The sequence below is a fragment of the Aplidium turbinatum genome, chromosome 2, assembly GCF_918807975.1.
Source record: "Aplidium turbinatum chromosome 2, kaAplTurb1.1, whole genome shotgun sequence".
NCBI classification, from domain to species: Eukaryota; Metazoa; Chordata; class Ascidiacea; order Aplousobranchia; family Polyclinidae; genus Aplidium; species Aplidium turbinatum.
The window spans coordinates 46,604,790-46,665,737 of NC_137473.1; the positions used below are offsets into that span (position 1 = coordinate 46,604,790).

The window sequence follows — 60,948 nt, forward strand, 5'->3', positions numbered from 1 at the left end:
AACGCAAGATATAAGAGTTTTACAGATTTTCTAAAGGAAGAATCAAGACGCCACCATTGCGTAATTTTTCTCACTTTAGAATGAACATAGGACGAGGAAAGTTTTTCAAATGTTTACTGATGGAATTTGCCAAGTCGTCGTCGTCGTATCCAGGCTTACGAGTGGTGAGAGCCTTGAAACGGCAATCGTAAGGGCGCCGGTTCGACACCGCTCAAGAGCATGCGGCTGTGTCTTTGGCAGGACACTTAAAGATATGCCTGAAGGTGGACACGAAGATTGGCTTTCTTGCCTTCCCGTCCACTTAATTTAAATCTTTGCCAAGTCATAAGCTAATTTTGAAGGGGCAAGTTTTGATGTAGAAACGGAAGTTGTTTTAAAACGATTTATTAAGTCTTCGTTTTTCCTACAGAAAGCCAACAAAATTTTTTTTCGTTTGGAGGCAGCACTTTTTGCACGAAAACTAGAGAAAAGCAAAAAATCTACAAGGTTTGATTTGTTTTTCAAGGATGGTAAATTGTGTTTGGCTAAGTACATGCCTATTTCTTTTGCTGTTTTTAGCGTACCAAATAGTACTAAACTCAGCACATCAAAGACTATATGATTGTATTTATTTTTGCCTTACAAGTTATATTTATGGTAAGTTTAAACGGTTTTGCGACCCACTGTGGATGGTCTCGCGATCCAAGTTTGGGTCGCGACCCACTATTTGCGGATCCCTGCTCTAGACTACCCCTGCTCTAGACTAGAGTCCAGTGGTTCTCAACCGCCGGTCCGCGGACCGGCGTCGGTCCGTGTAATTATTTTGCCGGTCCGCAGAAGATCTTACTTTCTGCAGAGCTTATTTTAAGGTGAAGTCATTATTATATTGTAAAATTGTGATTGCACTGGGAAATATGCACAGCTGTAAAACTGACATATCTCCACGTAAAATTGTTTGATAATAAAGGTGAACGTTTTGATGATCTAATTCTGTGCCGTTGATAATGTTTTTGTGACAAGTTGCTCGTGGTTTTCAAAAAGTTTTGAAACACAGAAATACATAACCAAATGGGGAATTTTGTCCTTAATTTTGAAAATTTTTATAGTCGTTGGAGACGAAATTTTGGAATTAGATAAATTTGAAGTTCCAGGATAGTCAGGCCTACAATGGAAATTTACCAAAACCGGAGTTTGAGAAAGCAAAGATCTTGTTTTTCAAAGACGATGCGGAAAATTGCGCTTCGGAATAGAATGAAGACAAGACGATTTGCTATGGAAAATTCTGGTAAAATGGAGTGGTGGAAAAAGTAAAAAGAGGTGCTGAGCATTGTGAGTCAACACTTGAAAGAGTTGGCTAACAATTTTGACGATCATTTAGCGTACCATGAAGATCCTCGACATGGAAACTTTTGGATAAACAATCCATGCATCGATGAATGATGTCAACACATGCGACCTTAATCTTCATGAAAAAGAAAGTCTGATTGAATTACAATATGTTGTGCTTCTACTTTGCAGTCAAGATTTGAAAAACATCATTGTAACACTTTTGGATATCTCTTGCAAACGAATTCGTGCCATCGAATTGATGGTAGGCCTAATTGTTTCAACTACGACAATTCTTTTTCATCTCTAGCTTTAATAACAAAGCAAAGAAATCGCCTGGATGCCGAAACAGAGCTATACGTGTTTTAGAAACTTCTTTGATATCTCGTCTTCCTCACATAGGCTACTGGCCGCGTAACAGTAGGAAATTTTCCACTGACATTGATTTTGTATGCAAATGAATTGACATTTTTCTGTTTGAGTTGATTTGATTGCCGTTTTATTCCAATTTTTGTCCTGAATACGAATCATATGCTAAAACCTTGCATTATGGTGCGCAACGACAACTTTGAATAACTCAACGTTACAAATATTCATTCTATTTACTACGATCTTTGGTTGCCGGTCCGCGAACATTTTTTTTTAAATTTTGCCGGTCCCCCACTGTTAAAAGGTTGAGAACCACTGGACTTGACTACCGGTCCTCGCTTCAATACGCCTGCAATGTGCAAGCTCACGTCAGTGGTGTGATGGCGGACTGGTAAACATGTTAGATTGGCACGCTTGAAATTCTTGCTTCGAATCTTCTCCAACGCGATTGTAGGTTTAGCGTTCTAATTACATTTTGTTCGCTTTATTATGGGGTTGGGATGTGAGGATTAAGGATTAGAGGTAGGGGAATAGGACTATAAGAGTGCTAGGACGGGAGCTGAACTGGGAGCCGGGACAGTTTTGTCAACGCACTGCCTTCAATCAAATGGTATAGCTCAGGGTTACTCAACTAATTAACCTTAACAAAGGTCCAGTTTGACAAGTCGACAATTTTTAGAGGTCCGATGAATAAGTTATTTCACAAGCAACTACTAAAGTTAAACTATCTGTACCAAGCCACTTTTTAGGTAAAATGTAACTCGAAAAGACGTATTATTTTCTTAAATAGGGAAAGGGAAAGGAATTTGATACACTTTTAACATTTTTGCCTGTTAACTGAAAATTACTTGACACAAACTATTGATTTTAAGCTGAAATGAAAGTCTGATCCCTTACACACTTTTTAAAAACATTTTCACTTTTGTATTTGTGTTACTTTTCTTTTTTAATTGAAATTTTAAAAACATCACTCAAATGTATCAATTTACCTTCCACGGAAGGTAAATTGATGCACCCGGAAGGTAATTTGATACAGTAAAACTAACACAGAAATCTCCCTTGACAGCAAAGATTTAAATGAAAATTTAATATGTGGTTGACGTAATTGTGCGCAAGGATGACTGTTGAGACCCATGTGTGCGGCGAAGCTTCTGCAGCGGGATGGACATGGGAAGAATGATTGGCTGGAGTTCTTATTTAAGAGGGGTTCTTTGAGCTGTTCTCATTTTTTAACAGTAGATAGCGTGTAGACCTACGAAAGCCTATATAATAGTTGTTTTCCAAAGTAGCAGGTCTAGTTAATAAAGAACAACTTATTTAAATCAACTAGATCCATGACAACATTTATTACAGTCACAAAAAAGAATTTAATATACAGTACTGTATAAATTTACCTTCTCCACATGTATCAGTTTACTTTTTTCAAAAAAAGTGATAAAATTCTGATTTTTGTATGCTTGGATGCACATTGCACACTGACACTGTGACATTGCAGAAAAAACGTGACATGCCCTTAAAGCCTTATCCATAAACCATCAAAATAATGAATTGGGTTTCATCTTTCAGGAAGTTTTGTTTAATTTTCCAGACGAAAATAATCATGAGTTAAAAATTGTACCAAAATACTCAAAAAAAAAAAACACTTTCACAATTTTATGCCACAAAAGCACGAGTTAGCTGCATGGTGCAATTTTTGCAGGCATTATTTTCACAGATCTTCCACCTAATGACAATATTTTTGACTAACATTTTTTGTACATATCTGTAGGGAGGGTGTATAAATTACCTTCCGTATCAACTTACCTTCCCTTTCCCAATCGTAAAAATATTCTCCATCTTTGAACCGTTCTGCTGGACGTTCCTCCCAAATGCCCACCTATTGATGCACATCCCTGGAAAGGTAATTTAATACTAAATCCGATGCATGCAAAATTTAAGTGGCATATGTTGCGGAATATAGTTTTATTCGAAGATGTTTGGAGAGGTGTTTTTTATGCAAAAAGTCGTATTATTTTCTTGAATATTGTAAAAATATCCTCCATCTTTGAACCGTTCTGCTGGACGTTCCTCCCAAATGCCCACCTATTGATGCACATCCCTGGAAAGGTAATTTAATACTAAATCCGATGCATGCAAAATTTAAGTGGCATATGTTGCGGAATATAGTTTCATTTGAAGATGTTTGGAGAGGTGTTTTTTATGCAAAAAGTCGTATTATTTTCTTGAATATTGTAAAAATATCCTCCATCTTTGAACCGTTCTGCTGGACGTTCCTCCTAAATGCCCACCTATTGATGCACATCCCTGGAAAGGTAATTTAATACTGAATCCGATGCATGCAAAATTTAAGTGGCATATGTTGCGGAATATAGTTTTATTTGAAGATGTTTGGAAAGGTGTTTTTTATGCAAAAAGTCGTATTATTTTCTAGAATATTGTAAAAACATCCCCCATCTTTGAACCGTTCTGCTGGACGTTCCTCCCAAATGCCCACCTATTGATGCACATCTCTGGAAAGGTAATTTAATACTAGATCCGATGCATGCAAATTTTGAGTGGCATATGTTGCGGAATATAGTTTTATTCGAAGATGTTCGGAGTGGTATTTTTTATGCAAAAAGTCGTATTATTTTCTTGAATATCGTGAAAATATCCTCCATCTCTGAACCGTTCTGCTGGACGTTCCTCCCAAATGCCCACCTATTGATGCACATCCCTGGAAAGGTAATTTAATACTAAATCCGATGCATGCAAAATTTAAGTGGCATATGTTGCGAAATATAGTTTTATTCGAAGATGTTTGGAGAGGTGTTTTTTATGCAAAAAGTCGTATTATTTTCTTGAATATTGTAAAAATATCTTCCATCTATGAACCGTTCTGCTGAGCGTTCCTCCCAAATGCCCACCTATTGATGCACATCCCTGGAAAGGTAATTTAATACTGAATCCGATGCATCCAAAATTTAAGTGGCATATGTTGCGGAATATAGTTTTATTTGAAGATGTTTGGAGAGGTGTTTTTTATGCAAAAAGACGTATTATTTTCTTGAATATCTTAAAAATGTCTTCCATCCTTGAACCGTTCTGCTGGACGTTCCTCCCAAATGCCCACCTATTGATGCACATCCTTGGAAAGGTAATTTAATACTAAATCCGATGCATGCAAAATTTAAGTGGCATATGTTGCGGAATATAGTTTTATTTGAAGATGTTTGGAGTGGTATTTTTTATGCAAAAATCGTATTATTTTCTTGAATATTGTAAAATTATCCTCCATCTTTGAACCGTTCTGCTGGACGTTTCTCCCAAATGCCCACCTATTGATGCACATCCCTGGAAAGGTAATTTAATACTAAATCCGATGCATGCAAAATTTAAGTGGCATATGTTGCGGAATATAGTTTCATTCGAAGATGTTTGGAGTGGTATTTTTTATGCAAAAAGTCGTATTATTTTCTTGAATATCGTGAAAATATCCTCCATCTTTGAACCGTTCTGCTGGACGTTCCTCCCAAATGCCCACCTATTGATGCACATCCCTGGAAAGGTAATTTAATACTAGATCCGATGCATGCAAAATTTAAGTGGCATATGTTGCGGAATATAGTTTTATTTGAAGATGTTTGGAGAGGTAATTTTTATGCAAAAAGTCGTATTATTTTCTTGAATCTCGTAAAAATATCCTCCATCTTTGAACCGTTCTGCTGGACGTTCCTCCCAAATGCCCACCTATTGATGCACATCCCTGGAAAGGTAATTAAATACTAAATCCGATGCATGTAAAATTTAAGTGGCATATGTTGCGGAATATAGTTTCATTTGAAGATGTTTGGAGAGGTATTTTTTATGCAAAAAGTCGTATTATTTTCTTGAATATTGTAAAAATATCCTCCATCTTTGAACCGTTCTGCTGGACGTTCCTCCCAAATGCCCACCTATTGATGCACATCCCTGGAAAGGTAATTTAATACTGAATCCGATGCATGCAAAATTTAAGTGGCATATGTTGCGGAATATAGTTTTATTTGAAGATGTTTGGAAAGGTGTTTTTTATGCAAAAAGTCGTATTATCTTCTAGAATATTGTAAAAACATCCTCCATCTTTGAACCGTTCTGCTGGACGTTCCTCCCAAATGCCCACCTATTGATGCACATCTCTGGAAAAGCAATTTAATACTGAATCCGATGCATGCAAATTTTGAGTGGCATATGTTGCGGAATATAGTTTTATTCGAAGATGTTTGGAGTGGTATTTTTTATGCAAAAAGTCGTATTATTTTCTTGAATATCTTGAAAATATCTTCCATCTTTGAACCGTTCTGCTGGACGTTCCTCCCAAATGCCCACCTATTGATGCACATCCCTGGAAAGGTAATTTAATACTAAATCCGATGCATGCAAAATTTAAGTGGCATATGTTGCGAAATATAGTTTTATTTGAAGATGTTTGGAGAGGTGTTTTTTATGCAAAAAGTCGTATTATTTTCTTGAATATTGTAAAAATATCCTCCATCTTTGAACCGTTCTGCTGAGCGTTCCTCCCAAATGCCCACCTATTGATGCACATCCCTGGAAAGGTAATTTAATACTGAATCCGATGCATGCAAAATTTAAGTGGCATATGTTGCGGAATATAGTTTTATTCGAAGATGTTTGGAGAGGTATTTTTTTATGTAAAATCGTATTATTTTATTAAATATCTTAAAAATATCTTCCATCTTTGAACCGTTCTGCTGGACGTTCCTCCCAAATGCCCACCTATTGATGCACATCCTTGGAAAGGTAATTTAATACTAAATCCGATGCATGCAAAATTTAAGTGGCATATGTTGCGGAATATAGTTTTATTTGAAGATGTTTGGAGAGGTATTTTTTATGCAAAAATCGTATTATTTTCTTGAATATTGTAAAATTATCCTCCATCTTTGAACCGTTCTGCTGGACGTTCCTCCCAAATGCCCACCTATTGATGCACATCCCTGGAAAGGTAATTTAATACTAAATCCGATGCATGCAAAATTTAAGTGGCATATGTTGCGGAATATAGTTTCATTCGAAGATGTTTGGAGTGGTATTTTTTATGCAAAAAGTCGTATTATTTTCTTGAATATCGTGAAAATATCCTCCATCTTTGAACCGTTCTGCTGGACGTTCCTCCCAAATGCCCACCTATTGATGCACATCCCTGGAAAGGTAATTTAATACTAGATCCGATGCATGCAAAATTTAAGTGGCATATGTTGCGGAATATAGTTTTATTTGAAGATGTTTGGAGAGGTAATTTTTATGCAAAAAGTCGTATTATTTTCTTGAATCTCGTAAAAATATCCTCCATCTTTGAACCGTTCTGCTGGACGTTCCTCCCAAATGCCCACCTATTGATGCACATCCCTGGAAAGGTAATTAAATACTAAATCCGATGCATGTAAAATTTAAGTGGCATATGTTGCGGAATATAGTTTCATTTGAAGATGTTTGGAGAGGTATTTTTTATGCAAAAAGTCGTATTATTTTCTTGAATATTGTAAAAATATCCTCCATCTTTGAACCGTTCTGCTGGACGTTCCTCCCAAATGCCCACCTATTGATGCACATCCCTGGAAAGGTAATTTAATACTGAATCCGATGCATGCAAAATTTAAGTGGCATATGTTGCGGAATATAGTTTTATTTGAAGATGTTTGGAAAGGTGTTTTTTATGCAAAAAGTCGTATTATCTTCTAGAATATTGTAAAAACATCCTCCATCTTTGAACCGTTCTGCTGGACGTTCCTCCCAAATGCCCACCTATTGATGCACATCTCTGGAAAAGCAATTTAATACTGAATCCGATGCATGCAAATTTTGAGTGGCATATGTTGCGGAATATAGTTTTATTCGAAGATGTTTGGAGTGGTATTTTTTATGCAAAAAGTCGTATTATTTTCTTGAATATCTTGAAAATATCTTCCATCTTTGAACCGTTCTGCTGGACGTTCCTCCCAAATGCCCACCTATTGATGCACATCCCTGGAAAGGTAATTTAATACTAAATCCGATACATGCAAAATTTAAGTGGCATATGTTGCGAAATATAGTTTTATTTGAAGATGTTTGGAGAGGTGTTTTTTATGCAAAAAGTCGTATTATTTTCTTGAATATTGTAAAAATATCCTCCATCTTTGAACCGTTCTGCTGAGCGTTCCTCCCAAATGCCCACCTATTGATGCACATCCCTGGAAAGGTAATTTAATACTGAATCCGATGCATGCAAAATTTAAGTGGCATATGTTGCGGAATATAGTTTTATTCGAAGATGTTTGGAGAGGTATTTTTTTATGTAAAATCGTATTATTTTATTAAATATCTTAAAAATATCTTCCATCTTTGAACCGTTCTGCTGGACGTTCCTCCCAAATGCCCACCTATTGATGCACATCCTTGGAAAGGTAATTTAATACTAAATCCGATGCATGCAAAATTTAAGTGGCATATGTTGCGGAATATAATTTTATTTGAAGATGTTTGGAGTGGTATTTTTTATGCAAAAATCGTATTATTTTCTTGAATATTGTAAAATTATCCTCCATCTTTGAACCGTTCTGCTGGACGTTCCTCCCAAATGCCCACCTATTGATGCACATCCCTGGAAAGGTAATTTAATACTAAATCCGATGCATGCAAAATTTAAGTGGCATATGTTGCGGAATATAGTTTCATTCGAAGATGTTTGGAGTGGTATTTTTTATGCAAAAAGTCGTATTATTTTCTTGAATATCGTGAAAATATCCTCCATCTTTGAACCGTTCTGCTGGACGTTCCTCCCAAATGCCCACCTATTGATGCACATCCCTGGAAAGGTAATTTAATACTAGATCCGATGCATGCAAAATTTAAGTGGCATATGTTGCGGAATATAGTTTTATTCGAAGATGTTTGGAGAGGTATTTTTATGCAAAAAGTCGTATTATTTTCTTGAATCTCGTAAAAATATCCTCCATCTTTGAACCGTTCTGCTGGACGTTCCTCCTAAATGCCCACCTATTGATGCACATCCCTGGAAAGGTAATTTAATACTGAATCCGATGCATGCAAAATTTAAGTGGCATATGTTGCGGAATATAGTTTTATTTGAAGATGTTTGGAAAGGTGTTTTTTATGCAAAAAGTCGTATTATTTTCTTGAATATTGTAAAAATATTTTCCATCTTTGAACCGTTCTGCTGGACGTTCCTCCCAAATGCCCACCTATTGATGCACATCTCTGGAAAGGTAATTTAATACTAAATCCGATACATGCAAAATTTAAGTGGCATATGTTGCGGAATATAGTTTTATTTGAAGATGTTTGGAGAGGTATTTTTTATGCAAAAAGTCGTATTATTTTCTTGAATATCTTAAAAATATCCTCCATCTTTGAACCGTTCTGCTGGACGTTCCTCCTAAATGCCCACCTATTGATGCACATCCCTGGAAAGGTAATTTAATACTGAATCCGATGCATGCAAAATTTAAGTGGCATATGTTGCGGAATATAGTTTTATTTGAAGATGTTTGGAGAGGTATTTTTTATGCAAAAATCTTATTATTTTCTTGAATATTGTAAAAATATCCTCCATCTTTGAACCGTTCTGCTGGACGTTCCTCCCAAATGCCCACCTATTGATGCACATCTCTGGAAAGGTAATTTAATACTGAATCCGATGCATGCAAATTTTAAGTGGCATATGTTGCGGAATATAGTTTTATTTGAAGATGTTTGGAGAGGTATTTTTTATGCAAAAATCGTATTATTTTCATGAATATTGTAAAATTATCCTCCATCTTTGAACCGTTCTGCTGGACGTTCCTCCCAAATGCCCACCTATTGATGCACATCCCTGGAAAGGTAATTTAATACTAAATCCGATGCATGCAAAATTTAAGTGGCATATGTTGCGGAATATAGTTTTATTCGAAGATGTTTGGAGTGGTATTTTTTATGCAAAAAGTCGTATTATTTTCTTGAATATCGTGAAAATATCCTCCATCTTTGAACCGTTCTGCTGGACGTTCCTCCCAAATGCCCACCTATTGATGCACATCCCTGGAAAGGTAATTTAATACTAAATCCGATGCATGCAAAATTTAAGTGGCATATGTTGCGGAATCTAGTTTTATTTGAAGATGTTTGGAGAGGTGTTTTTTATGCAAAAAGTCGTATTATTTTCTTGAATATTGTAAAAATATCTTCCATCTTTGAACCGTTCTGCTGAGCGTTCCTCCCAAATGCCCACCTATTGATGCACATCCCTGGAAAGGTAATTTAATACTGAATCCGATGCATCCAAAATTTAAGTGGCATATGTTGCGGAATATAGTTTTATTTAAGATTTTTCGAAGGTATGTCATGTCGCACTTTATGCCTCGCACTTATTCACGGATATCTTTTTTAGGTGGAAAGCGGAAAAATTATTCTGCCAGAATGACGGTGGTCTCTTTTAGCCTAATGCTGTGGTAACAGCGTGTTTCACAAATTTTCAGAACACAGTTCCCTGGCCGTGTGTAATGATGAGTAAAGCAAGAAAGTAAAAAGTGAAACAATACAAAATATTAATTTACTTTCTTCTCATATCCAGTGCAAATTGTACGCTACGGTAACTAGTACCGTATTAAAAAATAAATAATTTTGATGAATATCTAAATTTTTTAGTATTTAACAAAACCCATTATGCATCTTACAACCAAAAGCAGTTATGGTAGGTTAAGAATAAGATTAACAAAAATGTTTGAAAAGATAGGCTACAGTAGGCTACATGTGAGATCATGTTTAGAACAAGTAAAATATAGCCTACGTATTATATAAGCCTACTGTACCACAAGAAGTCCATGACCTACTGATAAGTTTGTAATCCTATAATTCAATTCAAAATAATTAATCCTATTATTAAAACTAAACATTTTGCTAGGCTACAATTGAATTCAAAACTCAACACTTTTTAAGACAACAGTTTTCAGAGCTGGTATACAAGTCCCCCCCCCCCCCCCTTGGAAAATCATGACAAAGACAGGAATCGACCAAACATATAGGGTGAAACTACTTTACCTTTGCTTTACTGTTCACACACTTCAATCCACATGTTTTGGTCAATTCCTATTGTCATGATATATCAGGGGGGGGGGGGGGGGGGGGACTTGTATACCAGCTCCCAGATTTCTATCAACCTTTCTGATATGCTAATCTGCCTCATAGGGCTACCAAATAACAAACATAAAAACAAAACCAATTATCTGTAGACATTGAATGTAATGAGCATCATGCAAATAAGCTTTATATCTATTTTCAACCAAAGCAACACTTGATAGAGTGCATGGTGAGACCATACCAGTAGCCTCCTTTGAATCAAAAGCAGTAGTGGAGGTACAAATATATGCTCTATAACGTATTTTGAAACAACATTAATACATGATAAAGTCAATGAGTATTCTATTGATCACTAAACAAGTTAAATGCATTGACACATGAAAAATTGGGCAGGCCTAAGACTTTTATTTCTGAACAATGCTGCCACAGCTTACTTTGCAAAAATAACTAGAATCACCAAAATATATCACTAGATTGGAAAGAAAATCACTAGATTTAAAATGGTTGCGACAAAGTAACGGTCTTGCTTAAAATCGTTTGAGAATGAAGGAAAATAAGGTTACAGCAATACACAGCAAATTTTTTGTGGGTAGGCCTACGACAGAAAATGATAAATATCATACATGAACGAAAAAAAAAATTAGATACAAAATGCAGAGACCAAGGATGGGAAGCTGCAGGCAGGTGGCATAATTGATCTCCAATAGCTCAATTGGTTAGTCCGTCCGCCCAATAGCTCAATTGGTTAGCGCTTCACTTCTGGAACAAAGAAGCTTCAAGATCAAGCCGCGCTGGTTTGACTCTAGGGGTGTGCGCTTGAGCAACACATTCTAAGGACTGCTCTCCATTCAGCGGCATCTAATGGATGGAATAATTCCCCGGCAACAACACTTCAACAATCAGAAACTTTATTCTGTCGATCTCGATGATCGGGCCTGCGTCAGTGATTCAAAGCCTCTACAAGTATGCGAAATTGCCAGGATTAAGCTCTACAAGAAGCTTTCCCAGTCCGAGGATAAAGATTCAATCTCACACCTCCTGTGGCTGATGTAGCAACTTTTGGATCCAACGCTTTTAGCTTTGCTAACAAAATCTGACAAATCAAATCTTTGTTTAATTTGCTTACACAGATCCACCAAATATAAAAGAATGTCTAAACGAAATTGCTCTTCATTGTTTTTGAGAGGTTCTTGTAATAGCAAAGCTTCACAGCTCCCACCAACAACAATTATCTTCTTTAGCTTTGTGATGGTTAGGGTGGCTTTTGTAATGGTCTTCATGTAAGTTGTAACGAAATATCGTTCTCAGACTCAATGTCCCTTTCCATCAGACTGCTCCACTTACGGTACCACCCGTCTACTATTATAGCAGTATTTTTAATTCTATTATTAAAATATAAAAAAATGACCTGTTCACCTTAACTTGACTAAAAATCACTAGATTGCACCGAAAACAGAAAAAGTAACTATGTCACTAGGTCAGTCTTGAAATCACTAGATCTAGTGAAAAATCACTAGCTATGGCACCACTGTTTCTGAAGGTTTGCTTGTATTTTATGGTTCAGTAATAATGAGTTGCAGACAGTCAAACTCAAGGTAAGACATCGAACATGGTCATAGATTTAACAAAGAAAATCATAGGCTGTAAGGAAAAAAGAGTGTGATTTAAAAAAAAAACTAGAGAATAAAAACAGAGACTAACATTTAAGAAAGTGGTCCTTTTATTCTCTCGCTTTCATAAAACATACTATTTAGTTCCTTACCACCCATGCTTTTTATTGTTAAATCTATGACCATGTTCGATGTCTTACTTCAAGTCAACACATTACAACGTGTTTCCAACATAAAATATTATAATTTAAGAATATCAGCGGGCTGCAGGCTAACAATTTGGCCAAAGCTGCTCAAAGTGCTCATGTGCTACAGGAATTTTTTGTGGAAATTTGCAGAGTTAAAAAGTTTACTTCAATTAAATTCATTTTGTATTTAGCCTATTTATTTATTTGTATCAGCAAGGTTGTCCAATGTCTATATTAAAGCCAAAACACAAAAAGACAAGATGTAAGGAGTCACTTGGATGACATGTGCATTGTGCAACATGTCATTGTATATATCATATCATAACATGCATAGTCTAGCTATGCATAGTTAGATCTGCGTCAGTGATTCAAAGCCTCTGCAAGCAGTGGTGGAGTTCAACCGGCTCGCACCGGTTCGCACAAGCCACTGAAGTGATTTGGTACTTTTCAAGATATGCACCGAGTACCGGTACCTAAGTAATTTTGAAAGCAAATACTTATTAGGTAGGCTACCGGATTAATTTTAAAGTACAGATGTCTTTCTGCGGTTTTAGCCGAACACTGTGAAAGAAGTTTTATCATGTAAGCTGGTACCAGTAGCTTATAAGCACCGATATATGATCTTCTTCTTCAACAGATTGATCATATTTGATCAGCTGTGATCTCCCTTATAAACTGCCTCCATTTTGTTCTGTCTTTTGTTTTTATTAGTGCTTCCGGCATGCTTTTTATTCCTGTAATTTGCTTGATATTGTCAAAATATTTCATTTTTTGTCGTCCTTTTGTTCGTTTGCCTTGCACCATCCCAGTTAACATTGAATTTTCCAACGAGTTGCTTCTTGCAATGTATCCGAAATATCTCAATTTTCAAAGGTTATTGTTGTTTATCAGACTCCATTTATCGTTTATTTGTTGGGAAACAAATTCATTTGTTTTTCTTTCCATCCAGCTGATACGTAATAGCCTTCTGTGACACCACAATTCAAAACTTTTTAACTTTTTAATGTCACGTTTTTTGCATGTCCAAATTTCACATCCATATGTGGCAATTGGGAAAACGAGAGTTCGCAGCAATCTTAATTTGGTGTTTTTACCAATTGATCTCTGTTTCCACACCGTTGCAAGTGATGTCACAGCTGTTTTTGCCATAGCAATTCGCCTTCTAATTTCCGTGCTATCATCATAAGTGTCAGTTATGACACTGCCAAGATAGCAGAAATTACTTACACTTTCAACAACATTAGCTACCAGTACCACCAATGTATAAGCTTGGACAAATTTCATCTTTTTTACTTGTGGCCATCACTTTTGTTTTTGTGGGATGTAATTGCAAACCATATTCTTCACTTCTCGACTTGATCCTATTCAAAAGTTCTTGCAGTTCCCTAACACTTCCACCGACCAACACTATGTCGTCAGCACAGCATATCGAAAGTTGGTTACCACTTTTCCTCCAATTTTCACAGAGCCATCAAAATTCTCCAAAACTTTTCTCATTATGTGTTCAGTATAAAGATTGAAAAGATATGGTGACAATATGCATCCCTGTCTGACACCTTTTCCAATGGAAAACCACTTGGTGAGGCCACTTCCAGTTCTTACTGCTGCTTTTTGAGCAGTAGCCTATACAGGCTTCGGATTAAATTGATCAGATGTGTAGGAAAGCCATAACCTTTCAGAATTGTCCACAATTGTTGGTGCTTCACTGAATCAAAAGCCTTTGGATAGTCTAGAAAACATAAATAAGTTGAAAGGTTCCGTTCTCTTCGTTTCTCTATCAGCATTTTAAGATTGAATATTGCGTCTTTTGTTCCTTTGCGGGGTCTATAACCAGCCTGTTCAGGAGCTAATTCGTGTTCAATTTTGTTTTCTAGTCTTTTTTTAATTATTGTTAACATTACCTTGCTGGCATGACTAATTAAAACAAGTGTTCGGTTGTTGCTGCATTCCGTTATATCGCCTTTTTTTGGTAATGGGACAAATATTGACTTTACCCAATCATCTGGCCAAATGTTGGTTTCCCATATTCTGATACAAAGTTTATGAATTGTTCTCACTGCATTTTCTCCAATATATTTCAATAGTTCGATGGGTACTATATCATAAGATCCGGGACTTTTTTTGTTTTTAATAGTGTTTAAAGCATTTTCTACTTCACTCAGCAGTGGATGTGGCTCTGTATCATTTTCATCTTTGCATTGTGTAATTGGATTTGTTTGTACATTATCGATAGGATCTTTTTCTTTGTATAATTCTTTGCAATACTCTTTCCATCTCTTTTTTACCTCCTCTTTCTGCCACAAAACTTCACCATCTTTACTTTTCATGTTGTCTAGCTTTGGTTTGAACTTATTGGTTATGCTTTTTACCGCTTGGTATAAATCACGACATGAGTTATTTGATGCGTGTTTTTCGATTTTTCAGCATTGTTGTTCTATATTGTCTCGTTTGTCTTTTCTCATGGTCTTTTGTACCTCTCTATTGAGCTGAGCGTACTCTTGTCTGGCCTCTTCTGAATGGGAAATTTTTGCTTTCAATTTTTTTCCGTTGTTTTATTTTCATTAATGTCTCTTCTTTAATCTAGTTGTTTCGTTTCCTGTTTTTCATTGGTAATGTGCTCTTAGCTGATTTTAAAATTACTTCCTTTGTGTTATTCCAAAGCTCCTGAGGTAATGATTTTCCGTCTATACCTAATAACACCTCAAATTTGTTACTTGTTTCAATGGAATAATCTTCTGTCATATTGTCATAATCGAATTGAAGTGGGGGCAAAGAGTGTGTCATCTTTTGTAGCCGAAGCTTTAATGCTGCTTTTAGCAGTTGGTGGTCGGTACCACAGTCAGCTTCCGGATAAGTTTTTACTTTTTTAATGCTGTTTCTCCATTTTTGTGAGATCATGATATAATCAATTTGATTTCGTGTTTTTCCATCGGGTGATGTCCAGGTATACAGTTGACGAGGATGCTGTGCAAATGTTGTGTTTGTTACTACAAGCTTGTTGTTTTCACAAAACTCTATTAGTTGTTCTCCTTGTGCATTCTGTTGACCAAGTCCATGGATTCCATGTGTACTTGATGCACAATTAACTTTTCCTATTTTTGAATTTGTGTCTCCCATAACTACTAAAATATCTCTTTTTGGAATTTTGTCTATTGTATCTTGTAATGAATCATAAAATTCTTCGATAACAGAATTTTTTGCTGATGTAGTTGGTGCATATATTTGTAGCCTATAATTGTGATGTTGCAAGGCTTTGCTTTGATTCTTATCATTAAAAATCTGTCATTTACTGGGAGATATCCCATAAGACTGTTGGAAGTATTCCTTTCCAACAAAACACCAACACCATGGCAGTATCCATCTCCATCCTCCTTCCCTGAGTAAGCAAATTATTATCAGCTGTTCTGAAAGTACCTTTCCCTTTCAATCTTGTTTCACTGAGCCCAAGTATTTTTATTTTTTGTTGTTTCATTTCATCACTAACTACTTTTAATTTTCCAGGTTGTATTAAGCTTCTTACGTTCCATGTTCCAAACATAAAATCTTTTCTTAGTCTCACACGTTCATCAGTTACATTTTCCGTGACTAGACTTCCAGAAGGATTTAATCTAGCCACATCATAAATGGCATGCTTTGCATCACCATGTAAACCAATTTCACCTGTGTGGATCTCTTCCCCAGTCGCTTTTACAGAGCTGGCCGACAGCCTGGGGGGCCTACTATCTGACCAACTAAAGTTTTTTTTCTTATTTATTTTGTTCATAATAGGAGATAGTCTGGAGGTATGAAAAATTATTGGTAGAGCCTCCAAAGTTCTTTCCACCATCGCAGTATCTCGCTAACTGAGATTTTTGATCTTTGTCGTTGTCCACATGTAGGGATCTTCCGCCAAACATCTTATTCTGACCTCATCGTTGAACTCATCTTGGGGCACTTCGGGTGAGACAAGAAATCCGTCACCCTGCTGCCAGCAATTTCGACAATTTTTTCGAGTTGGCTTCTCTAGATCCGCCCAGATCAGCATAGCAGGCTCTCCTCGTGCAGGTTTTAGCTGGGACGGTCTTGCTACACAGACAGAGGCTGAAGTTCCATTCAACATGTCCTTTCACCTGGGTTGTGAGGACCAGTAACCGACGAGAGGCTGTGTATTGCGCATCAGTCAGTAAAAGGTTCTACCTCTCCATAGCCCTTGATATATGATCATGGAGACGGTTTATAGCAGAGGTTTTACTCTCACCACCGAAAGCGGTAAATTCAGAAGGTTAAGACGCCTTAAAAACGCATCCATCCGGGATCTGTCCTGGCTCTCATTCTGTTCAATAACCTATTTACACCCATGACCTATCAAACACGGTATCCACGAAGTGCGCCAATGCTGCTGACTTGGCTATTTTACATCCGTCAAAACCCGGGTTGAAACAAAGTTCCGATTCGAAACATTGGAAAACATGACGGAATTTATACCAGGACATGTTGACATATTTGGCAAAGCCTACTTTTAAAAATGGAGATTGAAGCTCAGCAAAACCGGAAAGCGAAACATGAGTTCAAGCTCAACAACGATTGAAAAACCCTATCATTTTGTCATGACCTCAAATACCGGAGCGTACTCCTGGACAGGCCGCTCACTTACCGTCAACATTGGAAATCACTACGCAAAAAGATCTCATTAAAGAGAGCTTTGTGGGGACTGGTTGACTCTTGCGCTGGGGTACCAGAGTTGACACTTTGCTCACAACCACTATTGCATCAGTCTACGCTCTAGCTCTAACTGAAAATTGTGCACCTGTCTGAAGTCACAATGCCCGCACTGCCATCAAATTGACTCCTTGCTCATTGTGACTGGTTACCTGCGACCTACACCTCCCTGTCCTAGCAGGCTTTGTAATCGACTGAGTGCGTTGCAAGGAGCCATCCTGTCTCTTTTTTGTCGCTCCATAAACTCTAAGCACTTCACTAACTCAAGGCTTTATGAGTCTGCAAGTGAGCGACTTTGGCAAGTGAAATCGAGACACCCATTTGCCCAGAGCGCACAACTGAGTATTCTGTACTTTGCGACCCATGGGCTACTTGATTTAGGGTAAGCCCAAGCCATAGCCATGGTTTGGCGTTTGCTGGATCGACAGCAATCTAGAATATAGGTGTGTTTTTGGCAACGCACTTAAACACATGCCTGAAGGTGGATGCGACAAAAAAGAAAACGTACGGTAACCGTTAGCCTATAGCCTATTTGACAAACGTGTTTTCATCAGTGGGTTGAAGGAGTAAGCTTCTAGGGCCTAGCCTTAGGCTATCTACCATTTTATATGTAGGCCTACTCCAGTAAGAAAGTATTGCAATAACCTATTATAAAGTAGCTTATACGCGTTGGTTATTGAACTAGTTAACAAGTATGTAGATTTTTACCTAATCTTAATGCCCCCAGTGTAGGGTTTTGGCTATCTGAAGTCTCCAATGTAGGTTTTGCTTATCTGATGCTGTCTTTTGTTATTATAAGTATAATTTAGGCTGTCTAGTCTAGGGGTATGATTACCTATTAAATTAAACAAACAAATTAAATTTGTTATAAATCAAAATTACAAGTTTGGGAAATTGAGAAATATGTCTAACCAATTTAGTTCATTGCGACGGGTGTCAGAATGTCAGATGAGCGACATTCTCCGTCGTGAATTTAACCTTCTCCTTTCACAGTCTGTTTCTAAGTGTTGTTCAGTCTGTTCTCTTTCTCTGAGTGTGTGCATTTTTCAATTCTCCGCTTATTTTATAATATAGGCTACCGGTAGCCTATAGTAGGCTACCTTTTTTTTTTATCAGTAATAGCCTATCGTGAGAGTTATGAAAGCAAAACCGGTTACATAGTTAGGTCGCTTTAGAAATACAGATGTGGTGAGCTAAATTCCGTGAGAGTGGCATTTGTTAAACAGGAGGCGTGACCTAAGTTCCGTGAGAACATAATTTAGGTTTTGAATTTGCAGCGTTGTAATGCACTTAGCAATTCAGATAAGTTTCGGTTAAATGTTAAAATATAAATTTGTTAGTTAAAAACATGGTACATGTTACAAGTAAACTATCGTAACCTATTTTAGTGTTGATGAAAGTGGGCTATCAGGGGCGTTGACAGGGGGGTCTAGGTGGTACTTTTGGACCCGGGCTCGAAATATTTAAGGGGTCCGGATGTAAAAAATTCCACGCGACTTCAAACATTATCAAGATCTTAATATATTCAGATCTAAAGGAATTGCCATCAGAGGTTAAAACAGCCATTTCAGCCGTCAGATGGTAAAGTACCGGCTCCCTTCAGCCTAAAACGCTGTTCAGATCGCAACTATCAGCAAATGTTTGACCGAGGCCCAAACACCTTTCCTAAATCAAATTGAAAACTTTCTGACTGTCTGCACTACCTTTGCTGTAAATTCTCTTCTGGTGAGTCTGGAATGACCATTGACCAGTGAAATATCAATGGTATCGGGAAGTAATGCTCTAGCGCCATGTGACAAATAAAAGTTCAAAAAAGCAACCGCTATAAGTAGAGATAGTAAGTTTTGCCGTTCAAGAAATTTTAAGATTGCGCAAGATTTGTTCAATGATCATGCTTAAACGACTTCAATAAAAGTTTGTACACAACCTTTATATTCATAACATTGTCGATGAAGGGAGCCCGAAAATAAATTGGTACCGGGCCAGAGAAATCCTGTCAACGGCCCTGTGGGCTATGGAATGAAAGGCTATAGGGAAAGATGATAAAACACAGTCTCTACAAAGTTTCGAAGTCTTAGTGAAAGATCATAGGCTATAGGCGTATAGCTCTATAAATAGGCTATAGCCTACAAAACTTCAACAAACAAGTTATTAAAATTCTTCTGTGATCGTAAAATAGATACTGTATTTTATACTTACTTTCAACTAAACCGAATTTTATAACTCTAAATTTTTCACACATTAACTTAAATTTAATCAAACCACTTCAAATTGGTAAAATTTGTCAAAAGTTTTGCAAGGACAAGCTCCCGCCAGATCTCTATATTGCATCATTTTACCTAAGTTTGTACTGGCATATCAAAACAGCCATCACATAATTTTATGTAGACACGTGTACAGTAGGCTATATTTTAACCGGCGCGTTGGGCCACTGTGCTGTGATCAGCAGAAACACTGCACTTGTTTGTGGGAATCTTTGTTCTTGGACCGAAAAATTTTTTTTAAGAGCTAAATCCTGACAGTAAGCTATATCCAGCCTACTGCATAGCCTACTTGTAAAAACTGGAAAACCAGGGCCGTAGCCAGACCGCAGAGCAAGGGGGGGCCAACTTTTTTTTTAGGGGGGCCGAAAAACTTTAAATGATTTTGGCATTTTAACCTCTTAAATACCGGTATTCACAAAAATTACAATATATCAGATTAATGTTAAGGCCAACACTGATCTCTTATTTTATCTGCTAGTTAAATCACGGCAACCATATTACAATGACCAACATAACACAGCAATTGTTGACTTGTCGTATAAATAGTGGTAGCCTGCTTGTTATGAGCAAAAAGTAACTGGCTCGAAGAAGCTAGTGCCGAGGATTTTGATATATATGATTACATTCCGCCTATACACCAGTGAGCTCAGTAGCGTAGCCAAGAATTTTGAAAGGTCTTTTTTTTTAACGGCCAGCGGGCGAAGCCTGACGTCGACACCCAGCGGCGGGGGGTCTGGGGGGCCTCCCCCAGAAAGTTTTGAAAAATTACTTTGAATTTGGTGCATTCTGAGTTCATTTTCAACAAAAATTTGGGTATGAATATTATTGTAAAATGGTGCTGTCCGGTGGCATCGCAAAAGGATAAGATCATGTTTTCTTGGGCATTTTTCGGTAATAAAGCTAAGTCTTTGTGTTTTCTTGTTGCTAACTCTTGGCTGAGATATTTGAATATTTGGTATTGGCAAAACTCGCTCTTTTAGTGCAGTTTCGTTTAAAATTAGGAAAATTTTGTTTTACAGACATAGAGACTGAAAGCATCATTTTCAATATCGTGACGTCACACTCGTGCCAAAGGGGGGCGTCGTAACCCCCAAAATCACCCCCCCTTTGGCTACGCCACTGCGTGAGCTAGTCTATTGCAATTGCAGTCGCGGATGTTTGGATGCAAACCGTCTCACAAACAAGTCTAAATCGATAGATTTCGATACAGAATGTTCAAAGGCCATAAGCACCAAGTTTGCCTGTCTTGGTTGTAACATGCTCCGTCTAGTGGGAGCGTCAACCCTTGTTAACACTGAGAATCCACACTCACAAACGGCAGTGCTAGATCCAAATGTAGCAATATCTGCTAATCATTATAATTTTAATTATAATAAGCATTAGAATTGTAGCTGTTGCTCGAGAATGTTGGAATTTTGCCAGGGCGGGCGAGGCCCCTTCTGGCCCCCGGCTGGCTACGGGCCTGTGGAAAACTGAGTAGGCTACTGCAGTTTAGCCACTGTTATATTGTTCACTTTGTTCGATTCACTATCCCTTCTACTTGGTTTCGAACGTTAGCGAGAGGATTAAATGAGATTAAGCTGCTTATAAAACAGAATCAGTTCTATCGCTTGCTTGAGACGATGGGACATGAGATCTGTATCTACTTCATGTTACTGTGGTGCGGCGGTGCAGACATCCAATACGTTTCGGATGACCCAGCAATTTCACTGCTAACGGAATAACTACTCGATCGACTTGATTAAACAAAAATGTAACCTCGGCTAGATTCATTCGGCAATCTTAGAATTAAGGGTGGTCTGGTTAGTCTAGCCTACGTTTTGTGCGATGACGTAGCGGATAAGGCGTTGGTTTTCCAATAATACAAATCTGTATGGCTCAACACCCAGCTTAAGCTGGTTGATAAAAACCACTCACCTCTACCCAGGGTGTATTTTTTTTTTGTAGGGGTGTAACAAATTAGGTGGGCATAGTTGCTGAAGGAAAGGCGGCTGGGAGAAATGAACTGACTACCCTATACTCTCATTAGTGTCGGAAGCTTAGTACAATGAGAACCTTATTTTCTCATCCCCGACACCTGGAATCAAGGGTAGGGCCACCTTTACCTTAATTTCGTGACCTATCACCTGCCTACTTTAATTTATGTTGTGGACTAAAAGTGGGTTGCAATGTTTAGCCTACATTGTTGCCTCTTGCGTTTTGTTTCAAAATCTCACTCAGGAAAACAACCTGGCTGACAATTACTTGTAGGAACTTTTGCATAGTACTAGTAGGACTATGATATGGCAGTTTAGAGTTATAGACACTTTTTTCTTGGTTTATTCACATCTCAAGTGCTCAAAGTAGCCTACTGCCACTTTGTGGAGTTTGTTCATAATGTTCATAACTTAAAGTGCCTTTGACAGGAAAATAAATTCGCTAAATTTACCTAAGATACCAAAAAGATGACACTAACAAACTTCCCTGACCAGCAAATCGTAAAAAATATCAACAGGCTACTAAGTTACACGCTTGCAAACTTTCGTTGACATCGGCGAATCTGGCACTCATTTAATTGCGAAAATAAAAGCGGCAACACCGCTGTGACGTCACAGTAAGCGGGAAGGATACATTCTTTCTCTGTGATGACTTGGTAAAGTATGGTACGGCTACTGCAAAACGTAAATGTGTGGGGCTCTGTTGGTCTAAAGCATGTGCAAATTAAGAATTACCGAAATGAAAAAGTGAACTTATTATTACTGTCAGGTTTCGATCAAATAGGTTGAGTTTACTTTTATCAAACAGCATCTCAATTCAATTGAAATTGCAGTTTCATTGGGCTACAATTTTCATACTTTTTTATTTGTCTTAATCTGGCTATAGCCATTTGCAGTGTAACAACAGTATCTCACAACAGCACCTTTAATTTATGGTTGAGGCAATGCCTACAAATTGCTGTTTATGTGACATTGTCAGTGACAAAGACCGTGTGCTTTCTTTTCCCACAAAACAAGGTACTGAGAAGAAAATGATCAAAGTTTTCTTCAAGTGTTCGAAATAGGGATGGGCCATACAAAACTAGTCGTATATGTTCTCTTCACTTCACTGAAGATGATTCTGTTAATACCACTCAAGTAAAAATGCCTACAGGCATGTGTTGGAGTGTATACTACAAGGTGATGCTCTCGGAAGCAACAATCGGATTGTGATGCCGTCATGCATTGTTTGGCGAATCCGAAACAATTTTCCAGATCCAGATGGCCGTTACACAGGATTTCAATGGCCAACTGAAGGCACATTATGAGAGAGAGAGAGAACTTTTATTTATTTTTGATTAGTGATGATGAATTAAATATGAATGATGAATCGTACGATTTCTTCATTTTTCACTTAAAGTATATTTTAGGTTTTGTAGGAACGTATCCAGTACAGTTTTATTAAACTGCAAAAAACAATAAATCTTCGAAAAAAGCAACCGCTTGTACCAACTCCGACCAAACTGTGATCCACCAATTACATCTAGGAAGCGTTTGTTTCATCCGTTGCTAACGACGTCCACTTAGGATGACGTAATACCACCAAAGTCGTCCCAGAGCAGTGAAATATGGAGTTTCGCCTGTGGTGGCGCTGCGGAGCAGTCGTTTGATTAAATCACGCCCTAACCAGTCGAGCTACGAGGTTAAGATTAAAAAGTTCGCTAAGTGTAATTCTGCGCTAGGAAATGCTTTAAAAAGTTACTATAGTTGGATCCAACCTGTCAGGGGCACTTTAATTCTTTATAATCGTCGCTCCGAAGCTTCAACTATTTTTGAATCGTTTGCAAACTTCACAGCGTATCAGGGGCGCAGGAAGTAGGGGTGCTCAAGGGGCTGCAGCCCCCCCTAGAGCTAATTCAGCCCCCCTGGAATTTTCGATAATTGCTTCAGCCCCTCCTAGAAAATTCTGACAATTTATGGCACACAATACAGATGTTGTTCAAAGTGTTGCAGTTGTAATTCATAAATCGTCTAAACGTAAACCTTTATTCATGTCACTTTTTGATTCCTATAAAGTTGCCTGCAATTTGTTGGGTTTGTGTCCGACCCGTTGATGCGTTCGTGCTTCTGCCCTCGCTCGTGTTGTTAAGTGCTACCCTACCCTGTTGCAATGCCTGACCGACATGACAGAAGATAGTGCAATTAGAGGAGACGCACGTGCAAAGATATTCGGCTTGCAAAACAAGCACGCACGATGCGGCTTTATTTTGAGATTAGCCTACCTGCAGCGTAGCAGTGAAGTTTTTCAGCCTGCAGAAGCCGTCGCAAGACAGCTCCAAAACAAGAAGATCTCTGCATTTTTAGCTTTGGAATCCATCACCATTCTCTGCAAACGGATTAAAAATCGTGGAAAAGATGAATCCGTTACCAAGTTTATGGAAGCAGCGATCGTCTTTGCGTCTGCCAATAACCTAAAGACGCCAAAGGATCCCCGAGTGAGCAAAACTAAAGCAAGATCAGCTTATCAGATGCCATCAGAAAAGATCGCCTAAAAATGGAACTTACCTTGCCAAGCGATGTTGTACGTGGAAAAACCGCAAACTCCGTTCAAAAGGTTACCGAGATACTATCGAAACTAAACCCTAAAACATTAGATCTTTAAAAAAAACGCGGAAGTTCGTGGAGCTTTGCCTCTCGGTTTCAGCTGCATCATCAGAATGCTCTTTATCTGCTCTAAGACGCCTGAAAACGTGGTTGAGAAGCTCAATGACACAAAAAAGATTTACTCATCTTGCGTTGATGCATGTCCACCAATACATTTTGGACACTGTCGATGTCAAATTCATGACACAATTCATAGAGAAAGCACCTGAACGAAAGGCAATCTTCGGAAGCGTGTGAGAACTCATTTCCACATAGGCTACTGTCGTTTCCATGTCACTTTCTAATTTGTTTGTTTTCATTTTAATTTCCTGAACAGCTGCTTTATTGTTGCCGTCCTTCATTTGTTACAATTTGCAATGTGTGTGTCTTGGCGTCGTTTTTTTTTTACATAGGAGGGGACCGTATGCCAACTACCAGTTTTAAATGTTCTCCTACATGAGGAGGGTCTGGGGGGCTTCGCCCCCCAGAAGCTGACAACGCTACGGCAGCTTCAGCCCCCCCTAGAGAAAAATAGTTCCCGCGCCACTGCAGCGTATAAAATTTCAAAGTCAAAACAACCATATCAACAAGTTTTTACAAACTGAATCGTGTTTATTCCCAATAGAAATAACAGTCATGTTCATAAATTTATCACGCAACAATACTTTGCAAAAATTGCATAGTTAGTTTGCATTTCAGTACCAGAAGTTGCATTTCACTACCGTGGTGGTTTCTTCAAGCTTCTGGGCCCCTTTTAAAAAGTTTTGGGCCTCTAAAATTATCCCAGGTCCGTGTCCAAAAGTAGCTGCCCCCTGATAGCGCTACTGGTAAGAATGCTTTGTGCCACCGATTTCATCATACGCATATATCCTACGCATGGCGTGTGGCACAAAGCATTCTTACCAGTAGCGTTATCAGGGGGTAGCTACTTTTGAACACGGGCCCGGGATAATTTTAAGGGCCCAGAAGCTTGAAGAAACCACCACGTATATTCTTTGAATAAAGTGCGTTTTTCTTGTAAATATCTTGCTTTGGGACCCAAGGTTCTCGTTGGTACCGGGCCCAAAATATCCTCTCAACGGCCCTGCGGTACCAACATATTGTAGTGTGCACAATGAGCCACAAAATGTTTGAATAAAGACACATGTAATAAAATGACATCTTTTAAGTTACAAAACAAAAACAAAGCCATTATTAAGGTTTCAGATTCTAAATTTAAGAATCAATAAAACAAAAACATTTTATTGCTGTTATGTAGCCTACGTTGTTTTTTTGTTTTTTTTGAATATTAATACTCTTTGTCAAAATTTTGTTTGTCGCAAGTGAAAAATTGTTCAGTCCCACTTGTTTGCTTTCTATGCATGAGTTCGCAATTTTGGTGTGTTGCTGTGGTACAGATTGCTTACTCCTTGTCGCAGGTAAATGGTAGTGCAAGGCATAGGCGTACGAAGAGTAAAACATTTTGGTGGTGGGCGAACAAAATTTGCTCAAATTTTGTCATTGCAAATATACATTCAAAAACTCAACATTACTCACAATCTCTGAGGTGATGTATAGTCTAATACAGGGATCGGAAACCTTTTTAGGTAAGAGAGCCTTGAAAGCTACATTTTTGGAAATGTAGCTTATTTTCGTGAGAGCCATATAATGCTTTAACACTTAATACGAATAACGTTTGTGGCAGGGGGTGAGTTGTAAAAGTGGGGCTATGTGTTTACGGAAGATGAGAAAAACAACTGGAGGGGGGAATTTCTTCCAAACATTAAAAAAAAAACATTTAATTTATGCATTCTGAGCGTATTAGCGAAAGTTAAGATAAAACTTTCTGTGAGCCAGATGCCGTCACGAAAAGCCATAATGGCTCGCGAGCCATGGGTTTCCAACCTCTGATCATAAATTTGGCAGTGTACGAAAACAACACAAGCAACATAACGTTCAACTTAGGTAAATAAGGCTAACTGATTTAACTGTAATCTACATTCATAGACATGTCTGTGTCCCAATTACCGTAAATAAACCATCAGATTGAATCTTTCTTGCATCAAACTTGCACATTTGAACAAAAACTACTTTTAGTAATTGATGTATAATAATATTACAATGAAATCATAATCAATGTTCTTTCAGTACCATCGGTACGTTAATAACTGGATTTGGCAGTTTTTCCCCTAATATTTTTACAAACAACTGCATTAGTAAGATATAAACAAAAAACCAAAAAACCTAAACAGGTTTCCGAGGCTAAAACAGAAACCTTATGAAGTTACCAGTAGCCTACCTAGCAGGCTTTCAAAATTGTACCGATAAAGAAATGTAGGCTAGTATCCTATGGAATATCTGAAATAAGCTTACCAATTGCATTTTTTTACATCCAACTTCTGCAGATACTAAATTGAAGCTTAAGAAATACCAAACATTCAGCTCAAACTGAAATACCAAATACAAAAGCCAAAAGCTTCCAACATTGGTGATGCTACATTTTACATTCTAAAAGAAGTGTTAATATATTTCAAAATACAACACTATGCAAACTTCCTAAACTGGTCAAATGTTGAAAACTAATGGTAAAAATTGATTTGTCCAAATAACTAGACATTTTTGCCCAAATGATTTTTATTAATAACTTCATTAGCAGGATATGGAAAAAAATCAAAAAAAAAATCATAAGGTTAACAATACCCAAGCAAGCTTTTGAATCCTACCCGTGAAGTAATGTAGCCTGCAAGCTAGGGAATATGCTTACCCTTTCTCACCAATTGTGTTCTTTTGCACTTACTTTTGCAAATGTTAAATCAAAACTTTTCGATCTGTCCAAATTGCAATACCACATGCAATAGTTCTCAAAATCGATGATAACGACTTAGCCTACATTTTACATTTATTGGAAAATATCAAAGTATTTCATAAATTATAACAATTAAGTTATGTAAAGTTTGTCAACAAGTGAAATGCCGAAACATCATGGTAAGAGTGATTTGCCCAAATAACTACACATTTTTGCCCAAATTTGCAACGTTTTTTTTTTTTAGCAGGGGAGCGACCATCCTACCTGCCCAGCACCATCTCCTACGACTATGGTGGAAGGGAATAATAAATTCATTAAACTCTGACCAAATTTTTATGTGACAGTGTTTGTAGGCCTAACTAAAGCTATCATTGCATTAAATTTAACATGGGATAAAACTATACGACACATTAGGCTCGACTATAACGCTTACTGTAAAACACAAAAATACCAGTTAAACAAGAGTATTCAAATCATTAAAGAAATAGCGATAAATCATATATGACACAGGCATAGCCGTAGGAGAGGGGAGAAAGTAGACGACCGCATTCCGTTTTAAAACATACGCCGCAAATTTGGGCAAAAACTGAGCACATGATTGGCCAAATCAGTCTTACAAATGTGGGTTCACATGCTAGTACACATTTACTCAATTACTTTATACACGAGATAGCTTGAAGACAGCAATCTAGGCCAAATCATTAATCCTAGGTTAACTAGTGTTTAGTAGTCAACTTGTGAAGAAACTTTTTTACATTTATGATACAGTACAGCCTGAATTACGTTTAATAGCCTAATTTAAATGAAGTTCAATATAGCTTTATCAAGAATGTTTTTTGAAAATACTGCACTATTACAATCTGAACAGAATGATAAGCTTTAAGATATAGCCCATTTCTTGTTTCACCTTAATTGTAGAGTAGCCTGCTGTAAAATACTTAGCTATAGTTCTTGCTAATACAGAAATGCAGTAAGCCCGTAGGCAAAAACTGCTCTGGAGTTTTGTTAGTTAAACTGCGAAAACACATCAATTTTTGAAGTTTTGCAAGTAGCCTGGGCTATTTTACAGATTTAGATGCTTTTACACTAGCAACTGTACACTTGTAATTCATGGTAGGCTATATCTATTGTACTCTTGCATTGTCAGCGAAAGTTGTTTAATTTAATCATACCTACCATTTATAAAACAGTTTTTCAAATAAGTAGATATCTTATTTTTCTTTGATGTTTTTGGAAAGCGTTGCAACAAAGAAAAATATCTTTTCGTATAAAAAAACATAGTATTAAATTTGCACAAATGGGTGATGGCAACTTCAGCGGTCTTTGAGAGGTTGGCAGATAGAACAAACCTAAGATCACGTCATTAACTGCACAATCTACCTTAGGCAACAAACGTCGATGATAATGGTGAACTGATTGGAACTCATAGTCTATGAAAGTTGAATGGTGAACAACACAATGCCTCCTCAATCGCTGCTCTGACATTTAATCGAGGCCACCTCCTTTGTTTCGTGAGGGGTAAAAGACAGAGCTCCTCGACCCTTACACTGGCAAAGAAGGTTTACAAAAAGAAGAAAAAAAAATTGTTGTATGAAAATCGGAATCGATTGATTTGAAGAACTAAACACCAATTAACGTTAAAGAATTAATAAAGTGGTTAAAAATGTAGCCCGATGTTTTTTTAATGATTTGATCTAAACAAGATGATTTTTTAAGTTTTTCAATTACAAAGACAACAAGTGCTATTGCTTATGAAATCTTTTGATATTAAATCCCATTCCTTTTTCATGAAGTCTTTCGCCGTATCTCGTCTTTTGCCGCTAAATCCGTTGAAATGATATCCGATCTGTTTCCCTGGTTTCACTACCATTGAGTCCGGCATACCTAACTTTTGACGCAGTATACCAGTTAGCCAAACATCGTCCAAGTGTAAAGGCTTTTCAAAAATTGACAGCTCAAATAATTGCTTAATAATTTGAACTGAAGTAGTGTACAAACCGCCGTGGCAATACGGTGGATATTCAGTCCATTTATATAAGTCTTGTGACACAACCCATTTCTGGTATTCTTTTGCATCCTTTTCTCGGACTGGTTTTTCATTCACGCCTTTAACGAAACCGCAGATAATAGGAAATTCAGGCCACCCATTTTCGGAACCTTTTGTGAAGTGGTCGTCAACGGTTTCCTGTAAATTTGCGATGTTGAGTAGAAAGTCGTCGTCAACGGAAGAGTACAAACTTTCCTTGGGAAGATTGTAGCTCGCCCACTGCATCGCTGCCAATGTTTTTGTCGCAATGTATCTGTAACATATTGAAACCATAATGTGCCATTGATCTATAAATAACTCCAAATACGCAAAATTTCATGGAGCTGTGGGTTTGTTAGCATTTAACCTTTTTCAATCTATAAATAAATGTTTTGATGAGGTCCAAAGCAGGTTGCGATTGTTTGAATATGTTTCCACAAAGAAAGAGTCCTCCAGATAAAATAAATACTTTGGAAGCGTTCTGAAGCAGGCGAATTGTCAGCCTAACCTGACCAAATATGATATAACGATTCTTGGCATAACCAACTAATTAGTCCAAGACCGAGAGGGTCAAAAGTCAAAAATTTCCACAGCGACCCCGACAGGGCTGAATGGTTATAAAAATATGAAACATTCTCTTTTTACTCCTTTGTTTTGGTTTGCTCACATAAAAGAAAAAAACAAAAATATCCAGCTAACAAAACTAGTCATTTTAGTAACCACTGATTATTGATATAATTCATTGATACATCTGTTCTTTATAAAAAGTTATCCAACTTTGTACAATTTAGTTAAAAATATACTAAACAACCAGTCGTGAACTATTAGTAATTGCATGAGTAGGTAGGTGACTTACTTGTAGTTGTCAGGACCGTTATATTGTAAAATATCTTTATACCGGTGCTGCTCTTCAACCACAATATTTTGCAGCCGTTTGACTTTAGGTTTTCCCAAAACAAATATTGTATTAAATACCGCACCGCTCATGTACCGTATACGAGACCACGTCCGGCGAATTAACTCTCTCCGAACGGAATTTTCAGCAGAAGATTTTACAAAGAAGGTCATCAGCCACCGAACAGCTGAAGTAAATTTGTTGATAAAAGTTAACTGAAAGCATTAGACAAGAAAAGTTAGATCACTGTCAAGTTTATCAGTTAAATTGCATGATGAAACGTCTTGCTGATTATAACCTATTGGCTCATTAAACAATGACTCAAAACTAAAAGCCTCTTTTGAAATTTAAACATTACTGCTTAGCGTATTTGCAGAGACTTTAAACGTCCGACGTAGGCGTCACCGAACTGACAGTGTGAGGTTTCCACTGGTTTTTGTCGTTGTTGTACAAATGTACATTATTCCATGCACTATGTATAGTAGAGTGTTACACGCACCCGACCTTCTAAAAAAAAAGCTTGACTTTTTTTGGTTTTGTGTTAATGAATCTTCAGACAGATTGATGAAATGGAGCGTATCAGCATAGCAGGTATGAATATATCCAACCTCACGGTATGCAGACGATACTGCTTTATTGGCGGAATCAGCAGTGATCAAGTAATGATAATTCCGAAAAAAATCAAATTACATAAATCTGCTTCAGCTAAAAAAAGCATTGACATACGAAAATAGTCGTTTTTTTAAGAACGAGACCTTTGCACCGCATTTGAAGAGAAATCATGAAAGGGATGAGTCCTTTCCTATGACGTAGCCACAATTTTTCAAACTCTGGGTAAGCTTTACTATATTGCAAAGTTGGAGCGTGGCAAAGGATTTCGGCCATTTTTCACACCTCTGCAAGTACGATAAACTCTCCAGACAATTGAGTCGGTAGTGCACTGTTTTCCTGTCTGACATTTATCCCTACTTGAACACATCATGCATTTGTCTTCAGCAATAAACAAGTGAACAACTTGACATGAACTTACGTTTTGACTTAATGCAGGTATTTTCACAAACAGAATCAACCTTGGATATGGGTTGGAACACGAATGAAATGTTGGGCCTCACTTCTTTCCATACCCTTACAGTGCCTTCAATTACACTGTTTGGAGGAGGAGTTGTAAAATTTTGCGTAAAATTGCCAACAGATTTATCTGGATGTGATTTTCTGTAAAATACAAGACGTCATTTTTGTTATTAATACAATGAGATTATTGCATAAAGCTTCAATAAAGTTTTATTTTTTTTTGTTTTTCTTGGCTGTAACAGCTCAAGCAACAATATCAAGTAAAATCACAACTTTGGCTCTTTTTCAACTTCCCTAAGAAAGTTTTCTCATAGTGAACAAAATAATGTAATTTGAAGCTTTGAACACTTTTTGCGTATGGAAAAAATGTCAAACAATATTTGTTAAATGACCAGCATAACTGAAACACCAGCGTTACCCGCGGTGAACTAGACTATAACTTGGTGCAAAAACAGGTCAAAGTACTTGTAATTGTAGCCTTGGCTATGGGGAAAACATCACATTTTACAGTAAAAAACGTGAAGACGTTCAGCAAGAAAGAGAAGTCTGGCGTAAAATTGCTTAACCACAAACCTAATCGATTTTCAGCAAACAAGGCAAAACGTTGTTTTAGCTGACTGATTCAGAAATAAGCCCAGAATTCAGTAACTCAGCATCTGAGACCCTTCTTCAATGACAAGGTAATGTTTGCGTTTAAGGCAGTCATTCGCAACCTTTTGTCATTGGCGATAAAAAAATCTTTCAAAAACTTGGTGACACACTTCAACCAAAGTTACAACTACTTCGTTTATAATAATCTTTGTTTCCGGCTGCTAACAAAGTCCTTGGACTAAAATTAAATTTTAATTTACCATGTCTTTAAATTGATTTAGTAAGTGTTTGATAGTGCATAGTTATAGTATCAAATCTTATCTTTCAGAATGTGTCATCAGCTTATCATAATTTCGCTTAATTTTCAAGTATGATTGATAACCGTGCAGCTAACCTTGAGCTTCATCGAGCAGGCAAGACCAATTCAGAGATAATAAAGCTTCTTGAAGCACCGAAATCTACAGCTTATCACACTGTTAGCAGGTTTAAAGATCTGAACAGTGCCGAAGATCGCCCTCGAAGTGGGAGACCGCAAACTTCTCGTACCCCAAAAGTCATTAATGCGGTTCGAGCCAGAATCCGCCGCAATCCCAAGAGATCCATGAGGAAAATGGCTCGCGAAATGGGTGTGAATGAAAAGACGATCAGGAAGATCGTTAAAACCGATCTGAAGTAGTCCCCCATCAAAACACAAACTTGCCAACACCTCACAGACCTCCAAAAAGAAAAGAGACTCGATCGAACTAAAATTCATCTGAACAAAATGAAGTCAGGTGCAGACACAGGAGAGGTCATTTTTTCAGATGAAAAACTGTTCAATGTCGAAGCAGTGTGTAACCGACAAAATGATCGTATCCTTGCTAAGTCTTCTGCAGAGATTCCTGACTCCATAAAAAAAGTTTTCATGCGCCAGAAACCGTCTTCTGTCATGGTGTGGGCCGCTGTCTCCAAAACCTGGAAGTCTTTCCTCATTTTTGTTCCACAAGGCGCTAAAGTTAACATCAATTCGTACATTGAGACAAGTTTGACTCCTGCTCTTGCAGAGGCTAAAAAACACTTCAAAAGGAAGCCATTCACATTCCAACAAGACGGTGCACCATCCCACACGTTCAAGAAAACTCAGGAATGGTGCCAGAACCATTTTCCTCATTTCTGGAGCAAGGAAGTTCGGCCGCCCTCATCACCAGACCTGAATCCAATGGACTTTTGTGTTTGGTCTTTTTTGAGGCAGATGTCTGGGCTTCATTCCATGACTCAGCTGAGGCGTTGAAGTGCTCTCTCAAAAACGCATGGAGCAAAATACCCCAAGAAACCCTACGTAAAGCGGTAGGGAGCTTCAGAAGTAGACTTGAGCGTGTTATTCAGGCCAGGGGTGGACATTAGGGTTATGACTTGAAAAAAAAAATTTAAAATTTTGTGTGTCCTGTCGTCACAAATGGTGAACTTTTATGTCCTGATTTGAAAACTCACAAAAGTTAAGATTGTTTAAACAAAAATCTCCCGCATCAAATTTTTCCAGTTTTCAATGTATGAAGGATGGGCTTTCTTTTGTAGATATAGACCAGTGGTTTTCAACCAGGGTTCCGCAGAACCTTAAGGTTCCGCCAGTAAGTTTAGGGGCTTCGCAAGTTTACATTCAAATCCGAGAGTCTATTTTAATATTATATGCATATTGTTTAAATATAATCAAATATTGATTAGGGTTGCCACTATTAATAAATTTGCTACACTTCAACACGTTCGCTGCGATCCCGAATTTTCGTTGTTTTCTTCTGGTGCGATTACCATTAACTTTCTGCTTTCCCGCTAAATTTCGTCGACATGTTTTCTTTGCTTCAAGGAGTTCTTTCAGACAGTTTAATCGTTTGTACACCGGTGGGTCAAATCGCCGTGAACGTGTTCGACATGGGGTTCCTCGAGCTTTTGGAATGTTTCATTGGGTTCCGTTCCACCAAAAAGGTTGAAAACCATTGATATAGACTATATAATACTTTTGGACCAAGCTAAGGACAAGACTACAAGAACGATTCTAATAGCTGATGAATTAATTATTTTCTGGGCAAAATTGAACTTTCTAGCGGTGACAAAGCAAACAATAATGTCAAAGCTACGGAAATTGATAAAGAAACAGGAGAAAAATAGAAAAAGAAAAATGGATTTATTTAAAGATGAAACAGAAAACCTGTTTGACATTACCAAGATAGAAAAAGAGTGGCTGTGCCAAGAAGACAAAAAACTATACATACACCCTACAAATTGAATCTAAAGGAAAAATTGGCTATACAACCAACAAAACTGCTCCAAAATCGTCAATCCAGCATTCAAAGAGAGTGCGAACTTCAAGTGCTTCACATACCAATACCAATGTGGCTTCACATCATGTTACACCAATTAAAGAAGATGAGACGACATCAAGTGATGTCGAGAGTTGTACAAGTGATGCAGACAGTACTATGGCAGAATACAGTGACAATATTCCCCAGTCAAAACCAGTGTTATATTTTTCTACATTGCATGCATGAAAATTGGTTATACGCAACTCTCTTTCAACCAACAAAGCAGCAGTTTTCTGTGCTAGCCTGGCTGATGATGGAATCAGTGTTTCCACACCATCACAATCTGGCGTTTGGAAAGTAGTTATAAGAGATGACAACAATGCAAAGCTAAAATTAAAAGCAATTATGAAAGAGGAGAATAATTTCTGTTTACACTTTGATGGAAAAAAGATTTGCAAACATGAATATCAGGTAGTATGCTTGAAAAGTCCATCAAGAGAAATCAAGCTGGGTGTTCTAAAATGCAAAAGTAGAACAGCTCAAGATATTTTCAGCAGTCTAGAAAACCTATTAGATGAATATCATGCATGGAAAAATTTGAAAATGATCATATGTGACACAACAGCTGTTAATACTGGACGGCTGAATGGCGTTGTTGTGAAACTGCAAAATGCAATGATCAGAAGGGTTTTGATAAACCACAGTACATTGGTTGCCAACATCATATTCTTGATAGAGTCTTAAAGCATGTATTAGAATTCTTCAATTCAACATCTTCAACAAAACCAACTCTCAACTACAAATTTGTAGATGATGTGGTGAAACACTACGAAAATTTGCATCAATCCTACAAGCCAGAAATTGAGATGGAAATGGTTGAAAGCCCTGGATGGAGGGATGATTTTAAGTTTCTCATTGAGTTGTGCAGAGCATTCCGCCTCTTCAAAGAAAATGGTAGATTTCCACTAATAAAATGGCATAAACTTCCATCTCTACACAATGCTAGATGGAATTCAAGAGCCATTTTTGCTATGATTGCCTACTTCCTCATCCCTAGATGGAGAGTAACTCTGGAGATATCATGCTCATTCATCGCAAATGCGTGGCAAGAAGCCTGGTTTTCTAACCAAAGGTTTAAAGATGAAATATACCAAAGATTATTTGATGCTATCTTTGAGCTCGAATGTCCTGGAGCCTTAAAGTGCCTTAAAACCCATTGGAATTTGGATAAGTCTGTTGTAGATGTCCCACGCACTAACATAATTGCAGAAAGGGGAGTCAAATTGATGGAGGAACTTTACCAGAAGTGCAAAAAGGACAAATATTTGAACATTAAATTTGTAGCAAAGAATAAGTTTTGAATTGTAAATTTTTTTTACATTTGGACCAATGTCAAAAAGTAAAGACAGTTTGTGCGGGACATTTTTTACGATTTGAACAAAATAATTATAATTTTCTAAATTTATACCAAAATGTTCATTGATTCTTGCTACAGGCAATAAAAAAATTCTTAGTCATAACCCTAGTGAACATATTGAATAAAAGTTTGTACGATTGTTAGTTAATGTCTTGGCAATACACAGTTAAACTATTTTGCGATTTTATTCACTGTTTACAGAAATATTACACTTTAAAGCAGTCCAAAGACTTTGTCCGCAACCGAAGCGGTGAGCTATGCGCAATGCAACAGCAAGATGTATGCTAGCAAAGTGCTCAATTGGCGAACCAAGAACGCCGTCCACATTAGGTTAAAAATGCGGAGGTTAGCAGTCTCTTGATTCTAAGTGCGTATGCTGTAATGACGCACGAATTGAACTATTTTCAAGGCAAACAACAAAAGTGGTGCTTTTTTGCAAGTTTGCTGTGCATGAGTTGCAAAGAACAAACGCGAAGTTTCAGCATCTATGGTTTCAGCAACTCTTTTGTAAATAATTTCATGCAAAAAGAAGCAGAAATTAGTTCAGCCAACCGAAACGTTTAAAACAATATCAGCTGTCCAGGTCTAAGTTATTGAAATAGAAAACTTGAGTGACTTGTTATTACCATCTTGAAAGACATCTCAGTTTGATTTGTCCCTCGGCGTGCATGTAGCTGCACCATTTCAGGACAAGATAGACCACTTATACGTTTGTAAAATATGTATTTCCACCTTAAATATTTTGAAATCGTGGAGTTTTCTAGATGCCCCTTGCCGCAAGTTATAAAAGCTTGAGAACCACTACGTTACAATATTACGTTGCGCGTAGCGACTTCACTTTACTCCTTGATGACTGTTCGCTTCAAAACGTTGTACTTTTTATCAAAAAAACTTTTTTTAGCCACAAACGCCACAACAACTCAGTTAAAACAAAACACCTGCAAAGGTTTGAACACTTTATGCAAAAAAATTCAGATAGACCTACTGCAATTAAATTTCAGGTGAATGTTGCGTGAAAGAACCATTCTGAAATATGAACATCAGAAAAGCTGATGGCAAACACACTTTATTGGCTACGGCTAACAATCTGTGTGTTTTATCTTTTATGATAAACTTTATGAGGCAAAGTTTCATATTTGCACCACAACACAAACGCCTTCACCATTTACTTAAACTTTAGACTAGCTATCGCTGTGAATTAAAATATTACGAGAATTAGCAAGAGACAAGAAATCGTTTTCTTTTTTTCGACGGCTGATGACCATGAGTGATTTTGTTTCAAAAAGATGTTAAATTTGCACTATTTTAAAATCTTTAATCAGTTTCCTGAATCTCAGTCATTTTTTCAGTTTTGTTTTTGGATCAATACTTTAATACCAGTATATCGCCTAGTTGAGCAACTCTGGATAGCGGTAGCTAAAACGCAAGGAAAGAATGGTAAAGGAAACATTAAAAAAATTAAACTTATTTTAAGAAAAGCTCCTTAAAAACAATAATCGTACCAAAACTGCAATAGCGCAATGCAAAAACACAATGCAAAACAACAGGAAGTTCAAATCATGTTACACTTGATTTGTTTTGATGAGATATCTGCAGTTGTTTTAATCTGAACATTAATGTTGCTGTGTAATAAGTTCGATGTTTGGAAGAGCAACTTCAAGTATTCATATTTTCTTATCTTGGCCATCTTTCACTTTCAGCTTCCCTCAGGCGCCGTAGCTGCAGTAGGCTACATAAGCTGACGTAACATTAGCAGACATTAAAACAAAGATGCAGCAGACTAATATTTCAGTCAGGAATCAGGATGCATAAAAACATCTTGACTGAAATTTAACAAAGAAGTCGCATCTCCGAGAAATGGTGTGACGTCAGGAAAACATTATAAACTCTACTTGGATTAGTGAATTAGCATTTTAAATTTGAAGTTGTTATAGATAAAAAAAAATTTCTGCTTGTTTACAAAAGCACTTTAGTGAAAGATATATGTTCATGTTAGGGCAGCAATGGCCGCAATGGGCAGCGCAGCAATGGCCGAGTGGTTAGCGCGTTGGGCTCACAGTCGAAAGCCTGCATGTTCGACTCCAGCCACCCGCACTTGCTGTTGTTTCTCTGGGCAAGAAACTTTACGATAATTGCCTCTACCCAGTGATCGATTTCGAGTAATGGGTAGTACCAAATTTGAGTCATAAGTAAAGTAGACAACCGGAAACAGACATTGCCGTCGGCTGCAGCGTGGGTCAGGTGTGTGTCGGAAGGCGTACACCGATGCATAGCGCTCAAGTCCGCTTTCCGCAATGCAAGATAAAGATAAAACAAATGGAGCGCCTGGACTGAAGGCCCTGGATGACGAGACTGTCGAGTGGCTGATGACATCATGCCCAAACATATAGTCCAGAAGAACAGCTCACACGACGAAGAAGAACAAAACAAAAACAAAACAAAACCATGTTAGTGGCGGATTCAGAACGTAATTTATGGGTGGGCCTAGGAAATATCTTGGTGGGCCTTCACCAATAATGCCAGGCGGACCAGCATACAAAAACTTAGTGTTACCGAATATCTCTTACAAATGCTGTGACATAGTGATGCCACAGACAATTCAGTGCCACTTGGTTGTTCTAGTGTTGACAATTAGGCTAACATGTTTTTTTTCATGAATCTGATTTTGGGTGAGCCCACTGTCAATCTGGGTGGGCCTGAACCAATCAGGCCCACCCGGTAGATCCGCCCCTGGTTCACGTAGTTATTCGTTGCGATACAACGATGTATCACCACCATGGTCGTTGAGAGGACAATTTTGGCTCGTGCTCATAAAAAGATGGTATCAAGATGCCGCAGCAGATGAGACGTTTGCATTCTTATCATACAATCCTGGTTCGACTCCTGGCCCAAGCTGGTTGGTGAACAACCTCGCTCACCTCTACTCAGGGTTGGCAATTATAAATTGGGTGGGCGTAGTTGCTGAAAGGCGATCGAGAGAAAGGAACTGGCCACCCTTCACTCTTTATTGCCGATGGATTAGCATAATGAGAACCTTGTCTTTTCACCGCCCGATGCTTGGATCAAGTATGAAACCCACCTTTTTACTCGTGAAAGGCCCAAGCTTTCCAAATTAAACACTTCTAAAACTTTATGAAATTCCAAATAATATGGTTGGTTTTGAATCTTTGTCCTCGAACTGACAAAGTGTTGATTGGTTATTCCTGGTAGTTTCGCATACTTGTAGAAGCTCTTGACACAAGGTCGGTTACCGAGATTGACAAAGTAAAGTTTTCTGATTGTTGAAGTGTTGTTGCCGAGGTATTATTCCATTCACTAGGTGCCGCTGAATGGAGAGCATTCCTGAAATGCATTGCTTAAGCGCACACCCCGAGTGTCGAACTTGCGCCGCGTGATCTTGAGCCGGGCGCGTAACCACTGAGCTAACGGGGTGGACCTGAGCTAACGAGGCGGTTCGGGCCCTAAAATGATCTATTGCCCAGGTCAAAATGCTACTGACCACGAAACACTCGGTTGCTGAGTACTGGTTTGAGGCACTGGAAATCCTTAGGCTTAGATCTACCCTTGGACTTCAATAACAGTATCAATATTACTCCATTTTGCGTGAAGCAGAGAGGAAAAGTTGGAAGAGTAATGTGCATAAATCAAATACAGTATAATATAATCATTGTTTTCACTGACATCTGCTACTCTGTTGTCTGATGTTTAGGTTCTGCAGGTTGCTTGTAGAAATATTGTTTGAAATGTCTTTACCAAATTTGTAGTTATGACTTTTTTTGTATGATTGTGCTAAACCAAAACCGTGTTTCACCTGAAAAAAAATCCTTGTTATTTTTAATGCTAACTTGCTTGCATTGTATACTGATTGTAGACCAGCTGTAGTAGGCTATATTTTAGGGTATTTTCTAATGTAAACTTTGAAGTTTTGATACATGCGATATTTTGTTGTGTAAACAACCAATAAAAGAACTCCATGAAACAGAGTAAAACCAACTAAAAGAATTCCATATTAATGTAGGCTATTAGAAAGCAAGAAAACAAAGCGTTTTTTCGAACACTTTTACAACAAAATAAAACATCTAATGAAATAATTTCCAATCTTCTTACCTTGAAGAAACATGGCGAGTCATTTCACTGTACAGTGCGACAAACGACACAAAATTAATGATGAAAAAGACAATTAAGGCTCTCCGCCAACGCATATCACAATGATCAGAATCTTGAGAATTTAAATATATATTTATGGTCGATTATAGCACCTAAAAGTTGTAAAAGGTTTGCATAGGTAATCTGAAAAACATGAATAAGAATAAATCATTTTCAATCTTGCTGTATGTCTCTAAAACAACATGTCGACCGCAAGACTCCTCCACACCTCCAATAATCACATAGGCTTAAACGAAAATTTTCAATGGACTATACGGTACTAAAAATAACCTTTCAACTAATTCAAATATTTAAATGCATCCTGCTAAATTAAATATTTAAGGCCTTTTAGTAATCTCATTTTAAACTTGATTGGCATTTTATTGTTGTCGTTTGATAATCCTGCACCTTGAAAGTTAATCCTTTCACTAAACGGGAAAGTCGATATTACGCCGGAAACATTAGGAGGCTACAGAAATGCAGTCAAAAGTTGGTATTATCATTTGAAAACAAACTGGCTTTCTGCTCGTTTAAAAGATGAGACGTGGTGCCGTTTGCAAGCTCATTGATTTGCTGACAGTTCCCTATTTAGCTGAGTAAACGTGCAAATAGCCTAATGAACAGAATAATCTGAATTGAGCTGAAATTCATTCATTTGCTGACAGTAGGCTACCCTGGTTAATAGAGGAAAGTACAACTAGTTTAATGAACATTTTTTTTTTGTACTAAAAAATCTTGCAAGCCTCTTTAACCTTGAAAGCGACTGTGCTGTGTTGTATTCTCGTATGCCACTGAACCATTAAAGCACTGCTAAGTTGCGTTCATCACGGTAGTTCTAAATGCTAGCATTTTTCACAATAATTTTTTCTCTTTCATTGTGAACAAAAGAATCGATTTCACTCCAATTATAGCATCTGCATCTGATACGTTGATCTAAAAAATATTTATTCGAGCCAATTGAACTAATCTATCAAAAGATCAATTTAACTCTTATAGGCTACAGTAAAATAATCTCAATGATTCTGATTTAAAATTGCTGTACATGTGCATTGTATACAGGCATGATACTCTATTTTCAAAATATCAGCTTAAACAATTCTGTGATTTTAAAACAAAATGCTGACTAAAATGGCAATGAAATCATCAATAAACGATGACTCACACAAAGTAATGTTGTAATACACTAACAAGTCTCGAGAGATATACATCTATTCAACGTTGCTGTGATTGTAAGCTGGCATTTAGCGACATATCAGGTTGGAGGAAAAACGAAACATGATTCAACAAAAGTTAAAAAGACGCTTTACGTCAAAGAGTCTGAAACAGAGAAAAGTAGTTGCAAAAACTTAGCTATAGGTTTAATAAATCAGTGGTTCCCAAACTTTTTTTAGTCAGATACTCCTTTAGATAAATTTTCAAGCCTGCAGACCCCTACCTGAAATTATCCACGAATTCGATCAGAAAATGTTTAATGCATAATCTACTACTGAGGGATATTCTATAATATCGGATATACGCAATAGCCTAACGGATTTATAAAATAAATCTAGGGGAGAGGAGGCTCCAGATTTTTAACGTCGTAAAATTCCCATAAATTTACTGCTGAAAACGAGCGATTCCTGTGTCGCTGATAGTAGGTCAATGAAATGTGATTTAGCGAGAGAAGCAAGGAAATTTTTTTTTAGTAAAATTTGGGGAAAATTACAAGTTTTTTGTATGTTTTTGGAAGGCGCGTGACCAAGTGCCCTCTCTGGCTATAGGTCTATATGTCAGCTGCTGGAAATTTGAATGAAAGACTTGAAGCTCCAAGAAAAAGTTCAATACAATATGAAATCAAAGGCATACGAAGCCGAGTAACTTAATCAGATTTAGAATATTTAAGTTTATTATAGTAACGTTTGCAGAAAACAAAAAATAAAAACTACATTGCAACAAGTTTCGAACGTTTTCGATGTCACATGATGTTCTTTAAGAATAATAGTATTTTTGTCAACATCTAAACAAAACAAAATTGTTCAATGTTTGATTTATCAACAGGAAAAAAACAAAAATTGCACAGTGCTTCTAACTAGCTGATCACTCAACAATAAACACGACAATCTCAAAGGTCACTGCATTAAATCGCGTTACGCAAATCACCTAATGTGGTAAGCTATGTACAGATGGGCAAGGTGCATAAAGTTAATTTTAAAATACACAGAGCAAAAAAGACGAGCCGTAAGCATACAATTGTCTGTTTAAAGGTGGATTACAGCGTTTTATTTCAACAAGACTTTTTGAAATAAACCCCAGATTGGGAACCTGTGGTTTAGACCAGTGTTTCCCAACCTTTTTTGAGCGGTTACCCCAATAAACGTAGCAATTATAGCATATTACCCTTAATACCTCACTTCGTAAAAGAACTTAACCATTATGCTAATAGTTATGTCGTTTTATTCATTATTACTTTTCAGTAAGTTTTTAGAAACAATCACTGAAAGAAAAAATAACGCATTTAGTGTTCTAGCCCAATTCCTCAGGAAAACCGAGGAACTGGAAACTCTGGTAACTAGCAAAGCGGAATACAATATGCCACAAAATCACAAAATGCATTGCGACGTCACAAACAAAAGCCTTTGCAGCTTTTCGTATGAGCTGCCACTGGTGGCAACCATTGTTTGTTACTGCAGCTTACACTTCAGGTGAAAAAAAAGTTGCAGTAATCGCTCGTAATGGAGAACAACATTTATTTTTTAGCGTGACAGTAGTGCCACGTTACCCCCAAAAGTATTGCATCCCCTAAGTTGGGAACTACTGGTTTAGACGAACCAATTTCTCTATGGTGATACTGTAGGTTACAGTTACCTATTTTCAGCGATGTTCAAGTAGGCCTATTGTTTGATTGTTCAGAGAAGCAAGAAAAACCAATTCGTTAGAACTAATTTCCCACTCCATAATGCTCCAGTGATGACGCTTTGGCGCCAGTTTTACAAACCCATATCCTCCTAGGATCAGTTTAGCACACAAAAAAAGAGTAGGCCTACCAAGCGCGCTATTGGAATCCAGTTTTTGAGTTAAATCTGATAACAAAGAGTCTAGCCAATTGATTGATATATATGAGTTAACAACTATCGCACCAGCTAAAACTAAAAAAAGTTTTTTGCTTTGTTTTACAAATTAACTGCAATCTAACGGCTATGAATAGGAATAACATTGAAAAATTCCTACACAACAGAAAAATATCTTATTGAAGCAATTCAATGCAAAAAATAAATTAAAGATAGACTTAAAAAAGTTTTGTGATTATGTTACAACTGTCAGTTTAACTTTAAACTGACAACTGGAGCAGGAGGTCACAGGTGAAACACAATTTCTTTGTTGAGCGCGCTGGTATTGTTGCATTGTGACGTCATAAAGTGGTTGTAACAAATTTTCATTATTTGCGAACATTTCAGTAGTTTATTTGTAATTTAAAGCTGGTGCAGCTACAAAATTAACCCATTGTCAAGTGTCAACTATCATTTGCAGTCGATAAAATTACTTAATTTAACATGAAATTTTGTGGCTTAGAAGCTAGGCTTAGGCTAATATTTAAACAAGCTGTTGGTGGGAATGTTAAACTTACGTTACTTTTTTCTTTTTAAAATTGTTTTTGTTTGCTTATTTGAATCTAAACTTTTGATATTTTTGTTTTTTGGCTTAAATTGTTGCAAAAATGCGTTTGTATTTAAACCAGGGTGGTCCAAGAGTGCGAGCATGAAGGGGCACAATAAGGTTTGAGGAAAACTTTACGGGCCGCATAGAAAAATGATTGTCAGGTTGTTTGCAACTCAAAAAATAACTTTTAGCGAGGAAAAAAGATACAACACATAACAAATCAACAAAACAGCAAACCAACACAATTTTTGTTTCTTGCTTTTGGTTGTTGTGATAATCTCTGCTTTAAATTTGGTGGTCGACAAACGTAAACACCAAACAGGTATCCAGGGTTTCATCAGCCATTCTGTTCAGCGTGTCGGTTTTTAATCGCTTCATAATTGAGAAAGTGCTTTTGCAAATGTTATGTGCTACCAAACCTGGAGCACATCTTCAGTGCAAAGTCTTTTAAATTTAATTCATTCTGAACAGATATTACTTACAGGTACACCAAAGACTGTGATTTACAATTGTTATTGGATTCATATATAGAATGATAGAATGATTCAATCTTGCATTTTTTGCCTGTACTCTCAAGCTCCTAGCGCCTGTTTGAACTGACAGAAGTAAAATCATACATATTTCACAAGACAAATAATTTTTCTCAAAAATAAAAACATTCATTCGTTTCAAGTTACACATATTTAAAGCTACCAGGAAGAAATAAACAAAAAACTGATTCATGCGAATATAAGTTAAATAAGTAACCGAAGTTGTACCACACAGACCCCCCATTGCAGAAAATCAGTTCTTTTTTTACATTCAACAACGTTTTGGCAGTTGTTGAATCAATGTAAAAAGGACTGATTTGCTGATCGGGACCCATGCCTCGTGAACGTGCAAAGTTCTTTGTCATGTTCTGGAAATGGTACCAAGCAATTAGTCGAACTTTAAAATGACAAAAATGTTAGCAGTTAGCTGCTTTAGTAGTTACTACGTCACTGCACACACTTTCCCAACAACATGATCTAACATGAAGAGAAAAAAAAAAAAATTGGCTGTCATCGGTACTTTGAAAACTTAAACTAAACAGCCATTCGCATCATTTACGATATTTGAAAACCAGCAGGCCTGTGTTGTCTTCAAAATAGAATGACAAATCTGCTGTTTTATTATAAAAATTCAAAGCGTTTGCTCAATTTGTTTGCGCAGCGTTGACTTTCAAACTTAAGAAACAGAAATAAAATTAGAGAAATACACGAAGAAAAAAATGAATCCACAAGAGTAAAAGTCGTAGCTTAAAGAGGTTGTAAAATGAAACAGAGGAAACGTGGGTTTGAAACAAAGGTTGCTGATGCAGAAGGTGATGGGAATGAAAGTTTCAATACGTATAATATGTAAATCTGTTGGAAAAAGAAAGGGATTAAAATATTCCCAAACTTGTGGTAAAAAGAAAAGAATACAAATAAAACAACTCAAAGCAAACTAAATCTCAATCAAAACTCGAGTGACTCAATGCACTCAGCCAATCGATGCTGAAAACATTAATAATCTAATAACAGAAATATGACCAGATGGCTATTGCTGAACTTGTCCTTGCAAAACAAACAAGTGATCTCCCAACGCCACATAGGTAGGTTACTCTCTTAATTCAGCATCATGTTAGTTGAAAAACTTTGATTTCAACAACGTTACGAAGATAAGTCGAATATGCAATTTTTCACTCATAAAATTTTTTTTATAACAAAATAGGCCTAAATACTGAAAAGTTTGGGTGTTCATCAGGACAATTATCGTTTCTAGCACTAGTTGCAACGTGCATCTGATGAAATTGAAAGTAAAAGCAACAACAAACAAGATGGTTTATTGCTTCACTGACGTTTCGCGCACCATGACAATGCGCATCCTCAGAGCGAATAGCATGCAAAATAAAATTTCACAAGGTTATTCTTGCCTTCAATCGCACTACAGCAGTATATAACTTTGTGAAATTTTATTTTGTATGTTATTCGCTCTGAGGATGCGCATTGTCATGGTGCGCGAAACGTCAGTGAAGCAATAAACCATCTTGTTTGTTGTTGCTTTTACTTTCAATTTCATCAGATGAACGTTGCAAATAGTGCTAGAAACGAAAATAGGCTTAATTAAAACCACAAAACAAAGCAACAAACTTTTTTTGCAGTACTACCTCTCAACCGCTTTCCCTGATTATATTGTAGGCTACCTTCTACGTTATATTGCATCATCTGGACATATTGTAGGCTATCTTTCAAGTTGCGGAAATGGATGATTGATCATGGAGTGACCTAGTCGAAACCGACTGAACGGATAAAGAAAGTTGTGCGTTCTTGTTGTGTCATGTCATGTGCAATGTTCTCTCCAAAGTGTTCCCTCATCTGCGCAGTAACACCAGGTCGTCTACGCAGTGAAATTTGATTCTTGCACTCTTTCAACACTTTAAATTTGTTGCAGTCATAAACATAACTGAAACTTAATTTGTATACTTTTGTTCATGAGCAGACCGTGGTCAGAATCAACGTAACACTATAGTTGTGTTCGTAGTGTTACAATTTATTCTTCAAACCTTAATGAATTTTCAACTATTTTTTTCGCTTTTAAACATGTTTTTTCTTCTAAGTCTCCAGTATTGACTGTAACAGAAGATTCCTCTCACGAAACATAATCAAGAAAAGAAAAAAGTCATACTCTCCTTTAGCGGATCCGGGAGGCAGTTAGTAAGCAAGTGCCCTTCAAAACTAAATAAAACGTACAAGAATGTTTTACCCGCTTCACTTGCTTAAACACATTCCGTTGTCCAAACTGAGGAGTCTTTTCAACTAGCTGATAATTCAAAGGGCAGAAATTTAATTATGAATTTCTCAACACACCAAGAAAAAACGCAATTTTCCAAAGTAAAAACTTTTCATCACTCAATGATATTAAGCTAACAGTTAAATTAACCTGTTCCACTTTTAATAGAGATATGACGTGACGTGGTCTTTGGTTGCACATAGTAATAGATGGGCACCTCGGACGGGTTTTCAAAATCTCACTGCTACGCAAAAGATTAGGAAATGCTTGTGCTTGCTTCATTGTTTTATAAAATCATTGTGCAAAATAGGAAGTCGAAATAATTTCAGATGCTAAAGCAACGTATCACATTCACAAATGTATACGTATGTAATGGCAGAAAGTTTACCTTTATTCAAATTGTACTCATCCTCATCTACCAATAACGAAAAGGGTACACCTACTCGAAACTTTGTCAAAATATAAATCGTTGAAGTCCTTCAATCGTTATGAGAAAAGAGTTTTAGACTTATTTTCAATTTTGAACCAAACTTTTTAACTGCAATTTTTTTTATAAATCTAGCTTTGACGATAATGATTAAATGACTTACACAGTGTGCGTCTTAAATATTTGGCCTTAAAATATGCAAAAAATAACCAAAACAAGGTCAATATAAAAACAAGAAAACTATTGTAAGACTATTCTGGAGCAAAATCCCCCCACCTCTAACCAGATATTTGCTTTTTTTGGACCAAACCTTTTGCATTGACCATTCTCTTATAGAAACAAAGCATTTAGAAAAATATTTGGAATGCAAGCCATATGTGCAAACCAATTAGCACAATAGAAGATGAAATCTGCGGGACATGTTTTGAGAGAATCGGCAGGCCAGCTACATCAATGTTTGTTAAACACATGGTAGAAGGAAAGAGGAGCAGGGGAAGAAGAAGATGGACTTGGGGAAATGATGTGCAACAGTGAACTGGGTTATCAAGCATCGAAGAAACAAAAGGAATAGCGGAGGAACGTGACGTATGGAAACAAATGACAGCTGATAATGATGATTCTCGTATAAAAATTTTGCTTTGTTGGAACTATGAAGCCCAGCCATTTTACAGATCTGCTATTTGGTACCATCTGGACCAAGTAGTTGCGGTCAAGTCTGTCTTGGTTGGAGAATCATGTCATCACATGACATGACAAAAGTGAAAACGAAAAGTGCACAAAAAAAGCACACGAGAACAAAGAAATGCTGTTTACTTGAATGTGAAGGCCTACTTTCTTTCTTTTCAATGAAGTCCGTAGGCTATTAGTTACTCAATGGTCGATACTTTGACAAGATTATGTATAATATTTTGAAAAAAAAATAAAATTCAAGGTAAGAATTCAGAAACGTTGTTGCATCCTTATCTCACCAAAAAATTGCAATCAAGTCAACCATAACGATGGGAACCCAGCCAGTAAACCAGACATTTTTCGTGGATTGAACGTACGTAGACGTTAAATAAATTTAAAAATGACTGATTTTCTGCACAGGCTGCTACCTAAACATACCAAATGTCTTGTCACGATTGGCAGGCGTAACACTTGGCAGGCGTCACACCTAACTGAGCACATCCTGAAACTACGTGTTATATTTTGTTCCAATTTGTTTTGGTCTATTCAAAAGTTTTTGTAGATATGTAAAGCAAAATTGATGTTTCAGTCCTTTTGTTCGAAAGTTAATATACTAGGCTATTATTAAAATATACTGCATTATCCAATGCAAAATTAGCCGTAGTCATATTTGTTTGCTCACAATTTTAAAATAATATCCTTGGCATTTATCGTTTGTCATCACAGTAATGTTGCATAATATGTATTTGTAAGATTTTGCATTGCATGTTATTCGCTCTGAGGTATGAGGATGCGCATTGTGGTAGTGCGTGAAACGTCAGCGAAGCAAATAAAATTACCTATTTCGGCTTTACACTTTCTGAACCATCAAAAATGAACGTTTCAACTATAGCTAAAAAAATTAAAAATTCCGATGAACATCCAAAATGTTTTTGGTCTTGAAAGAAGTAAGAGGGTCGGTTAATATTATATTCTGTTGGGCAAGTCACCTTGCTGTGGCAAATCAGTCAATGACGTTTTCATTTTGTTGCATAGTGAAGAATTTCAAAATTCATTGTTTATTTTTCGCTTTCTACAAATAAAATCATAATAATATAAATTGCCTTGGGTAAACATAAATTTGATAGATCTTTGGACAGGAGTTTATTTTGCTACACCAGAACGACCACAAATATATAAAAGCAAGCAACAACGTGAGATTTAACAATATTTATTCAGACACAAAAACAATAAGTAGCCTACGATAAATTAAACCAAACCTTTTCGGGTTTCATAGAACTCACATCAGAAAATTTTGATGGGTTATCAATTTGATTTATTTTTTTAGTATCTTTTTGTGCTTATACCTTTTTGTTGCTAATAATAACTTAATGTTATGGTTTTATATTTTGTCACTTTAAAACAGCTAAGGTATTTTAGCGACAGAACTCATTTTTAATTTGATATCAAGTTTACGATGTCATCGCATTTATTACCCGACTTATTCTCACTTTGTTTCTCGGCAGTCGTGTGTAGCAAGAATTGACAGCGATAGATGCGTGTTTCGCCCATGAGGCTGGGCTCATCAGCATCGCACCACTAATTCATGCCACAATGTTCTCAGCCGCTGCTTTTGTCAGTCAATTGAATCCTTACCTTTGTGCGAGAGGAAACAACTAAACTAACTGTCGCCAAGGATATGCACAGTTGAGAAGGAGCGATCTTCCTGGCGTCAGCACTACCTGACTATTCACTATAGGACAGCGAGCATTGTGTTTCTCTAACCATACCGGTGTAGCTTCCACACTAGCCATCAAGACTTCTCCCAAAAACATATGTTTCTCAACAGTCGAGTGTAGGAAGAATTGATAGCGATAGACACGTGTTTCGTCCATGAGGCCGGGATCATTAGTACCACACCACTAATTCATGTCACATAGTTCTCAACCAGCTGCTTTTTGTCAGTTAATTGAATCTTTAACTTAATCTCACTTTGTTATGCAAAACAGAACACAATCGATACCGTTTTTATTACCGTTTTGATCTTACCTGGAACCAAACCGATCTCAAATCTACCAGCATCAGAGTCGAAGGAGATAATCACTTGGCCACTGAGCCGGTACCTTTTGTTGCTAGTGCTCAATTTTCTTGCTATGTGGACCTTTTCAACAGCTTGTCAATGTCAGAGTTACTGTGGTGTCCATTAGCTTATGGGCTTCAATTTGAGTAGATGTATTTTACAATCTCCAGACAAGATAAAAAAAAAAAAAAGTATGCTATAAGTAACATTTACAGTACATAAATAGCTTTGCAATTTTGCCCTCAAGCCCTTAATCAAGCCACTCATTTTCCCTTTTTGCGTCATTGAAAAAAATTCTAATATCAAGACTAGGCCTACCTAAAATAGTGCCTAATGTGATCTCAGCTAGCACTACAGTATATTGCTTCAAAACACGCTCTTTCTTTCTTAAAAAAATGGAATTTTTTGCGATCCGATTGACATGGTTGGGTTGTTCTGATAAGATTTCGCAGTACGCTGAGTTTATTTGTTTCATGGGTGAGTTCGCTTGAAGTAGTTAGAAGAGCACAGACTACAATGCACATTCTGCTGACATTGTAGTGGTTTTAATACTTTCTGAATGAAGTACTATAAAATAAAGTACTAACGCCCACTTATCGCTATAAATATGGACTATCAATAACTTAGCACAGTAAATCACAGAGCAGCTTGCCCATACCCAAATACTTTCTTTTCAAACCCGACAAACCCACTTCCACTTCTGTAAATGAGCTATTTATTTTCAACTACACGCTAGCCGCGTCTACATCTAAACAGGAAGTAGGGCATCTCTACATTTGCGAATGATCGCCTAAACTGGATTTTGTCAATCCTTCTCCAACTGATGCCGAGATTGAGAAGGTGTGCCAGATGTGCAAACCATTTAGCAAATCAGAAGACGAAAATTGCTGGACACATTTTTAGAAGATTGGCAGGAAAGCTACATCAATTGCTTGTTGAGGACATGGAAGAAGGAACGAGAAGCAGGGGAAGAAGAAGATGGACTTGAGGAGATGATGTACAACAGTGATCTAAATTGTCAAGCATCGAAGAAGCAAAAGGAATAGAGGAGGAACGTGACGTATGGAAACAAATGACAGCCAATCTTTGGCTTCGAGACGGCACACGATGATAATGATAATTTAGTCACAATTCTGTATATTTGGTACGAACGAACAGTTATATTTACAAAATTTTAATCATAATGTCTAATTTTGAAGATGTACGTTTGCAGAGTAGGCTAAGTCCGAGATTTCGCGCTAGAAAACTACAGAGAAAGCAAAATGTATTCTGTACCACTGTGTTTTGAAAGCTACTGGATCTAATACAAAGAGGCTAATTACCCGATTGAAATGAAAATATAAAGTTAGGCTACATTAAAGTAATTTCTAATGAAGGCTTTAGCAGAAGATTGCCCTCAACATAACGTAAAGTTTAAAAACTGACTTCCTTTTCATGCTGAAGAATCCGAGCCTTGACCAATCGCTTAAATCAATTGACTGACGTGAATCAGCTTACGTTCAATGGAATTATGAAATTGCCACAAAAAAGCGATTGCGTCGAGCAATTGGGCTGACCTGTATGAATTACTTAGATCTCACAAGCAAGTTCGAGATTTAGCAACCAAACACGAAGAGAATATTATAAAACTAGTCCATGATTAGTTTATCGAAATTCTATATAAAATTGGATATTTTTATTACTTTTCGACAAAATACTTCATCCCATGCATAAACCAACCTCATGTTCAGCTGGAAATCGCGACGAGCAAAACACTACCACTTTAGCAACAAGTTTTCGTCACAGATTGTTTCCTACTAACAAATCAGGTCCAGACGACACTGTTGATAAACATAAAGAAATCATAATAGGTAAAAACAAAGATACACTCACGCAAATTACTTTAGCTCAAGTCCTAAACGCCTTTCGCTCAACAACGTTGAAAAGCAAATACACAATTTTTCTTTCTCTCCCTTTCTCTCTCTTTATTGCAGTTGAAGAATAGAATATCATCAATGAATGTACACCATTCTCCGTCTAGCAAACGGAACGGAGGTCTGCGTGTCATGAATGATGAAACTAAAAACTGGTGCTCTCTGGTTGATTTTGAGTGTAGTCCAAAAAACATCGCCAATCTGGGGTGGTAAAAGAACAGACTCTGTGAGCTATTTGTTGAACAGAGTTTTTCGTAAATGGCAATGCTGTGTTAATTTTATATGGCAAACGAAAGTCAACAATCACTCAGACCATTGTTTGGTTTTGAATTTTTATCCTCGGACTGACGAAGCCTTGATAGGTTACTCCTGGTAGTTTCGCATACGCGTAGAGGCATTTGACGCAGGGCCTGTTACCGAGATTGACAGAGTGAAGTTTTTCCAATTGTTAAACTGCTGTTTGCTGGGGAATTATTTCATTCATTAGGTGCCGCTGAAAGGAGAGTAGCCCTTAAAACGCGTTGCAAAAGCGCACACCCCGAGAGTCAAACCAGCGCCGCTTGGTCTAGATTCTAGAATCTAGAACCTTCTTCGTCCACGAAGTCACGCGCTTACCAGCTGAGCTACTCAACCCAAATAAAAAGATTTGTGTTTGTCGTCCTGAAAGGCTCAATTCATGGACTTCTAAATAGTAGCATCTGGACTGGAAACTCAGTGGGCAACATGAGGCCAAACAGTTGGTACAACAGTTGGCCAAGAGTGGGCCAACAGTGTTAGTTACTTGGCTGTTGGCCCACTGTTGGCCAACTGTTGTACCAACTGTTTGGCCTCATGTTGCCCACTGAGTTTCCAGTCCACATGCTACTATTTAGAAGTCCATGCTCAATTGCAGCCATTACAGTAAGCGGCTGATCAAAATAAAGTGCAATGACAGTTTGACTATTCTGGTGGACGTTCTGCGGTTCTTTGTCACATTTCTAAGGGAACTTACTGTAGCTATTTTGTTTATAACCTACTTCAGATATTTATCGTGTTTATCGTTCATACTTTATTGTGATACAACATAAACCTCAATATTGCAAAATTTAGAAATTTTGGTACTAAAGAGTAATTTATTTTGTAGCCTACAAATGGTCCTTTACTCAATATCTGCTAAAAATGCTGTTACTTTCGTGATTACAATTTCTACAGTGCTGCTAAATGCTGTTAAATAAAACTAAAGCATAGAATTTGAAATTTTGATACAATAGCCGTCAATAGTTCTCACATATGAGGCTAAAAGTTTGCTAAAAGTAAGATATTTTTCTATAAAATAATGGCTCGCTGTTTTCTTTAATAAAACACAACTCATGTCTATTGTTTTCAGTGAACGTTATGAGCTACTTCTTCCAGCAACCACCCTTCGTTTGAAACTACTAGTCTTATAAACGTTGGCTTAATTGGGCTCTACGTAACCTGTTCTTTCTATTGACTAACCAAGTCATTGCATTTTTCATGTAACCCGAATCTTGTCTTCAGTTAAAACGTGAAACGCTTGAATCAATCCACGAGCAAAAACTAAAAAAACAGTTAACTTTTTTAGCACAAAGAGAGGCTAGTAAAGCATTTACGTAATGAACAATGAACCAATGCTAATTCTGCCTTCAATTCTCATCATCTGCACTTAGACTTCATATGAAAATACGAATTGGTTTTATTTTTATCATGTTATTTTTACAGAGCAACGACTGAACATGAATCTCATTGATTTTTATCAAGAATTTGATCTGCGCGTGCGTGAGCCATAACGAACCTACGCCCTGAGAAATCGCAAACAAAATTCCGCAACGCCAACAAACGAAAACTACAAGCTAACACCAGTTGTAGGCTTCGGATACATACAAACCACTATGAATGCCTCCGGGCTTAGGTTGGCGTAAGGTTTTGATGGATGTTCCGAGACAAGCTGTATTTATGTCACCTGTCGTGCATCATCACCATGGCATTGACACTCTTGCTTTAATTCAACTAACTACTCATCAGGCATTGTTTTTCAGAAAATATTAAGTAGGTTACTCCTACTAAACATAGTACAGTAGGCTGATATTAAAGTCAATTACTTGTTTTTTTTTAAATCTATCTTCGCACTGAAAAAGTTTTTTTTTTTTTAAGTTTAACCCTGATGGTTTCGCATACTGGTTGAGGCTTGGAACCATTGACGCAGGCATAGACATTGATATTGACGAAATAACGTTTCTGTTTGTTGTTGAAGTTTCATCATTCCCTACGACACGAACCATTCTATCCACTGCTGTAAGTGCAGCTGAATGTGGAATTGTGCTAAAGGGCGTTGTACGCGAAGCGTGTACGACGAAAGTAACCATCGTTGTTGGATTCTGACGTTTTATCATTTGCGGAACCCAGTGTTTTTCAATAAAATACCGCAGTTTCACAATGGTAAAAGTAAATCATTGTGCAAATGACGAAAACTTTCCCCGCCAAGACCGACAAAAAGGCAAGCAACAATGGTTAAATTTCCTAGATGTGTTACTGTTGAAGGAACACCTTTCAAAAGTAGCGTAGCATTTATCAACATCCATTGACTGAAATAGTTCATGACCAACAAGAAGTAGGCTACTCTACCAACGTTGGTGACAGGACCTGCGCTTACCTGCTTGAGTGGTTCATAGCTTCTGCGGAGTACGGGGAAGAAAACCGCCAAGGTTAACTTTAAAACGTTATTTTCTCGTGGTGAAAAATTGAATCGATATGTACTTTTTATGTCGTTTTTATTTACAACGCCAACCTGTCCAAGAACACGACATGACCGGAAACACGGTTCCCTAGTCATGTGCTATGACGAATTCATAGCACATGACTATAGTCCGGCAGAAGTATGACTGAACCTGGAAATTTTATGCAAAGTTTTTTTTTTATTGATTTTAGTAGCCTAGGGTCTACTCTTTCAGAATCTGTCGGGTGCACTCCGTGCATACTTGAGCGTTTTGAGAAATTCAAGATGGTGTCCAAAATGGCCGCCGTTTCAGATAACTCCCTATAACTCAGTCAGTATTTGACCTAGGATGATAATTTTAGTGTCTAACCATATGTTTTGAGGGGCAAGGAATACATTGAAACTATTTATTTGACTGGTTGGGGATTGCATCGTGTAGAAATGCAATAATGCCGCCAATAGGGCTGCCATATTACAAAATTCAAACAAAAACAAACAAATTCACTTGTATTTGGTCTAGAATGATAATTTTGGTGTCTAATGTCTATCCATATGTTTCGTTGACAAGGATTTCATTTAAGGGATTAAAACAGTTGCATATGAATTACATTGCAGTAAAATCCAAAATGGCTGCTGATATATTTGCTGAATACTTACAGAAAATTATTATTTCTGCGACTTTGCTTGTGAAATACCATCTAACATATAACATCACTCACAAATTCCACCATTAGTTATCACAAATGTTACCATTAGTAATGTACAAGCCTCTCTCACAGTCACAAGACAGTCACAGGGATGGGCGGCAAATGGCTCCTCGTGCCCCATCCTGTGAGTATCATCTGATTTCAACCAGATGAGAAACGAAATTTGTCAACAAAAAGCCTCCACCCGGACGGCACAGCTGCAAGGGGCAATTGATAAGTTCAGACGCCCCACCATTCTGCAGCTCAACATAGAAGGCTACACAACAAGCAAGACCAAAGTTGTGGAGCAGCTTGCCCATACCAACCGGGCACTCGTCATCCTCCTCCAGGAGACCCACTGCACTTCTGCAGATAGGTTAGCTATTCCCAACTACACGCTAGCCGGGGCTACCTTAAGCAGGAAGCACGGCATTGCCACGTTTGTGCATGAGAGCCTGAAGTGGACGTTTGTCGACCAATCTCCAACTGATGCCGAGATTGAGTAAGTGTGCAAATGTATCTCAGACTACAACATCGTCAACATCTACAAGCCCACACCCTCGCGAATGTTGCCATCATCCCTTCCAACGTTTCCCTCCCCCAGTCTCTACGCTGGCGACTTCAACTGCCAGCACATCGACTGGGGCTACAACAACAACAGCCACAGCCACAACAACAACAGCCGTGGCCGAGTGGTTAGCGCGTTGGGCTCGCAGTCGAGAGCCTGCATGTTCGACTCCAGCCACTCGCACTTGCTGTTGTTTCTCTGGGCAAGAAACTTTACGATAATTGCCTCTACCTAGTGATCGATTTCGAGAAATAGGTAGCACCAAATTTACGTCATAAGTAGAGTAGACAACCGGAAACAGACATTGCCGTCGGCTGCAGCGTGGGTCAGGTGTATGTCGAAAGGCGTACACCGATGCATAGCGCTCAAGTCCGCTTTCTCGCAATGCAGGATAAAGATAAACAAACAAACAAACAAACATAAGCAGCGACGGAGAATTGCTGGCTGACTGGGCCTCTACAAACCATCTTGCCCTCCTATTCAATCCAAAGGAACCAGCCAGTTTCCACTTCGCAGCTGGGGAACAGGGACAAACCCTGACTTGGCCTTCGCGAGTGTCGACAGCTCTCTTCCAGACAGACGTGTGCTTGAGAAGTTCCCGCGGTCCCAACACCGGCCGTCCCTCATCATCGCCCCAAAACTTGTGGCTCCTGTCCCGAGTTCACCGGTGAAGCGATGGAACTTCAAAAAAGCCGATTGGAATCAATACAGCCTCTTGACCAATGAGTCTACTGCAAAGTTACCACCACCTGAAACATGCAACGCTGACGAGGCATACCAGGACTTCTGCAATGCTATAATAATTGCGGCAAAGGCCACAATACCACGTGGCCATCGAACCAGCTATACACCATGCTGGGACTCTGCGAGTGTGAAGCTCTCTATCGCTCCTACCTAGACGCCACCCCGGGTACTACCTCTAACCTTTTGCGGTCCAAGTACATCCCTGGGATGCAAAATAAAATTATGTAATACGATCCAACCTCATCCCTGAGATGATGTTTACATATTGCTGCTCAACAAGGTCCAAACATCTCCGAGAGGTGCTTTTGTAAATTTGGAAATTTTGAAAACAAAAATTGGACTTGCACGGACCAAAACCGGGAAAAAAAATTTGGACCTCAAAAGGCTAACACCGCCGCCACCAGACTACTTGAGCGGCTGGACGCAAAGAAGCTTGAGCGATGGAATGAAGCCGTCCAAACCATCGACTTCTCACACTCAAGCCGCAAAGCATGGAGCATCATCAACAACCTCACTGGGCGCTCAGCAAACTCCCCTCGCCACTGCCCCGTTTCTGCAAATGCCATCGCTTCCCAGCTAGTGCAGAACGGGGTCTACAAGACAAAGGACCGCGAGACATCCCGCCTTGTCGCCAAGAAAGTGTCTGCCCTGTGGCGAGTGGTAACACCACAAGAAGAAACAATCTCTGGAGATTTCACTCCAGAGGAATTCGCCGCCGCCCTCAGCCTGGTGAAACCACACAAGTCTCCAGGGCCGGATAAGATCTGCCCTGAGCTTGTGCTTCATGCTGGCCCTGCCCTTAAGTCCTGGTTACGTAGATTCCTCTCTTCCTGCCTGCACCACCTCACAATTCCAAAAATCTGGAGAAGAGCTCTAGTAGTTGCGATCCCTAAGCCTCACAAGCCACCAGAGGACCCAAGGAGTTATCGTCCGATATCCCTCCTCTGCGTTCCTTTTAAAATCCTCGAAAGGCTGATCTATGCCCGCGTCAACCCAATTATCGACCCGCTCCTTCCAAAAGAGCAAGCTGGGTTTCGGCGCGGAAAATCCACTGTAGATCAGGTCACACTGTTGACCCAAGACATCGAGGACTGCTTTGAGGCAAAAAAGAAGGCCGGCGCTGTCTTTCTAGATCTCACAGCTGCCTACGATACTGTATGGCATCGCGGCCTTACTTACAAGCTGCTTCGCCTGCTTCCTGACCGACATATGGTCCATATGATTATGGAACTTGTCAGGAATCGAAGCTTCATCCTCACCACCGGCAATCCACGGCGAAGCAGACTGAGACGCCTGAAAAACGGCGTCCCACAGGGATCAGTCCTGGCTCCACTTCTTTTCAACATCTACACCCACGACCTGCCAACCACGGTCTCCGCAAAATACGCTTATGCGGACGATCTGGCAATTCTCCACTCCACAAAGTCGTGGGAAAATCTAGAAGACACCTTGAGCCAGGACATGCAAACCATCTCAGCTTATCTCCAGAACTGGCGACTGAAACTCAGCGAAACCAAAACTGTGGCGGCAGCTTTCCACTTACACAATCGAGAAGCTGATCGTGAGCTACATGTCCACAACAACGGAAAACCTCTGTCCTTCTGCCCCGGGCCAAGGTATCTTGGGGTGACACTAGACAGATCGCTCACATACCGCCACCATTTGGTGTCACTGCGCAAGAAACTGACATCCCGCGCTGCACTACTGAAGCGCCTGGCAGGCTCTAGCTGGGGGGCGAGGGCTGACACTTTGCGAATAGCAGCCTTAGCCCTTGTCTACTCTTCTGCAGAGTACTGTGCACCTGTCTGGTGCCGCAGTGCTCACTGCCACAACATCGACACTGCCATAAACAGCACCCTGCGCACAGTGACCGGATGCCTGCGTCCCACACCATTGGACAATCTCCCCATTCTCGCTGGCATCCAACCTGCTGAGCTTCGTCGCGAAAAAGCCACTCTGTCCCTCGGTCGACGGGCACTGGAGCCTAACCATCTTCTCCACCACAAGATCTCTGCCTTCCCAAACGGGCACCCCCGCCGACTGAAATCAAGACACCCATTCGTGCCAGCCGCTAGGCTTCTGATCAACGAAGCTGATGAACAAGACATCTCTGCGGCTACTTGGGCGGACCATAAATGGAATTCTGAATGGAGGTCAAGCACCACCAGACTCCATTCATTCATCCCCGACGCCGACACACGCCCCATCGGCCTGACACTACAGAGACAGACATGGGTGCGCCTCAACCGTCTTCGTACGGGCGTCAGGCTTTTCCGCTCAACCATGCACCAATGGGGAATGGCTTCTTCCTCCTCCTGTGAATGTGGTGACCAAGGAACAGACCGCAGACCACATCATCAATGACTGTACCATCTTCAAGCCACCTAACGGAGTGGAAGGTCTGCTCGTCATGGATGATGAAACTAAAGACTGGCTGCTCTCTAGCAGCCTTCCAGTGTAGTCCGGGAACATCGTGAATCTGGGGTAGTAAAAGGATAGACCCTCGGCCCCAGAAGCTCAGACGACGACAGGACATTCAGTTGTGGTTATCATCTCGTCATTAAGCTAGTCCATAAATCTGTGACGTTGTCCAATTGAATTAAAATGCTAAGTAAGAGTCTGGCTGCAACCTGCAGCATAACGCGCACAGAATATTGTACATTTCAAACCATCCCTTGTGCAGCTGCAAGAAAGCGTTCTGCAGAAGTTGTCACTCTTGCATCCACATCTGATCATGCGCATGACAGTTTCTGGGGCGAGTTCAACATTTGCGGAAAGGAGGACCGGTTGTAGCGTTTTAAGTTTCGAGTCTTTCACCCATCCGTGCATTTATGCATCAAGTTCAGGCGGATTGCTGTCTTCCAGTGAACGCCACACAATGGCTTGGTGATGGGCCCTTCTTACAATCTCTTTAAATGCCTCACTTGTAGGAGGAAGGGAACAAAGTTTTGGTGGTACCGCGGAGGCCCATACCTTCCAGCGTGTTTTGGACATTGATTTACTCGTAGTATATTGACCGTAACAGGCTGACATGAATGTGGTTGCCTGCGCAATCACTGATTCTATGGGAGAATCAATGACCCCTAAAAGTGACAGTGAGTGACCATCTTTCAGAACCTTCAATGCGATACCTTTGCCAACCCCATAGCAGCATGCTACTGTACCACACCCAGTAAGGGCATGGGCTGGCAGGAGTTCATTCACAAAAGACACATGCTTCTCTACGGTTTTACAATGTCAATGACTGTTCGTTCCTTAATTGGTGATTCCATGGTGATACGATTTTTCATGCTTCCAGCGTGATAATAATGACGCAAGAGAATGAAAACGTCAGTACCATCGGATATCACAGTTATATCACTCTCTTCATTATTTCGAGCAGACAGCATCACCTGTTGGACAATGATAGTGTCCGCTTCCTCATGACTAGATGAAAGGTCCGCCCTCCTGATCACTACACCACCATGGCTGATCTCAAATGGGGCAACGTCCTCACCAATCACTATCAACTTGTGACTTTGGGTGTATTCATGGAATGACTCGTCTTCAATCAGAAGTTTGACAATCAGGTTTATCAACTGCTTCTTGTTTTCAGTCACCGTCAATACAGTCTTTTGAGGTGGTAACTTGGTGTTCAAATGCAGCTCGTGGACTCGGCTAACTCCAGTGGCCCTAGCACTTCTGGTGACGCTCTTAGTACTATAATCGTAGTAGGCTACCGATCGAACACTAGGTGAACGTCCCCAACTTTTAGTCTCTTGGCAATGGCGTGTTTCAAGTTGTTTGCGTAGTCTATAGTGGTGCCCTCTGCAGGCCAAGGAATCACCCAGAGTAGGGCTGAACCATCAATCACAACTACTGAAGTGTCACTTGCTGTTGTCCGAGCAGATACCTCAACCTGAAGCTGTGGCTTTAAGGAAGACTTTGGTGTTGCAGCTCTCATTTCTCCTGTGGGGTCAAACATAGACGTTGGTACTGGGGCCACTTCGTAGGATAGGACATCTTTTATGTCAACATCACGCCCACTAGCCTGTTGGCCTATGACCCTGGAGTAGATGACATTCATGTTGTACACTTTACTACCTCCCACATTCACATGTTTCTTTGTAGCCACCATGGTAGTCACGGTCTTGTGAATTGTTTCATGTAAGCCATCAGGTAAATTCTCTCCAAATTCGCACATCTGTTTGAATCCTTTCTGCACAGCCTCCTGCACATTCACTGCCGCCGGGGTTCCATATTGACCAGTTGCAATGTTCACTAGATCCTCTGAATGTTCCACGGGATCAAGTGGATCCATACATTTTTGAAGCTTTGTCCTTATGGCTTCTCGGTCCTTGTTGTCATTCTCTATCTGTGCCTTCTTTTCTTCCTTATGTCCACTTCCCTGGTCTCCAGAATCTCCAAGCATTTTGCCCAGAGCAGCATCCACGATACTACATGTATGAAGACTCAATGCCCAGATCTTGAACGTGTCCGGCTTCAAGGTTATTCCCAGTGATGTACACGCATACAAAAAATATTGACGCCGTCAGCGTAAACGCAAACGTTCGAGAAACCATACGCCGTATACGTCAACGTAACTTGTAAAAAAAAGTTGTCAGCGTCAGCGCATACACTAGCGTAAACTCATTTTGTTTGCTAGGTGCCAACATTCACATGGTATAAACTACTCGAAACAAACATGTTTTATTTTGAATTTCCACGAAGAAACACAAGCATCTGAAAGTGTTCATTTGACATTTTGCTGCGTTTTGGTTTCAATATGTCTTTGCCCATTGAAAACATTCTTTCAACTTATTCAAAATTTGGAAAGTTTAATAAAAAAAAATGCAAACAACAGTTAAGACATTAAAAAGTATGCGTTGACGCTATGCGCTAAAAAACCGCGAAAACTTTACGGCGTTGCCTCAAGCGACAACTATCCAAAAAAATGTGGCCGCAAGCGTTAGCGTAAACAAAAAGTCTACGGCGCAAGTCTACGGCGTAGAATTTGCGGCGTATACGTACATCTCTGTTTATTCCTATGATGCCATTTGGGGCATGGCCATATCTCATGAAAGTAGTTTCTATAAACATATCACTCCACAGGCCATTCCATAGTCCGCGCTGGTGCCTCATCACATGCTCCCCTTTCGTGAACCGGACTAGTACCTCTTCTGGGAGGGCTTCCATTGCCCTTAGGTAGCACATCCCTTACCTTGCATCATGCACATAGCCAGCGGCAAAGAAATAGGGAAGCATTTGTTTGCATGCCTCAAGATGCAACAGCCAATCAGCCTCCCGCTCAGCTCGGACAAACCTCATGATAAGGAACACTGGTTTGATCAACATGTCCAGCCACAGTTTGGCAGTCTTACTCCTTTTGGCTATGTTCTCCAAGACCTCCACGAAATACTTCT

The 60,948-nt window shown here is 38.5% G+C and overlaps 1 protein-coding gene across 1 annotated transcript; it reads right to left on the minus strand.

Moving 5' to 3' along the window:
* Positions 1–25,398: 25,398 nt before the first annotated feature.
* LOC145765378 (beta-1,3-galactosyltransferase 5-like) lies at positions 25,399–39,479 on the minus strand. Its single transcript, XM_082577194.1, has 4 exons — positions 39,303–39,479; positions 30,871–31,052; positions 29,802–30,027; positions 25,399–29,219 (listed from the first exon to the last, which is right to left on the minus strand). The coding sequence occupies exons 1-4, from the start codon at positions 39,395–39,397 to the stop codon at positions 28,640–28,642; spliced, it is 1,083 nt and encodes a 360-aa protein (XP_082433320.1). The 5' UTR covers positions 39,398–39,479; the 3' UTR covers positions 25,399–28,639.
* Between the last annotated feature and the right edge of the window lie 21,469 nt (positions 39,480–60,948).

Coding starts and splice junctions, on each gene's coding strand:
- LOC145765378 (XM_082577194.1), bottom strand. CDS start 39,397: ATGCGTTGGCGGAGAGCCTTAATTGTCTTTTTCATCATTAATTTTGTG. Junction 30,028..30,870: donor TACCTGCATTAAGTCAAAAC/GTAAGTTCATGT, acceptor AATTTACTTCAG/CTGTTCGGTGGCTGATGACC. Junction 29,220..29,801: donor AACGGTCCTGACAACTACAA/GTAAGTCACCTA, acceptor AATATGTTACAG/ATACATTGCGACAAAAACAT.